The sequence below is a fragment of the Equus caballus genome, chromosome 28, assembly GCF_041296265.1.
Source record: "Equus caballus isolate H_3958 breed thoroughbred chromosome 28, TB-T2T, whole genome shotgun sequence".
NCBI lineage: Eukaryota > Metazoa > Chordata > Mammalia > Perissodactyla > Equidae > Equus > Equus caballus.
In genome coordinates this window covers 10,064,361-10,136,449 of record NC_091711.1, presented here as the reverse complement: position 1 = coordinate 10,136,449, position 72,089 = coordinate 10,064,361, and the positions used below count along the sequence as shown (strand labels likewise).

Sequence of the window (72,089 nt, the reverse complement as noted above, 5' to 3'; positions counted from 1 at the left end):
AAATTCTTTAAAACCAAGAATTTTCACTCTTTGACCAAGCGTGCAGAACTAGGCAGAATTAGGGTTCTGCCTTTGTAGCTCCAAGCTGCTTTCAGTCCCATTCTAACATGGAAAGAAGTAATTTTCACTTCAGCAGTTCAGTTTTCATCTTGCCTCTCCTTATTCTAACGTCATGCGTTTACTGGGAATAGAGAAAAGATGGGAATAAAGAAAGGAAACAGTCAAGAAGTTAGGAGATGGGGTAAAGAAGGTATTGAATTGTAGAAGAGTGAAGAAACTAGTCCTGGGGAACATAAAAGGATGTTTCATGGCTGCCCTTGTTTTAGGAACACTGGGGCAGGAGTATGAGGAGGCATTTTCAAAAATTGGAGAATGTTTAACCTTTCTCAGTGATCCTAGGCTCACAGAGATCCCAAATGGAAAGATCAAGGGCCAAATTCAGCCAGCAAAAATGTTTCACTTGGCCCACATGGTAGTTTTCTAAATATATTTTAAGTACATACTAAAATTCAATAAATCAGGACATTTCACTTTAAAATCTAGATTTCTAGTTTATCTGGAAAACACGAGATCTGGGCCTCTTTACTGGGTCTCTATTGGGCCCATGGCGTGCTTCACTCATTTTCATTACCTGCCTGGCTGCTATAGAAGTTTTTTTGTGACTTCTGAGAATTCTACAACTTAAACAGAGAAAATACTAAAAGTAGGTGAAAAGAAGTTGAACAATTCAACTAGAGTCCATGTCTGCCTTGTTCACTACTGTAAGATAGTAATTAAATCATTATTAAATGAAGAAAGAAAGAAACCAGGAATAAGAGCAGCCATTCTCAGGAAAATATGTTGAAACTGAGCTTTGGGCTGTGTTCAGTATGGACTAAAATGAACCCTAGAGATACAGTCAGAGTCTGTGTTGGTAACTATAGAGTTCTTATCTACACCCAGATTTGAAACAATATATTCAGGGTACTGTAAAGGACAGCTGAGAAAGCGGGCATGTCAATGGATAGAATGGCGAAAGAATTGCTTAGATTAGGGAGGAATGAAGAATAGTTGCTGAAAGAGAATAAAATACAAAGACAAAATGGACCTAGTTAGAGAAGAATTGTGAAATGGATTTAGAAGCAGACGGATTGAAAGCAATGGGGAATTATTGTATGGATGTGGCTTCATACGTAACTTCAGAGACTACTGAAGCTAGTCTAAAGCTAGACTGCTGGAGCTAAAGACAGCATTAGAGATCATCCAGTTCTAGTCCAACTCCAACATTTCACAAATGGGGAGATGATGGTCGGGGAATTTAAGAAAGCTGCTTAAAGTCACAAAACTAGGTAGGAACAGAACCATGTCTAGAGGCCTCCTCACTTTTCCTCGTCTGCTGCTCTTGCCTCTACCCCACATTTTTTCTGTTGCAGTGATCCTCAGTGAATTATTATTTGGTTCATTTAATAATTATTTATTAAGCATTTGTTCTGTGTAAATGTTAGAATTAGTAACCATAACATAGTCAGAGATCATCTTTGAGATACCATTCAGATTATTTGACCTAGCCAAATGCTGTTCAGTAATCATAGTCCTTTGAAATCTAATTAAATCTGTTAATTGTACAGTTTTCCTATAAGCCATTTCATAAATGTCTATGTCTCATTAGAATTGTAGACTTTAAAAACCAAATAAAATACTGACTACTTAGAACTGGAATGGGGCAAAGGGTCTGCTATTTCAACAAAAGAAAGCAAGCGCATATAGCAATAGTCTATAATCTGATTTTAAGTGAAATGACGACAATATTTTTGCACTCATATTCTGTCTGAATCATTGATATGGATAAAATAAAACTAGCGGGGGCCGGCCCCATGGTGCAGCAGTTAAGTTCGCATGTTCCGTTTCTCAGCGGCCTGGGGTTCCCTGGTTCAGATCCTGGGTTGGGACATGGCACCGCTTGGCAAGCCATGCTGTGGTAGGCATCCCACATATAAAGTAGAGGAAGGTGGGCATGGATGTTAGCTCAGGGCCAGTCTTCCTCAGCAAAAAGAGGAAGATTGGCAGTAGTTAGTTCATGGCTAATCTTCCTCAAAAAAAAAAAAAAAAAACTAGAGAATTAAAGGAAATATGTAGAATTTGGCATGTGTGATACCAGCTTCTAAGAGGGCCCCTAAACATTCTTATCACCAGGTCCTGACACCTTTGTGTATTGCCCTCCCACACTGACCTGTATAATCAATGAGATATTGCAGAAAAATATGTGTGACTTTTGAGGCCAGCTCATAGAAGGTGTTGTGGCTTTGCCATGTTCTCTCTTGGATTACCAGCCCTGGGAGAAGCCAGCTGCCATATCATGAAGACACTCATGCAGCCCTATGGAGAGGTCACATGGCAAGGAACTGAAGGCTCCTGCCTTGCCAGGCATGAGAATGAGCCACCTTAAAAGCAGATCCCACAGCCCCAGTCAAACCTTCAGATGATTGCAACCCCAGCTGACATCTTGACCACAAGCTCATGAGAGACCCTGAGCCAGAGCCACTCACCTAAATTGCACCTGGATTCCTGATTCACTAGAACTGTGTGAACTCTAAGTGTTTAATTTTCTGAGCTGCTGAATTGTGAGATAATTTGTTCTGCAGCGATAGGTAATACTGAGTGTAAAGCCTGGACCCCTGAAATCATTTACAAAGTTGTATGTCTACGAGAATATGGCAGAACCAAAACATTCAACTTGATTTAATAGAACTGTTTATTTTTTTCCCTAAGCTTTCTCCCTTTAAAGGAATGTACAACTGATTTTGTTGTTATTTTTGGCGGGGGAGGGAGAGGTGTGGTATGCAGATTCTTCCTTTCCAGGAACTGTTTGAAGACTGAGCTGATTACATCCCTAAAGAGAGTAGATCAGCACTGATAACTTGGGGTCAGCCTGCAGGGGCCATCAACGTCTCTAGTAAAAGAAAAGAAGAGAATGGAACTTTGTGTTGAGAAATAATGAAGATTTGAAATGACAATGTATATATTGAAGTGGGCAGGCAGAGAGGATTGTCCAAATGGCAAGGGTATGGATTGCTGGATCTAAACTTGCCTAAGAAAGTCCTGCTGCCAGGAGATGTGGAGTGATTGGACTCAGAGAAGAGGAGAAGATTCCTCTAGGAGGACGTGTAAAGTGCTCAGGAGCCTCGTGGGTCAGAGCACTTGCAACACCCAAGGCCTCCTCTCATGCTGGATGTGGAAGCCTGCTTCTCTTGTTAAGCACCAGGACGCCATCATTTTATTACTGTTTGGGAAGAACCCAAGTTATGCCCGGCAGTGCCACTAAGTTGGATTCTTTGCCTTTTGACCCTCTGCAGTGTTGTAGGGCACCTCTGCCCAAAGAGACCCCATGAACACCTGCAAGTGGAGACGTGGGAGAGGATCTGAGGAAGGCACAACTAAAGAAGCTTGAGACCCTCCTCTCAACTACGACAGCGATCGGAGGAAGCCCTTCTCATATGTGGATGCCCGTTTTTCTGGGGAGAGAGTCTACAGCTTTCCTCAGATTTTCAAGTGGGTATATGATCCAAAAACGGCTGCTCAAATCTAGGAACGTTTAAAATGTAAAAGCCACATTTTTAGAAGTATTACTTCCTTTTACATAAATGAACATTCATACCAGGGACTTTTTACTATATTATTACATTATTTACATGAGATTAATTTATATGAGTGGTTTGTAAATGATAGTCTCCATGAGGACAAGAATACCAATCCTATACATAATACTTAGCATACTGCATCCTCATTGTAGTTATTCTATAATTATTTGTTAAATGAATGAATAACGAATGAAGAAGATAAGAAAAAAGGAAAGCATGAACAACATTCCACATAATTTATTTCCCCTATGGGGAAAAAGATAAAGTTAAACCAACTTTGTTAGGATTCAGACAGTATGTTTTAGTTTAAAATAGAAAACGAATGAAAGTATGCTGGTTAATCTGCATTTCCTCTTCTTCCCCATCCCTCAAATCCATTCTTCGCTGTTTTCTGCCTTATGCTCTAGCAAATAGATCACCAAGGACTGCATCTCCTGGGCTACCTGGCCAAATTGGCTGCTGTTTGAGTTTGGCTGATAGGAAGCACTGGCCAAAGAAGTAGGTCAGAGTATTTCTTCCTGTTTCTCCTCTACTTTGACAAAGACTGTCAGCAGCCTCATCCCTCTTAGACGACAGTGCCTACCTGGTGGTCCCTCTTCCACAGCTCCTGCTGTCAGCTGGCTCTCCTCCCCATGTCCCTTCAGCCTGAGGGGTATTCCTGGTCTCTGGGTGCCTCTCAGCCCTTGCTCATCCCCTTAACCCTATCCACAGCGCTGTAAGTCGTACTTTCACTAACACTTCTTCCTGTGGGTCACGTGGAGGGAATTCTGTTTCCTGGAGGGGCCCTAACTGGTACATATTCTATGTGCCAGTCACTGTTCTAAATGCTTCCTGCGGATTATTTCATTTAATTCCCATATGAAGTCTAAGAGGTAAATACTGTTAATATCGCCTTTTTACAGGGGAGTGAGCCGTTTACAGTGAGTTAACATGATGGCTACATGGGATTGTACCAGGGTGTCTGTAGACATCTACACAGTAGGTAGTTTGCAAACGACTAATGATGTACCAACAACTTCTGAAATCAAATATGTAGACAACAGCTAATAAGCCATTAGGTTGTTGTATGCTAGTTGATTATGTATCATGACTGGATAGAAATAGACACTTTTGTTGCCATAAAATTACCTGTTTGATCCAATACACTATTTATTAGCTGTTCTATGACAATTCGACAGTCCCAGAAAACTGTTTTTGACTATCTACATAGTACTTAAAATTAATTACAGTTTTATGAGGAGTTAATTCTTATTGAAAATACGTCTTTTACGTTGCTACCACTAGGCAATGAAAGTAGTTGAGAGAAGCTTAATTCCCTCTATGAATTAGGGGGAAATATGGAAAAATCAAAGCACATTTTCAATGATCTCCCACACCTTTTCCACATCTCAGCCCATCCTCTGCTTGCCCCCTGTGTGTGCTATATACTTGGTGTCATTTATGTTTTCAGAATGACTGCTGGACTGCAGGACTGAATTCGCACATCTTCACTGACCCACACTCACAATGGGAACAAATCGGGTGTTCTTTACACTTTGTCTTCAGAAAACAGAAGAGGGCTTTGATTTGGCTGTTGTGACACATGAAGGCTATCTGCTCGCCTGTCACCCTGGTTCTAGGGAATGATACTCTTGTGTTTGGGGCATGCTCGACTTAGGGCTGGGAAGGGCAGCAGTGGAGCTAACAGCGCCTTCACTCACTCTGCTGGACGCCTACCAAGGGCCTGTTCAGGAGGATGTTTTATATCAGAGCTTCATTAGGACAGTATGGATGTATGGTAACTGTTGCAGGCCAAGACTGTGACCAGGCCCCTTCCATAATGTTCCCCAGCACTGCTGTCTCTGACCTCTTCTCCCAGGCCCCAGTCCATCCTTAGAGAGAGATATATCCTGATTGGTTTGTGTCCCCTAAGCTGTTGGACCAGGAACCAGGGGCTTTTCTCTCAGCGGCTTATTTACACCTAAGAATCAAACTGAAAGTTGGAAATCTAACTATGATTGGCTCAACTGCTTTATCTTACTTAGGAAACAGTTTAGTAAATTGAAACATTCTTCTATCCAGATTTCCCAGGCTGGTCAGACCACCTGGGTTTGAACCCCAATTCCATCATCTTAATTCCGTGGCCTGAGGAAGGTTACATACGTTCTCTGGCTGCAACATGCTTGTGTGGTTGCCGTGCCCTTTCTTTTCCTCTTGCTCAGGCTGGGGTAGCTCTGACAGGCTTTCCATTTGTTGTGATGCAGTGTGGATGACGTTTTTACTTTCTCTCCTCCATACCTGAGTCCAGTTTGGTTTCCACTCTTAGTTTCTGTTTGAGGACAGAGTATTTCACCTTCTGTTTACTTTTCAGTCCCTCAAGGAAAAGATGGGGGGGAGATAAGTTCTCCTGAGCAAAGGCACAGCCTGCGTCAGAAAGCCTGGGTCATGCTATCTTTGCTGAGACTTTGTTCCAGCCGAGAGTTAGATCTCGTTCCCGCAGGAAATACCGTCAGCCCTCAGCCAGTCCCCCATCTCAGGGAGCAGCCCTGCGGCCTTCCCTTTCACGGGAAGAGTCAGCCCCGTAGGTCACGTTCCCCACAGCACCTGCCTTTCTTGCAGCTCTTTCTAGGAATGTACAGTGAGAAAAGGAAAAATATAAGGAGATGCATTTGTTTGTTTCTCTACAAATTTGGGGATATTAGTGTGAATCTCAGAATTTAGTATATTTGTCTGTATAGCTTAAGATGGGTAGGTGTTTGAAGGGACAAATTAAGAAGTAAGCCTGTTCATTCTTTTCTGCTCTGTTTCAGAATGTTTCTCTGTGTGCTTGCCAGTCTTTTCATTTTTCTTTTCTTAACTTAAGGTATGCCCTTTTTCATTTTTGGATTGCTGAATTGGTGAATTTTCTAGACCGTTTTTTTTTGAACAAGTATTAAGGAGGAGAAAGCCTGTGGTGCAGTTTAGTTGGCCACCTGGACATTTCAAAAATCCCTAACACATGAGCATTTTCCTCTACCCCCCCCCCCCACTAAGCCTGTGACTTGTTGATAGAATCGGAAGCTCCAGAGAACATTCCCGCATCACTGACCCAGAGGCCCCTGACCCCTCCAGCCCTCATTGCTGAGGGTGGGTTCTTTCTATAACTGGTCACTTCATTCACTGCATGATTTCTCCTCATTTCATTCTCTGAGATTACTCTCAAATTCGGCTTTTGGGATACTCGCTGTTAGATTATTCCATCATGAGAAAGCCCTAAGAACTACAGATTTCCAAGCATACACACACAAAATTTTGCATAAATATCAGAGGGTTCAGGAATCCCCGAGCATAATCCATGGACCCCAGGTGAAAAGTCCCTGTGTGACAAGTCATAGCTCTAGTTCCTAACTAATGTTTTTAACCTATCGAGGACTTTGAGAAGTCATCTAGTTTATCCTAGTGCCTTCAGATAAAATAATTCTCCGTAAATGTGGTATAGAAGAAAGACTATTATAAGAAACTGAACACTGGTTCTGGCTTCACAGCTAATTAATTGTATCATCTTTGTAATTTTAATTTCTCAGCCTCAGTTTTGTCACCTGGAAAATGAAAGGGCTGGGAACAGGTGCTCTCTAAAGTCTCCTCATCTGTATGACTCTAATTATAATAATACCATCCCACCAGATGACAATTTCCTTTTAAACTCTCATAATGAAAAGCCCACATGTCCTTAATTAACCTCTGTTCTGTTTTGTCTGTAATAGTTTTTCTGAACAGAAATTTCTTCCTGATTTCTGTTCTAAATCTCTCACGCTGTGGGTCTTCTTTGATTTTATTTGCCTCTCAATTGTCTTAATATTCCCTTTTATCTTCCTTAACTAAATCATTCCTAGACAGGTAAAGTCTTACTAGTGAAATCTAAGGAAGGACTTCTATCACGAAGTACCCTTTTCCCCACTTGCAAATCATTAATGCACATAAAGGAGACGAGACACGGTCCTAACACCCAAAGGCAGTCCATCAGATAGTCTGTTTCTCAGGAAGGTGAGAGAAGCTGAACTGTTGTGGTTGTGGTACCCAATGTTCCCTGCTCCTCTCTTCTAGTTTATACCCTTCCAAGCTTCACTCAGAGAGAAGGTGCCAGACCTAAAGATCCCACATAAGAGAATAGAATAGAAGTGAGATCATTTATCTGAACCTAGGGCCTTACTCCATCTTACACATCAGCACTGAGTTGCTGCATCCCCAGACCCCTGCAGAATTCTATTCAAAATACCTGCTTATCTAGGAATTACCAATTTTCCTCTTTTTTTGTTGTTTTTTTAATCAGCTTTTCAATTTTAAAAGTATTCATTGCACATCTTTTTAAAAATTTAAATAATAGGGTAAGACCTACAACTAAAATTAAGTTTTAAGTCTTTTTGCTTCCCACTCATCCCAATAAGACTTCCCAGAGTTAATCATGGTTAATCGCAATTTCCCCAAAGTTTACGGTATTTACACACATATCCTTAAACGATGACATCTTAACTGTGCAAACTGTCCCACACTTTGCTTTTTTTCACTGAAGAATTTGTCTTGAATATCTTTCCATTGCAGCATTTATAGCCCTATTTTATTCTATTTAATGGCTTATGTAGTATTCTCCCAGGTCCTTGTATATCAGTTAGAATGTTTTTGGCTTTAAGTACCAGAAAACTTGACTAAAAGTGGCTTATATGATAAAGACCTTTATTATTTCTTACAACAAGAAGTCTAGAGTCAACTTGATTCAACACTTCAGTAATTTTATGAAAATTCAAATATTTTCTAAATTAATTCAACAGCTCAGTAATATTACAAAGAATCGGTCAGATTCTTTCCTTCTACTCTGCTATTCTCAGTAAAATGGTGAGAAACCTCATGGTCTCAATGTGGCTGCAGTAGCCCTAGCACACATAGCAGTATCTATAAGCAATAAAAGGACTGTTCCTTCTATTGTGCTTCTTTTTTAAATTAAGGAAAGCTTGCAGAGTACCACCCCTCAGGTCACATTGGTCAGGATTTAACTACCTGTCCATGCAAAGGCCAATCTTTGGCAAAAGAAATGAGACCACCCCGATTAGCTGATACAAGGGGTTCACAAACAATGGCTTATGGGCAAATCTGGCCCATTGCCTGTTTTTGTACAGCCTGTGAGCTATAGGTTTTACATTCTTAAATGGTTGCCAAAAAATCAAAAGAAAAATAATATTTTGTGACATAGGAAAATGATGTGAAATTCAAAGTTCAATGTCCAGAAATAAAATTTAGATATTCTTAAATACTGCCCTTCAGACTACAGCAGCAGAGTGGAGCAGCTGGATCAGAGACCATCTGGCTCACAAAGCGTGACATACTTACTCTCCCGGCCTTTGCAGGAAAAGCTGGCCCACGTCCGGCTCCAACTCTCCTCCGAGGCCGGCGCCTCCCCTGCGCACAGACTACTCGGTCAGTTTAGCACAAGCAAAACCGGGCTCCTCTCGGCAAGGAAGGAGCGGAAGAAGTGAGTTTGGACAGGAAGCCCGCCATGTCTGTTTTATGTTACCACACATTTCTCTAGAAGTTTCTGTGAGCGCTCAGAGCGGATTCTTCCTTCATGTGCAGAGGCACGGCAGCTGTCTCAGTGCTGGAGCCTGATGGTTCCCACACTGCCTCGGGCTACACGGAAGGGTGGGCATAAGGAGGAACGCAATTGTTCCTCATTTTTTACAAAGAGAAGTTCCAACTAGCAGGGCACACAAAAGTGTCTGACTCCTGCTCACCTCTCCGGCCTCCTCCCGCACATGACTCTATTGCTCCTGCCATCGTGAAACACGTAACATGTCCTGAATTTACCAAGCCTTTTCCTGACTCTTTGCTTTTGTCCATGCTGATACCTCCACACGGAACATTCTTCCCTCTTGTCCACATGGAAAATTTCAGGTTTTTTTTTTTTTTTTTTTTTTGCTCCAGAGCCCATGTTTTTCATTCTTTCTTTTCTTCTTCTTCCTGTTTTTTTTTTTTTTGGTGAAGAAGATTGGCCCTGAGCTAACATGTGTTGCCAATCTTACTCTTTTTCTTTTTTTCTCCCCAAAGCCCCAGTACATAGTTGTATATCCTCGTTGTAAGTCATTCTAGTTCTTCTATGTGGGACACTGCCACAGCATAGCCTGATGAGCAGTGCTAGATCCACACCCAGGATCAGAACCTGCGAACCCTGGGCCCCCAGAGTGGAGTGCGCGAACTTAACCACTCAGTCACGGGGCCAGCCCCGGGAAAACTTCTAAGGTGAGACTTTAAGACATAATCGTTATTTCCTCTGAGAAACTCTATAGTACCACATGTGGGGCTCTATCTTACTTTGTTGTCTTTGCTTGGCCTCCCTGAAAAGAAGACCCTGAGACAAGGGCTTCCTCACATTCATTTATTTGGGGACATGATCCTAGGGAATAAGAGTTGGGGGTAGAGGACTAGGAGTAAAGCAGGACAAGAAGTAAAGCATTCTGGAAGTGCATTATCAGTCTGGTTACCTCTGTAGGCAGTGGGGGCTCTGCCCTGCAGGAGAGCGTCTGAGGGGCCAGAAGTCAGAACTGCTGGCTGTGACACAGCAGAAGGGAGCATCTCAGCCTCTGTTGCTATATGGCTGCCCCCGGAGTGTTTGTCGTCTCATACTTCCATGATCCCAGAGCAGAGAAGCCCCAGAGTAGAAAGTAGGACACTTCTGCTGCTGTCAGGGGTCTCCTTGGCTTGGCTAGCAGCTGTGGATGTGAAATGGGCCTAAGAGGTGTGTGATCCACTCCGCACTGTGTGTTCCTCGGACCTGCCATCAGCCTGCAGTACACGCAGTCTATCACAGAGCCTTCGAGGTGGTCGCTGACAGCAGTGCAACACAAGATTGGATACAGGGGTGCTAGAGGAATGCACCATTCCCTGAAGCTGTGCTGGGTCTCAAGGCCGTAACTGACATTCATCCTCTCTCTCTTCACCACCCTACTTGATCTAGGGCGTCTGCCTGGTGGGCTACCCAGTTCATCTAGGAGGGGCTGGAGCTCTCGGTTGCTTTCCCCTGGCCAGGTAGGGGCTGTTGCATCTGTCCATTTGTGTTTTGTCATTGGATGTGGAAGCACTGAAGCTGGGCGCAGAAGCACCTTGCTACTCACTGCCGAGCAGGTCAACTGGCGTGATGTCATCACCACAGCATGGATTTCTGTAGGCTATTGAGTCGGTTGATGTCCTCATGGACTTCGCATATTGTTGCAGAGAAAGGGAAGTTAAGGCAGCCCTGGGTCAAGGCAGTGAGCATGTGCTGCTCTCCTTCCCCCATAAATGGTAACTGCTTTTGCTACTTTTTAACAGGAATTGAGAAGAACCTATTCACTGGAGCAATAACTAGGTACTAGGTTCCAAAGTCTGTGCGCCATGTTCTCGTAAATGTGCCCTACCTGGCACAGCAGCTGTGACTTGGGCTGTTCTTACAGTAAGTTTACAGTAGTGCACCGTCATTTTGTCTGATGGGTCTGGGCTTCCAGTGGCCCAGCGGGCTGAATAGGGGAGTTGAACAGGGATGTGATGGCACCAACCCCTCTCCATCCTTTAAGTCTTTGGTGGTGGCACTTGTCTGTATGTCTCTTCTCAGGGTGATCATTGTCTCAGCCAGTGGGAATGCGCAGTTTCACTGCTCCTTCCTGTCATAACAATTCTGACTATACTGGTCAGCAAATCAAAGGGAGGGTTCTGCCCGTTGCTAAGTATCTTCATTCCATTCCTTCACATGGAAACCAGGGAAACAAGCAAACAGGTCAGTGACTCCAGGGACCTCTGTGAGAGGAAGCTGGGCCATCTGGTTTCCATGGACTCCCACTCTACCTGGAGACTCTGGGAGCACTTCTAGCTTCCTGGTAGGAGTGAGAGCTCAGACTCTGTATCCAACAAGTTTTGAAATGCCTGTGTGTTTCCCTTTTCTCAGCGTACGGTTTCTCCATGAATAGGCAGATGTCCTTTGGGAGAACAGTTGAGGAATGTAGTGTATATACTTGTGTGGGAATTGCTGGGTCTTTACTCAGCCTGCCTTTAAATGATGGGAGGGTCTTTGGGTCTGAGAACTCACTTAAATCTGAAAATTGGGTGAGAGGTTGCAATATTCCATTGAGACAGCTGGCATCAGCCTCCTGTTCACCAGCTGTTGATTCTTTTTGGTTACACATATAGAGCAAGGAACACCCTAGTGGAGGGTATTAAATGCTCATTTCGCTTGCCCTGAGGAACACTGGTCTGTTAATCATCACAGGGTCCTGTGGGTGAAGACATTCTGGTTGCCACTCTGGCCTTGCAGCCCATTATCGCAGTTATGTGCACTTTCCTTCCGTCAGTCAAGTGCTACCATCTGGCCTCTGCTATTTTGGATTCTTATCAATCCAATTGATATTAGCAAGCCAAGTCCCAGAGCAGCATCTCTTACCGTCAACTACAGTGCATAGCTACCACTGAGCTTCTCAGAGATGCCAATGGTACCATCACCACTGTGTTTCTTATTGCCTTGGAGATGGGTATGTCCTCTGGGCCCTTGTAAGGAACAGAGACAGATGGTGGGTTCTCAGGTCTCATTATAAATTTATTCTAACACTGTAACCTCCCTGAGCCTTCTGACACCTTCCTCAAGGCGGTCAAGGCACTTCTAGACTCTGCTTCATTTGTTATAGGCCTTCGTTCTATCCAAGCTTTAAGGAGCCATCCTAGCAGTATGTTAGGACCAGCTCCATGTGTCCTTGCTACGTCATGAAACTCCAAGCGGTTTTCAAAGTCGATAAATTCTCTCCTGCCCACCTTTATATTCTTGCCTCCCTGGCCCAACACTGTCAAGATTCACTCCCATATCTGCATCCTCAGGTCCTTCCAGTAAATATTAGGCGTGTCTTACAATTCTTTGCTTCTTTATGTGCTATTGCCTCATCTGAGGTTCTTGCAGGGTCTCCAGACAATGAGAGGCTCTTCTCCTCAAGCAAAGCAGAGAGGGCTGCTTGTGCCAACACAGAGATCAGAAGAATCTGGGGGTTCACATTTCTCAGGCTTGTCCATCTAAATGCTACCGTTCCGGATCTCAGGGTCCTGTTCTTTCCCTACCCAGGCCCTGCCTCTGGCATAGAAGACTTGCCAAAGCAGTGTACTCAGTCTCCTTTGTGGATCTCCTGCCTTCCAATTCACCCTGGGTCTGATTATCAGCACAGTTTGCTCTGTGCATGCAAAAGATAAGCATCTCTTTAAATGCTGCCCTGGAGGCCTTAGACTTTCACAGCCCGCCTTGAATTGAAAGTTGGTAACTTGAGCCCAGCAGTTTCTTTTTTTAAATTCTCCAAGAGCCCTTAACAAAAGTGAACCAATTCACAGGTCTTATAAATACCATTGCCTTCGAACTGTCCAAGGGCCATCCCTGGTCCATAAGCAAATGCTTGACTTTCTGTCTATCCCTCATCCCAGTCATCTACCAGTGAAAGTCTTAGTGATGCTGATTGAGGCCTTCCTACCACTTCCTTCCTACACTTCCTACCAACAGTGGAAGTGTCCGACTGTTGAGGGATTCAGTTCAGGAATCCCTTCCTGTGGGTCTGCTTTCTAGGTCTACTCCTGATATTAAATGTCTTATCTTGGGTTCCCTCAAAAGGCAGAGTCTGTGGGGCTGGCCCGGTGGCACAGTGGTTAAGTGTACACATTCTGCTTCGGTGGCCCGGGGTTCACTGGTTCCGATCCCAGGTGCAGGCATGGCACTGCTTGGCAAGTCTTGCTGTGGTAGGCGTCCCACATGTAAAGTAGAGGAAGATAGTCACAGATGTTAGCTCAGGGCCAATCTTCCTCAGCAAAAAAAAAAAAAAAAAAAGAGAAGGGTTGACAGCGGATGTTAGCTCAGGGCTCATCTTCCTCAAAAAAAAAAAAACCCAAAAGGCAGAGTCTGTGACAGGGACTTGGATGAAGCTGGATTACTTTGGCAAGTGATTCCAGGGGGCAGGAGTGGGGGTCTGGAGAAAAATGGCAAATGGAAAGAAAGAAAGCCAATCCAAGTGTGCATTATGGAGTTGGTCACCACTGTGGGCACCTGGAGCTTGGTCCTGCTGAGGGCCCTTTGAGAGCTGTGTGAACTGTGCTTCAGAATTCTCTGACACAGAAGAGGAGACAATTGCTCCACTGGCTCTACTCCTCAGTGGTAAAAGGTTGCCCCAGTGAATGTCAGCTCCTTCAGACTCCCCAGTCTGTGCCAGTGCTAAGACATCTGGATGGGCTTCTGCAGGTGTCCCTTGTCATGGCAGCAGAGAAGGCCTACTGTAAAAAGCAAGAAATGTTCCATGCACTTGAGGCAAGGGCAGAGCAGAGCTGGTTATGGCGGCAATGGCTGAAGCAAAAGAGTGAGCCAAGAGAATATGAGGAAGGAATAAAAAATGTCTCTCACACACACACGTACGCCTCTCCTATTGAGCTAATCAGACTGTATCAGTTATTTCTCTGTGTGCCTGTCAACAATCCTAGATGCTAAGTACTTTGAAAAGAGGGACATGGGATAAAGTAGTATTATGTGCCTCCTGAAATGATGCATTGAGAAGAAGACAACATCACTCCTATTATATTCCTACCAAAAGCCATATCCTGAGTCTAATCACGAAGAAACATCTAGGAACCCAAATTGAGGGATATTCTACAAAATTTATAAACTATACTCCTAAAAAAAGTCAGTGTTGTGAAAAACAAGGAAAGACTGCAGAATTATTCCAAATTAAATAAAAACTAAATGTAACACAGGACCCAGAATTTTATTTTGCTGTAGTAGACTTTATTGGGACAAAGGGCAAAATTCAAATATGATCCAATTATTAGACAACACTTTCACATCAACGTTAATCTCCTGATTTTAATCATTGTACTATGGTTGTATAAAAGAATGTCCCTGTTTTTAGGAAATACATGCTAAAGTATGTGAGGATAATGAAACATCATATCTGAAAGTCTCAAAGAGAAAATGATAATCAAATGTTAATGTTTGAGTAATCTGGGTGAAGGATATATAGTAATTCTTTGTACAGTTACTGCAACAAAAGTTTGAAACTATGTCGAAATAAAAATTTTAATTTTAAACAAAAGAAATGGATATGTATTTATTTATCCATATATATGCATGTATGTGTGTGTGTTTGTTTATCAAGCACCTAGCACGATGTCTGCCGTCATATAGTAGATTTTCAGTAAATGTTCTAGAAATCAGGAAAGGAGTGCTCTGAAACAAACCAAGGACAGGTTTCTAGGTGATCTAGCACTTCCTTTCCTGTGATGATAATTTAGGAGACCCCGCTTAGGATTTGAGTGCTTTCACCCTAAGCTGCCATATAATTTCCAAATGAAGACCATCCTTTAAAAATGTACCTTGATCAAACTCATTTGATGAAGCCAGCATTACCTTAATATCAAAAGGAGACAAAGATATTACAAGAAAAGAAAACTATAAGCCAATATCTCTCATGAACATAGATACAACAATCTTCAAGAAAATATCAGCAAATCAAATCCAACAACGTATAAAAAAGAATTATACACCACAACCAAGTGGGATTTATCCCAGTCATGAAGGCTGGTTCAACATTCGAAAATCAATTAATGTAATCCATCACATCAACAGGCTAAAAAAGAAAAATCACATGATCATATCAATAGATTCAGAAAAAATATTTGACAAAATCCAACACCCATTCATGATAAAAACTCTGAGTAAAGTAGGAGCAAAGGGGAATTTCTTCAACTTGATACGAAAAATCTACAAGAAATCTATAGCTAATATCATACTTAATGGTGAGAAACTAGACGTTTTCCGCCTATGATCAGGAATAAGGCAAGAACATTTCCTCTCACTCCTCCTTTCCAACATTGTACTGAAAGTACTAGCTAACGCCATAAGACAGGAAAAAGAAACAAAAGGTATATAGATGGGGAAGGAAAAAAGAAACTGTCTTTGTTTACAGATGACCTGATCATCTATGTAGAAAATCCAAAAGAGTCAACAAAAAAACCCTCCTGGAACTAATAATTAATTATAGCAAGTTTCCAGGATACAAGATTAATATACATAAGTTCATCACTTTCACACATACCAGCAATGAACAAGTGGAATTTGAAATGAAAAACACAATACCATTTACATAATCACCCCCCCAAAATGAAATACTTTAAATAAATCCAAGAAAACATGTACAAAATCTATAGGAGGAAAACTACAAAACTCCGAAGAACAAATCAAAGAAGAACTAAATGAATGGAGAGCTATTTCTTGTTCATAGGTAGGTAAACTCAATATTGTCAAGATCTCAATTCTTCCTAACTTGATATATAAGTCCAATGCAATCCCAATAAAAATCCCAGCATGTTATTTTGTGGATATTGACAAACTGATTCTAAAGTTTACAGAAAGAGACAAAAGACTCAGAATAGCCAACACAATATTGAAAGAAAAGAACAAAGTTGGAAGACTGATACTACCCAAATTCAAGACTTGCCATAAAGCTATAGTAATCAAGACAGTGTGGTACTGGTGAAAGACTAGACAAATACATCCATGGGACAAAAGAGGGAATGCAAAAAGACCCAGATCTACATAGTCAACTGGCCCTTGACAAAGAAGCAAAGGCAACACAACGAAGCAAAGGAACAATTGGACATCCACAGGCAAAAAAGCGAATCTAGACACAGACCTCACACCCTTCACAAAAATCAAATCAAAGTGGATCACAGATCTAAATGTAAAATGCAAAACTACAAAGCTCCTGGAAGATAACACAGGAGAAAGCTTAGCTGACCTTGAGTATGGTGATGGCTTTTCAGATACAACACAAAAGGCACAATCCATGAAAGAAATAATAGATAAGCTGGGCTTCATTAAAATTAAAAACTTGTGCTCTTCAAAAAGCAATTCAGGGGCTGGTTCCGTGGCCCAGTGGTTAAGTTGGCGGACTCTGCTTCGGTGGCCCAGGGTTTCACTGGTTCGAATCCTGGGGGCAGACATGGCACCGCTTGTCAAGCCATGCTGAGGTGGAACCCTACATGCCACAACTAGAAGGACCCACAACTAAAAATATTAACTATGTACCAGGGGGCTTTGGGAGAAAAAGGAAAAATAAAATCTTAAAAAAGAAAACAATTCAAGAGAATAAAAAAAAGCCACAGACTAAGAGAAAATATTTGCAAAAGACACATCTCTTAAAAGGCTTATCCAAAATATGTGAAGAACTCTTAAAACTCAAGTCAATAAGAAAACAAACAACCTGACGAAAACATAAGCCACTCACCAAAGAAGATATACAGATGGCAAATAAGCATATGATGCTCCACGTCATGTTCATCAGGGAAATGCAAATTCAAAAATAAGGAGACCCCACTACGTGCATATTAGAATGTTCAAAAATGAACACTGACAACAGCAAATGCTGACAAGGGTGTGGAGCAGCAGGAACTCTCATTCACTGCTGGTGGGCACGCAAAATGGTACAGCTCCTTTGGAACACAGTTTGTTGGGTTCTCATAAAACTAAAACTGCAACAAAACATACTCTTGCCATATGATCCAGTTGTTGTGCTCCTTGGTATTTACCCAAAGGAACTGAAAATACATGTCCACACAAAAACCTGCACACAGATGTTTATAGCAGCTTTATTCATAATTGCCAAAGCTTGGAAGCAGCCAAGATGTCCTTCAGTAGGTGAATGGATAAATAAACTGTGATACATCCAGACAATGCAATATTATTCAGGGCTAAAAAGAAGTGACCTATCAAGCCATGAAAAGACATGGAAGAAGCTTAAAGACATGTTACTAAGAAGCCAATCTGAAAAGGCTAAAATACTGCATGCTTCCAACTGTGTAACATTCAGGGAAAGGCCAAATTATGGAGACAGTAAAAAGATCAGTGGCTGCCAGGAGTTACAGGGGGGCGGACTGAGGCAGGGGCATATGGGTGAAGGATGAATGAGCAAAGCACAGAGGATTTTTAGGACATTGAAAATGCTCTCATCTGGGCCAGCCCGTGGAGGAGTGGTTAAATTTGTGCGCTCCACTTCTGCGGCCCAGGCTTTCGCTGGTTTGGATACTGGGTGCAGACCTAGCATCGCTCATCAGGCCATGCTGAGGCTGCGTCCCATGTAGCAGAGCCGGAAGGACCTGCAACTAGAATATACAACAATATCCTTGCGGCGGGGGGAGGGGGGAGGCCGGGCGCGGGTTCCCGGAGGTGGCTTTGGGGAGAAGAAGAAGAAAAAGAAAAGATTGGCAACAGATGTTAGCTCAGGTGCCAATCTTTAAAAAAGAAAGAAAGAAAATACTCTCATCAATAGGCTCATCAATCCTAACAAATGTACCACTGTAGCCAGGGATGTTGAAAATGGGGGAGGCTGTGCATGTGTGGGGGCAGGGGGTATACCGGAAATCTCTGTACTTTCTCTGCGATTTTGCTGTGAACCCAAAACTGCTCTAAAAAAATTAGTCTTTAAATATGAAAAAATGTACATTGACTCAATGGACAATTAGCTATTAACAAAAATACAAAGATTACATTCTTGGGCGAGTGCAGATGAAATATCAAATAAAAAAATTGTGTATACTCTGGAATTTACTAAAATGGTTATATGTGGAAAGAGATCAAAAATAGTCCAAGAAAAGAAGGAATTCGTTATTTACATAAAGGGAATAGAGATGAACTCTCTGAAAATGGACTTAATAATAAATTTTTATTAAATGAACAAAAGAACAGGCATGCTGTCTTGCTATTGCTTATATTCCCAGCACTTAGGCAGTCACCGGGCGTCTGTTCGGGGCTCCATAGTAAAGCCTTGATGCTGCTGGGACCAGAGGGAGAGGCCGCCTGAGAAGGAGGCCCCGCAGAGGACAGCAGGCAGAGGCGGGATGAGGCGCACCCCGGGGAGCCGGCCCTGAGCTCGCTGACGCCCCGACTCCTCAGCTTCCTGGTACAGAAGCGCGCGACGTCTTTTTTCAGCCTGAACTAATTTGAGTCAGGCTCCTGCCCTTGCAGCCAAAACCCACCACGACCACTGCCAAACAAACTAACGAAAACTAAAACAGTTGGTTTGTCCTGCTCAGGGACCTCCCTGTGTTGGAGAGCTACTTCAGTTGAACTTAAAGGAAGATAATCAGGTCCTTGCTTAATCTTTGATCCGCGTTCCAGTATTCAGACTGCCCCCGTGCTAGTGACTTTCTCCTTTGTATTTGGCGGCTGCCTCGTGTTTCCGTCACTGCTGCTCTTGAGATCTGGGCCGATCCCAGCTTGCTCGTTTTACACATGGCATAATGACTTTGTTCCTTACCTCTTTCTTATATAACCTCTGAAAAGCTGCTTTCCGTGCTCTTGGCACTGAGCCAACCCATCCTGTATGATTTTTACATTTTTAAGCTACAATGTTTGAGGCTGCCATAAGCCATGTTGTGAGCTTTTTAAAGAGGATATGAGTGTCTGAGACTTTCGTTGCTGGGTGTTAAGAACGACGCGGCAAATGCAAGCAGACTGCAGCTTTGCACTGCGGGAGTGGGCGCGCGACCAGGTATCTTTTCCTCATATCAAAAGTCATTACCTCCTTATCTATGACCCTGCCACCAATCTCATTTTAATTTTAATTGTGTGCTTTAAAAATTTTAGTCATTTAATGTGAAACTCAAAAACATGTATACCCTTTCTTGGAAATTATCTGCAATATAAAATAATCCAGCCACAAAAAGAATACAGTTAGAGAAAAAGAAATACAAATGGTTAATAAATGTATAGTAAGGTGTTAGATCTCATTGAAGGTTAAAGAAATGCGTGCTGTACTAACAATGCTGTCCCACGCTGGCAAAGGTTAAGGACAGATGCTCGAGGATGCCTGCTGTGAGGGCAGGGGCTGGGACAGCCGTCTTGGGCGGCATTTTCAGAGTCTTTCTCTAAATTTCAATTACATCAACTCTTTGACCCAGCAATTTCATTTCTAGAAATTTGCCCTACAGATACATCACATAAGCATGCAAGAATATTTATTACAAAGTTATTTATTGTAGCAGTGTTTGCAATAGTGAAAAATCTAAAAATCATTCTAATTGTACCTCAATAGATAAGCAGTTATATATGTACAGTCCATCCATACTATGAAGTATTTACATGACATGAACAGATTGTTAAGTGGAGAAAGCTGAGTGCAAGATTGTGTGTGTGTGTGTGTGTGTGTGTGTGTGTGTGTGTGTGTGTAAGTATAAGCTCATTTGAGGGATTTGTAGGAAGAAATTGCACATGCTTAAATGAAACGACGTGACTTCTGGGAAGTGGAATCTGAGAGGAAAGAATGGGATAATTATTTTTATTTCTCAACTATTTCTATTTGTACAGCACACTCTACTACTATTATAATAAAAGGTATTTTGAAGTCAATCACAATTTTGATTACTACGTAATCCATAAAACAATAGAAAACACAATTACCCTCTGCTATAAAATTAAACAGTAATTAAAGCTTGCGTGCCACTGTCATAGCAGGTGGTATTTTAAGATGATAATTAACTCAAGTATGAGGGCAATGTAAACAAAAGTGAATAAAAGTGAAATTTAAAGGTTACTCACTTTTCAATCGACATTGATAATACAAGAACTAATGTAAATGAACTACTGAATTCTGTTTTGTGTTATGAGAGCAAGTTTATTGTTTGGAATTATATGTTCAATAGCCAACAGTGAAGCCACTTCGCTCCCTTGTCTTCAAGACCCTACGTCCTCCTACGGCCCTTCCATCGCCATCCTTGGTAGGGCAGTGGGAACTGTTGTGCAGGATCGGGGATATGGAATTTTCCCTACTTCCTTCTGTACCCTAGAAACAGGCAGTTTCTTTGGCTTTGTGGCCGGGGTCTGTGGCACTGTGGCTGCTATACAAGAAGCATCACGTGTTACAGCGGGGGCAGTCGTTCTTCCACTGCTTTGTAAACAAGTAATAAGGAGGTTAGGAGCTTCTAGGATTTGCCCATGATTAGCAGGTTGAACTAAGTGTCCCCAGCTAGACCGCTGGCGGGGACTGGGTATGTAACACAGGAAAGAAAGGGCAGAAAACATTGAGACACTGAGGAACAGTTGCTAGACGAACCATATCAAGGCCTTGCTAAATGAAGCGGGATTTAGCAATTATTTACTGAAGTGTTTCCATGTCTGTCTTCCTACCAGGCTGAAAGCTCCTGGGGTGCAACTGGCACAATGACTGGCACATAGTAGGTACTCATTAAATATAGATTTGAGTAAATGGATGGATCAATGAATGAATGTCCAGGACAGAAGAAAGACTCACTAGAGAGTTGCACTAACTCCCTAAATGAGAGGGAGAAAAAAAACATCCAGGTGACACGAACGAGAGGGAATAGCAGAGACGAATGCCAGGAAGAGTTAGAACGGGAATCTTGAGCTGTCGCAATGGTGGGGAGCCACTTGGGAGGCCTTATTACCCTTGAGTAACCTCAGATAACCCAGAGAAATACACAGCTGAACTCAAATAGCTTAAAGCTAACATAGAGTGTGTCCAGAATTTCCCCAAATAAGGGGGAATCCCAGTGTTCCTAGGAAAGGAGAACTTTGGAGAGTTCCACCCTTGGTAAAACTCGCTCAGAGTTTGCGTAGAGTAACTTATGCCATTTGTCTGCTCAGATTCTATTATTCCATGCCAATGAAGGTTTCCATACCATCAGCTTTCCCAAGCTACTGAGCTCTGCTTCAACCCCAGAGGCAAATAATACCTGGAGAGACTTCAACACAGCAGGCACCTTCTGGCACACTCAGGAGCGGAGCCGCCACTGCTGCTATTACAAACATGAATCCTCTTATCACCACCACAGCCGCCGTCGTTGGCTAAGAGTGAAATCATCCGATAGTAAATCCTAACCCTAAAACACATCGGGGACCCTGACCAATCAGGGTGGCAGCTCCTCCTTTCCTCCTTAGGGTGGGGTACGGAGAGAAGCGGGCAGAGAAAGATGAAGTATTCCCTGTGGCTTTATCTTTATCTCTCTGTCTATGTTGCTAGACACATACCAGGAAAACTTTGAGAATCCAGAGAACTTCAGGAACCAGATAGGTTCTGGAGCTTCAGAAATTCAAACTGGGACTCAAGACCTCCAGGATTTCTCTCTTGCTCACTCCATCTCTCATATTTACTTACTTCTGCTTGGCGTCATTCTCTCCTAGAACAGATGGGCTTTTTTACCGGGAGAAAACATATCTGCCAGCAGTCCTAGGCTTATATCATCCCAGTTATCTTTCCCAGAAGATGATAGATTTTCTCTGCTTCATTTTGAATACTTCCAGGGAAAACTCTGAGTGACCTGAGTCATTTAACCATCCCTGGGCCAATCATTGTGGTCAAGAGGAGCTTACACTGATTGATCCTGCCTACATTGCTTATCTACCTTAGGCCAGGAGTGGGGTCCTATGATTGGCAGCTCCGTAAAAACCCTATAGGATGCATAGTGGGAGTGATGCCCTGCTCCTGAAAAAGGGGAAGATATTATTGAAAGAAGAGAAAAGAGAGGCTTCAGATGTCCACAAAAGAGAGATCAAAGATAGCTAGCTGGCTAGCTAACTGGATGGGAAACCAGCTAATTAGATGACTATATAGATGACAGTGGCATGGGTTAGTGATCATTATAGGGTCTAATATTTATTCTCATTATTTTTTCCCAGAAATCTATTTTTGTTATTTTCTCGTGTTCAATTATCCAACGTATTATAAAACTATTGTCATACACCGAAAAAAGAAAAACATGCTGATATCCTAATTAGAATTGATGACACCTAGGAGTAATTTGAAAAGAATGAACATTTTTACAACATTAGACTTCCTATCCAAGTACATGGCATAGCTTTCCACTTATTTAATCAGTTTTTAATCTTCTAAAAAAATTTTGTGGCTCTTTTATGTAATATAGTCAGGATATTATTAGCCTAATAGCTGACACCAGAACATTCTTTGATTAGGAAAATTCCTTAATAAAGTAGAGGTGGGGCTGCCACATACTGCTGCTCTATCTGTGCACTGTACAACTCCAGGGAGCCCCATTTACATGGACTGCAATGTGAGTGAGGCCCCTGGAGTTATGCAATGAAGCAGCTCCCGGAAGAAGATGCGACTGCTGACAGGAGGCAGAGCAACGAGAGGACGGCTAAGCTTCTCTGTACGAGAATTGGAGAGAACTTGATTTAGCTCTTGAGAAATGACGGAAAAGAGGAAAAAGGATCAGAAAGGTGGCAGGACAAAGAGAGACGCTTCTGTGATGTGGAAGGAAGAGTGGTACATGGGTGAAGCAGCCAGTGAGAAAATCTTGGCAGTGGGATGAACGAGGAACATTTTAGAACAGGAATGCTCTACAAACAATCTTCAGTTGCCTGAGGTGGGATAAGCAGGCTCCTATCTTCAGTACGATTTCTGCTACTGGATACATTCTTTTTCTTCAAGATTACCTCAGGGATGGGAAAGGAAACAGAGAGCCTGGGCTATGCCCCAACTTGTGTCAATGTCACAGCAGAGATACAGGAATAGATACAAACGTGGAAGGAACAGAACAAGAATTCAGGGCATGGAAATAGAGGGTTTGAGCCAATCAGATCTGGAACACAGGATTCCAGGGTGAGGGCACTGCTGCTGACACCTGAATCACGTTTATAGTGACTCTATACCACTCTTAGGAGCATTCTGTAAATTACTTTGTGGTTTTTTTCTTGTCCTTATAAATGGGACTCTATTTTCCGTAATATTTTCCTGCTAGTTTTTGCAGGTTACAGGAATCTATCTGTCCCTATCTGTCTATCTATCTATCTAGGCATATATGAAATATATGTAACATATATGTGAAACAAAAAATAAAAAAAACATATATTAGGCCTTTAGGTGCTTTTTATTCCTTCTTGCTGATCTGGCTTTTATCTGATACCATTTTCCTTTAGATCAAAGAATTTCTTTTAGCATTTCTTGTAGTTTAGGTCAGCCTTCAACAGATTCTCTCAACTTTCACCTTTTGGAAATGTCTTTATTTTGTATTTCTTTTTAAGGAATCATCTGGGTATATTGTGGGCTGGCTTGTTTTCTTTGAGCACTTTAGAAATGCTGCAGTTTGGTTGTGATGTTCGTGTGTGTTTCTCTGTGTTTATCTTGCTCGTAGTTTGGTTCTGATGTACGTGTGTGTTTCTCTGTGTTTATCTTGCTCGTAGTTTGCTGAGCTTCTAGGTTCTGTGAGTTGATGTCGTTAAAGAATTTTGGAAAATTACTGGAAACTCCTTCCCCCAACCATCTCTCCTTCTGGGGCTCCAATTACACGTTGTAGATCATTGGTATTGTTCCAAAGGTCTTAGATGTTGCGATCTCTTTTTATTTTAACCTCTCTTTTCTCTTTGTGTTTCAGTTTGGGTAATGTCTGTTGACCCAAATGTCTTCAAGTTCAATGACCATTTTCTCTGCTATGTCCAGACTTCTTTTAAGCCGTTGAAGTGAATTTTTTGTAGTTGATAACATATTTTTCATTTCTAGCATTTGCTTTGATTTCTTAAGTTTCTATCTCTTTGTTGAAATTCTTCATTTGTTCACACACGTTGTCAACTTTTCCCATTATATACCTGATTACACACACACAATATATATATCTTTATCTTGTATGTCTGTATGTATTCTGTGTTCCAGAGGCCTCTCTGGTTGGCTTGCTTTAAGATGACAACCCACTTGCTATCAGTGAGAAACACTGACACTTAAGCCCAAAGACATCCAATTGGTTGGCCACGTACATGAAGTGTTTCAACTCAAAGTCTTTTTTATTTTATTTGTAGTTACCTCCATGAAATAATAGAGAGCCATTTTGGTATAGTGTTTAAGTGGATCGAGTTTGAATTCAGGCGAACTGGGGTTGAATTCCTGGCTCTGCTGCTTATAAGCTCTCCCATCTTGATCAAGTTAGATATTCCTCCAAGTCCCATTTCCTCATCTGTAAAATGTGGATAATTATAGCAATACCTTCTGCCCAGGGTTTCTGTGAGGTTTAACTGCGATCTACATGGACAGTAGTCGGTATAATAACTAGCAGGGGGGCCCTCAGTTCCTGCGAGCTGTTTTCTTTCCCTTACTCCTGCCTCATCCCCATCCCCCTCCCTCCACAGTGAGAGGCAGAAGGACAGAGAACCAGCTCTGTCCTGGTCCCTGATGCATGTCTAGCATCCACCCCATCACAGGTGCTCAATAAATATTTGTTGGAAGAATAAATTAATAAAGCTCTTCTCTGAGGGAGGCAATCCAAAAGATCGGGCTCATCAGGGATCAGGCTTGCCTTAAACAATATTTCATACACTGTCCAGAAAAGAGGGTGTTTTATCAAATCCATTAGCCTTCAGAAGACTGTGCAAATGGTAGTGAAATTCCTGGCTCTTACATAGCCACTTCAGAGAAATTTTTCAAAGCTATCTTAGGGGCAAAGAAGTGGCCAATTAGTTTTATGGGCACATAGAAGCAGTACTTTTTGAATATTTCCTTCATGCCATGAATGAGAACTGAGAGTCGCTTACTGTGAGCCGTGCCTACAGACATCAGATGGACGCACTGCTGTAGCCAAAAACGGAAATGAAAAGGGCATCAAGAAGATGAACCAAGTGTGCGTTAATCTACCGTGTTCATAGCAAGGGTCGTCCTTGCTAGAAAAGCAAGTCTAATTCTATGGTAACAAATGCTCAAGAGCCAGGGAGACACTATTTCTTAAAGCTAACCCACCACGTAGAATAATTAGAAGGGCATCTCTTTGTCTCAGAAGGGCTTCTAAGAAGCATTTGGAGGAACATAGAGTTTGTGCTCACTGGTAAAGGAGGAGTTAGCCATTTTATAAAATGCTTTAAAACCACTTTATTTTTAGAATGTTCCCTTTTGTCATTGACATCTTAATGTACTGTAATTTGGAATGTTTGCATGTTGAGTGAGCAGAGCACAAGCACTTTGCAGCAGTGAGAATAATTGCTACTTAAATGTGCTATAAATCAATATATAATGCAAGGCTGCGTCATACGGCTCAGCGCAGCACTGAGCTTCAGTAATAACAAAACAACGTCTAAAAACACCAAGAAGGTGCTGAGTGGAATACTCGCTTTCAGTATATTCTCTACTTCTTTATTCATTAACTATTTGTTAATGTGACACTCAAAACAGTGAAAGTCATGATTTTAAAGTTGTGTGTGTACAAACTTCACATTTTTTAGAGAATCTCGTATATATATAATTTCATATGTAGAAATATGAGTCAAATCTCTAATTTCATATGCATATATGTAATATATATTACATATAATTTCATATGTCGAAATATGAGTCAAAATCTAAAGGAAGACTAAACCATACTGTTTCTAAATTTAAACATCTCTGCATGTCTTTAAAAATAACAATTTTGTGCACAGTTAGAATCTTTCTAATATAATGCTTAGGTGCAAAAATACTACAAGTAAAACAGTTTCCTTAATATCTAAGACCTAAGTAGAAGAGGAAAGTTCCAAAGATTGGAGGAGAAAGAGAGAGTGTTAGACGAGGTAATTTTTCTTGATTTTTAAGTCCAAACCTTAGTAGTTTATAGAAAAGGTTTAGAAAATGTTTAAAATAACTACACTTTTTCCCAGGGTAGGCTTTTCTTTCTTCTCCCTACATCCTGCTGGAGTGTGGCATATTAGACTATAAAAAGATAAACAACAAATGCTCTTTTATAAATAATGTAGAAGGGGCTAATCTAGGTAACACAGCCTTGATTATTTTGCAGATAAACTCTAAAGGCACGCAACGTGAAGTCTTCCTTGGTTTCTGCCCAGCACCTTTGGTTCAGCTGCTCGATGATGTCTCTACAGCTCCAGGCTCTTTTCATCTTTCCACTCTCATGCTTGATGTGTCAGAATATTTACCTCATGGTAACAAAATAGCTACCTAAACTCCACACATCTCATTCTCAAAAGTTAAAAAACAAAGACAGAAGGGCTGAAAGCCTCTCCTCATGTATCTCTCTTTTTATCGGAAGGGGAATATTTTCTAGAAGCTCCCAAACCAAATTCTCTTTTCTCTTTTGTCTCAATGGCCACAACTGTGTCACCTGTCTCCCTTAAACTAATCACAACAAAAAGGAATGGATATTTCCATTGAATTAGAACACTCACAATTTGTCCCTTGGGGCTAAGAAGAGACCCACTTTCCCTGAGTACATACATTGCTACTAAAATCTCTGAACAAAATGGGATTTCTGTTATAAAGGAATAAGGGCCGGATGGTTGGTTGGCAGTAGCCAGTAGTGCCTACCGTACTGCAAAGACTGATAGCTACTACACCTGAATGTGACTCACTCATTTACACTGAGAAACATCATTGCCAAGAGAACTGGGCATTAAGTTCTCTGGCCAACATACTCTTTTCTCATAGAAGAAAACCTTCAAGGGAAGTTAAACTATAACGAGGAAGCTGCTAGGTGAGGCAGGAGCCGACGGGAGGAGCGGGTATTTCTCTTTGCTCACGCTGACTCCTCTGCCTGCAGTGCCTTTCCCTTTGTTAACTCCCACAAATCCTTTAAATCCAGCGGCAGCGTTGCCCCTCTGGAAAGCCTTCTCTGTCACCCCCCCTTCTCCACCTGCAGTTCCCACCCCCAGGCTGAGCTACTTGCCCCTCTTCTGTGTTACCCTGGCGCACTGCGCGTAACCATATCATTACACCTACTCCGTTGCATGGTACTTATCAATTTATGTGTCCTCGCCACCAAATGCGAGCTCCTTAGGAGCAGAAACTGGGCTAAGTTGTTTGAATAGGTTTATTGGTTAGCAGAGAGCTCAATATGTGGATATCGAGAGAGAGGGATTTGCGGTAGGCAGAATAATCATGCTCCCCAAAGATGTCTAAATCCTAATCTCTGAAACCTGACGTCACAGTTAATTTTATGTGTCAAATTGGAGACTGTTTGTGGTTGAGACTAACGTTTAAACAGTTGAACACAGCTTACCCTCCATAATGTGTGTGGGCTTTGTGCAATCAGTCGAAGGCCTGAATAGAACAAAAGACTAGCCTCCCTGAGCGAGAGGGAAGTCGCCAGCAGAGTGCCTTTGCACTTTTTCTGCACCATCTGCACTCCTGGGTCTTGAGGCTGCTGGCCCACGCTGCACATTTTGGATGTGTCAGCCTCCATAATCACGACAGCCAATTCCTTATAATAAATTGTGTGTGTATATCTATCTATCTATCTATCTATCTATCTATCTATCTATCTATCTATCTATCTACTATTGGTTCCCTTTTTCTGGAGAACCCTAATACACCTGTGAATATTTTACCTTACATGGTGAGAGGGAGTTTGCAGCTGTGGTTAAATTGAGGCTCTTGAGATGGGAGGATTATAAAATTATCTGGGATTATCCACTAGGCCCGACGTAATCACAAGGGTCCTTATAAGAGAGAGGCAGAAGTGTCAGAGTCAGAGAAGAAGATGTAATGACAGAAGCAGAGGTCCGAAGGATGTGAGTGCCAGCTAGGGGCCACAAATCAAGGATGCCGTCTAGGAGCTGGAAAAAAGAAAGCGATCCTCCCCTAGCAGTTCAGAAGAAACACAGCCCTGTCGACACCTTGATTTTAGCCCAGGCAGACCCATTCTGGTCTTCCGACTTCCATAGCTGTAAGATAATCCATTTATGCTGTTTTCAGTCAGTGAGTTTGTGCTTATTTGTTGCAGCAGCAATAGAACATTAACACAGTGGTAAGGAAATTTTGGGGCGGGGGCGACAAAATGACTTCAGTATTGAGTTTATTGAGCTATTATAATAGTAAATAACATTTAATCATTGCTGCTCGGCATTTTTACAAATTCAATCTTCATTCAAATAACCAAACCAAGATGAAGATATTATTATATTCGTTACAGATAAGCAAACCAAAACGTAGAAAGATTGAATAATTTTATGAAAGTACCATAACCATAGCTGATATAATAGGTATTTGAAATCGGGGCCCATGTGTCTAAATCTTCGTGTCCCCAAGACAGGCTGAGACGGGCAGCTCTGCAACAGAGCACCAAAGGACAGCGTGAGGGCCCTTTAGTGTCCCCCGTCTCCTTCAGGATCTGTAAAGTGACTTAAATAACAGTGAAATTGCAGTGAAAACAGTGTGCTTATTCGCAAATGAAGTTTCGAGCCCAGCTTGTAGCTTCTCACGGTGGAGGGTTGCCTCCACAAGTCCCTCCCCTAGGAAGCTCTGGAGCTGCCGATAGTCTGTCCGCAGACCGAGTCCCGTGCGAGGCTCCCACTCTCCATGGACGGAGGAGAGCCAAATCCTGCGCACCCGGCTTGCCTTTATTGTCATATTTTTGTATGTTTATTACTTCCTATCTTTTGAAAATATTAATGCAATCCATTAGACCCTAACCAGGGTTTCCCCAGGCAATGAGCTTATCTTTTACGATGATTTTGCCTATCTGCAAGGGCATCATTTCTTATAGATTTTATAAATTTATTCTTTTTTTTTTTTTTGAGGAAGATTAGCCCTCAGCTAACTACTGCCAATCCTCCTCTTTTTGCTGAGGAAGACTGGCCCTGAGCTCACATCCATGCCCATCTTCCTCTACGTTATACATGGGATGCCTACCACAGCATGGCTTTTGCCAAACGGTGCCATGTCTGAACCCGGGATCCGAACCAGCGACCCCCAGGCCACGGAGAAGCAGAAAGTGCACACTTAACCACTATGCCACTGGGGCGGCCCCTAGATTTTATAGATTTATAATTAACTTAAACTCTATTTTCAAGTTTATGAGCTTGACCTCATCTTTGCCCAGTGTATTGCCTACACACTAATTACATTTATTTAGAAAATCTTTTTAATAAATAAAGACTTATAAAGTCTTTGCATTATAAAATACCAATCGAAATAATTTGTAAACTCTAGAAACTCTGCTAAAAATGTATAAACATGTGTAATCACAGGTTTATTTTGAGTTTTCATGTCTTGGTATAAAAAATTCACTGGGAAATATTTAACACAATAATAACGATCACTTTTCTATACTTTTGGATACAATTGAAAGGCCTGTTTCCTTTCTTTGCTTTTGTTTTTTAAAAAAACTCAAAATTTAATTTTTTTAATATTAGAGACTGTTAATATTATTTGATTGGCTGATGTATGAAAGAATTGACTGAATATAATTATTTGTCTAATTGAAGGGTACTTTTTTGGAACATGAGATTAGAGAAGATTGTGGTTAGACCATTTCTGGTCTGGATAACTTAGAGTTTGTCCATATAAAACAAATAATGCATGGTCTCATCACTACTACCCAGGACTTCACACTCAGAGTTTTCTTTCGAAACTTGAGAACTATACATTTGCCAACCACACAAAGAGTTTGCTTAGTGGACACACATAAAATACAGGTATCTTTACAAGTCTTTTTGTAAATACATTAATTGATTTACTTCAAAATCTTAAGTAGAATGATAAGGAAGTTTGTAATTAAGAAAAGTTCCCTTCTTGCTATTTGCTGATTTCTAATCACAAACAATTTACAGTAGTACTTTTTTTTTTTTGTAGTGAGGAAGATTGGCCCCGAGCTAACATCTGTTCCCAATCTTTCTCTTTTTGCTTGAGGTAGATTGTTGCTGAGCTAACAGCTGTGCCAATCTTCCTCTATTTTGTATGTGGGACACTGCCACAGCATGGCTTGATGAGCAGTGTGTAGGACTGTGCCTGGGATCCAAACCTGTGAACCCCAGGCCGCTGCAGCAGAGTGCAAATTAACCACTATGCCATTGGGCCAGCCCCTACAGTAGCACTTTTTTTTTTCTTTTAAGGAAGATTAGCCCTGAGCTAACATCTGTGCCCATCTTCCTCTACTTTATACGTGGGACGCCTGCCACAGCATGGCTTGATAAGCTGTGCGTAGGTCCGCGTGCACCCGGATCCCCAGCTGGTGAACCCCAGGCTGCTGAACTGGAATGTGCGAACTTAACCACTGTGCCACCGGGCCGGCCCCTACAGTAGCACATGTTTTGAAAGAAATTAATACAGTAGAGATTTCTCTTAAATGCCTGTTTGGAATAAATGTTTCATCAAAAACCTACAGGGTGTAAAACTTCAAAAAATAAGTAAGTAAAAGCCAAAATCCTTTTGATGAACTTTACATCTTCTCTCTGCCAAACCAGTGTTCAGCCTTGACCCCTCCTTTTCCCTAATTATGCACTTCCTGTTATCAAACCGTTCCCTGGGTCCTGTCAATTCTGCCTCCTTACTGTTTCCCTCTGTGTCTCTCATCTCCAGGGCAGCTCTCTGGTTCCGGACGCCACCGTCTCTTTGCTCGGTTTACTGCGGCAGCCTTCTAAATGGGTTCTCAATTTCTCAGCCTCTAACTTCCACTACCAACTTCACACCCACATCATCCTTAACATTCCCACGGACCAATCATTCTCCGTAACATGAAAATCTAATCATGCCATCTGCTGCTTCAGTCCTCCAACAGCTTCTCATTGTCCCAGAATAAAGTTCAAACCACAAACACTGGGACATGAGGCCTTGGGTGATTGGACCCCGTTTAGGTCTCTGTCCATATAGTCACTTAACAACAAGAACCTGAAGGGCAAGAACGGCAGCTTTTTAAACTTTAATTATTATTATTATTATTATTAATCTTGATAGTCTTGTTGCCAGCTCAGTGCCTGGAAGACAGGAGGTGCTCAACAAATATTTGTTAAGGAGTTTCTGGCCTAGTTCTGTAGTTTTAAAAATATGCTCTCCGTCTATTGAAGCCTATACGAAGTAGACCAGCTTCCTGAATTCTCCATCAGCTCTTTCCAGACTCATCTCTATGCTTGTTTCCCAGACCTTCACTAGCATTTGCTTCCTCGCACGATGGCACTATGCTTTCTTGACTCACATAACTCGACGACATTAGACCATGGCCAGGGGTCCTTCCCGGAGCACTGCCTGGGGGAGCCCCTCCCCAGCATCAACCAAAAACCAGCTCCCTTTAAGTTGCATGAGGAAGGCGTATGTAAAAATCAGTATATTTCATTTTAATCATTAAAATTCAATTTTGCTATTGTGAGATAAAGAAATAGCATTTTAAGTGTATTTGCAAAACCCCAGAAACTTATTTTAACATTTAGCTTCTGCATAAATAAACAAATAGATACTATGAAATCAGGGAGGTTCTTAAGTTTTAAGCCAAACTTTCCTAGTGATTTTGTTTTAGCTCTGAGCTCCTTAGTCGGCCTTTCCGAGGCTCCCTGAACCTCCCCTCACTAACCGCTCTCCCTTTCTTGCCTCTTTACATAGTCCAATGAAAGTACCTATTATGAATCTGATAATACTCAATTCCATCATGAAAAGAATTTTATTACTTAACATTGGGATTCACTGGATGTTAATTAATTTAATTAACCGAAGTGCTGAGATGAGCATGTTCAGCCATTCATGAGGATAGAGAGATTACAGACTTAGCGTCTTTGACTGCATTACCACTGAACGGTTATTACTTTTAAAATATTTAATATATTAATCCATAATTTCATTCATCCATTCATCTATTATTTTTTGAAAATTCCTTCTCAAATAATTCCACAATTACTTCTTGCGAATCTGCTGTGTGCCAGGTTCTGTTTAAGGCAGGGGGATGCAGAGCCTGGCACATACCGTGTGGGATCTCTACCCTGATAGAGTTCATATTCACTGGGTACAGACAGGAAGCACAGCATAGAATAACATAGTTCCAGAAATTGCTAAGTACTATAAAATAAAGCAAATATGGCAGTGGGATAGAATGATAGGCGAGAGAGGCCAGCTTTAGTTAGGGTGACTCGGGAAAGTCCTTTCTGAGGAAATAAAGACTCTCAGTGACGAGATCTCAGCAGTGGGAAGGGGCTACTGAAAGGCCTGGCGGAACAGTGCTCTAGACAGACGAGACAGTACAAAAACCTCGACACGGGAATGAACACGCATATTCTAGGAAGACAAGAGACCACTGCGACATTTTATGTAATGACTGCTCCTGGGCAGGAGATAATGATGGCTTGAACTAGAGTGTTCACATTGGATATGTTAAGTGGTTGACTTTAGTGTACATTTTGGAAGTCTAACCAAAAGACTTGTTTCGTATGTGGGGGGAATGAGGAAAAGAAAGGCACCTAGGTTTTTGGCTTAAATAACTGGATAGATGATGGTGCCATTTACTGAAATGGAGCATATCGAGGAGAGTTCTCTTTGGCATTTGAGAAATAGATAACGCATCCAGGAAGAGATGTCGAGTAGGAAGTTCACTATATGAGTGTGGAGCTGAAGAGAGAGGAGGAGAGCTTCCGCCAAACATCTCTCTGCTGCAGGCTATTCTGTTCTGTATCAGCTTGAAGTTCATGAGAACGGTGGCACCTGCATCCACACGATATGGTTAGAAGGGCTGAGAACCGAGACCACTTGTGGCAACATGACTTAGTTACTTGTTCCAGGAAACTTTGCCCAGAGAAGATAAAACCATCAGCCAATAAAGAACTTCACTGTTTGCTTCAGGAAATCCCTGAAACCCACGGTTTACTTATCAAGACCCACTTCAGGATTCTCACCTCACTATATCCGCCAACCCTAAAGTGTTATTTCACAGATTTGCCCAGTTGTGAGCCCAGACTGCCCAAACCCTGGCTCGTCCTCTCTGCCCTCCCCTCTTGAGGCCGTGAAGGTGCTGTTCTCTCCGACTGCAGCAACTTTGAATAAACTGAGGTTTGTTTTGTTAACAGTTTGTCTAGGTGTATTTTCAGGGGCTCAAGACTCTTTACTGTATTTGCTCTCCTGCCCTTACCATAAGTGTTAGTCCTGTAAATAGCTGCTCACTCATCTGCTCTGAGACTCACAACCAGCAAAGTGAGATTTCTGAAGATGGGAGGGCCCTTAGACATCTATTCTAATCAATTTATTGTACAAATGGGGAAAACTGTAGCCACAGCAACTGTGACCTGTCTAGTGTCACAGAGAGTAGCAGCTACTCAGTCACAAGACTTAGAGCTCCTAGTCTGGCACTCTTTATGAAAGGATGCACAAGCCATGTTGAGCAAGATGAAATAATTTTTTTTTAATCTACAAACTCCCTAGCAGGGAGAGAGCAGTCTGTTCCGTCCTTGGTCGTGGTTGTGATGCATTGCCAGGCTGGCTCAGGCACCCAGTGCGTGTATTCATAAAGATATTAGTAAATGTTAGTTTACGGTTAACAAAAATTTAGATAGTGGAAGTTCATCAATCAGCAGAAAGATATAGAAACCTCAACTGCCAGACCATACAATTCCTAATGTAGCTGCAGTTTTCTCCTAATCTAAATATAGAAGAAAGGAACAAAAACAAAGACAAACCAACCAACCCCAGCTCACCAAGTCAACTACATGTCCTTCTCAAAGGGCAGGATTCGCCATGCAAAATATTCAAGAAATTAGAGTCTCTTCAAATACTCAAGATATAAAGTTTCTTTGAAGAAGCTGAAATATACAATTTTGTTATGGGCCCATCTTCCCATTTTGACTCAAATCTGATAAACATTGTGGAAAATCTCAAACATTTTCTGTAATAAAATTGCACCAATGCAGTGGATGCCTATGGCATACTCTTCTCCTCACCCCTTTATTTCAGAAATTGTCTCTGCTGACTTCGTCCCTATTGTGACAGTGGGAGCTTCCCCATAACGACTCCATGCCTCCAGGACGCTATGCCCTCGCCGTGGTTGATTGGACCAGAGGTGGACACCTGGCCTTTATTTGGCCAATGGGCCAATGGCCTGGGGACCGAGAGAGTTAAGTCAGCCTCTCAGTGCCTGGATTATAAATGTGTAAAACTCAGGGGTTGCTATTAGCTCTTTTCTGCCGCTCGCCCCAAGGAGCAAAGGAAGCCAGAGTTTTGCTTGGATATTCTGCAGTGTCTCTGGGTATTAAGAGCAGGAGAAGCTATTCAAGCCAATCCTCACTTATCCACCCGAAGTACCAAATTAATGCCGGACACTTAGCGAGAATGAAAAAGAAAAGAGGGGAAAAAAGGAAATGAGAAGGGAACACGACCAAATACCTGCCTGATCGGCAGCCCTGGAACCAAGGCAGTAAATCCTCGTTTGTACATTTTCCCTGTGTCAGGCGCTGTTCTAAGCACTGCAAGTACGTTATCCTATTTAGTCCTTACTTCTAGGCTATGAGCAAAGTACTTTTATTATCCTTATTTTATAGATTAAGAAAACTGAGGCACAGAAAGGTTGAGTGAGAGAACCAGGACTCGAACCCAGCAGTCTGACTTTATGACCTGGGGTCGTAAATGTGACATTACCCTGCCTTTCAATAAGGAGAACTGTGGTCAACTTTGCATTACGGGCAGCCTTCCCTGTGGAGGCAGACAACGAACAAAGCGAAGAACCCGGAGCGTCAGGTGAGGATGCAGTGCTGGGGGGAAATGAAGGCACACGGTGGCACCGGAGGGCCGGAGGGCAGGGCTGGGGCAGTGGTAATGTTACATAAGGAGTTGGGGAAGGCTTCACTGAAAAAGTGATATTTGATCAATGGTCTGACGGAAAGGAGAGGGCAGGCCCTGCAGATGTCCCGGCAAAGAGCCTTCCAGGCAGAGATGGAGAGTGCTGAGGCCTCCAGGCGAGTGTGCTCAGGATACTCAAGGATGAGCAAGGAGGCAGGAGCTTCGAGCAAGCGGAGGTGGGAGAGAGGTCCAGGTTCTGGGGGCGCTCAGGGGCAGATCACGTAGGGCCTGACAGCCACCCTCAGGACTCTGGCTTTACCTCTGAAAGGGATGGAGTGTCATCGCAGGGTTTTGAGCAAAGGAGTGACATGATCTGACTTGCATTTCTAGAAATTGTCCTGGCTGCCGTGTTAAGAATAGACTGTAGGGACTCCGGCCAGACGGCGTCATGGTTAAGTTCGCGCACTCTGCTTTGGGGGCCCAGGGTTCATGGGTTTGGATCCAGGGTGTGGACACAGCACCACTAATCATGGCAGCATCCCACATAGAGGAAGACTGGCACAGGTGTTAGCTCAGCAACAATCTTCCTCAAGCAAAAAGAGGAAGATTGGTAACAGATGTCGGCTCAGGGCCAATCTTCCTCACAAAAAAACAAACAAAAAAAGGACTGTGGGGGCAAGGGCAAAAGTAAAGACATCAGTTCGGAGGCCATAATCCGAGCAAGAGACAATGGCAGCTTGAGACAATGGCAGCTTGAGATGGGGTGGTAGCAGGGACAGTGGTGGGAAGGGCTGGGAGTCTGGACACAGCCTGAAAGGAGAGCCAACAGGACGTGCAAATGGACTGAATGTAAGAGACAGGGGTGGGGGTGGGGACGAAGGATGGGTCCGTTTCTGACCCAGCACCTGGAGAGAGGAAGCTGCCTTGTGCTGAGATGGGCAGGCCTGAGGGAGGAGCAGGTTTAGGAGGTGGGGAGACAAGACCAGGAGCTCCGTTTCGAACGTGTTAAGTTGGATGTGCCATTTCGATTTCCAAGGGGCGATATGGAGGAGGCGGTTAGATATGCAAATCTGGATTTCAAGGGAGCAGTCTGGGCTGGAGAAATACATTTGGGAGGCTTCGGTGAACGGGCTCTCTATAAAGCCTTGAGACTAGATGAAAGCACCTGAGAGTGAGCGCTCTAGAGAAAGAAGAGAGCAGAGAGCTGAGTTCTGGGTACTCCATCTGACAGAGGGCTGGTCAGGGGCATAGCTGGCAGCTCTCCCAACCAGGGCGAGGCACTTTGATAAGCATAGAAGGAGGGACAGCTGTGGTTGCGTGGACATCAGTACTGCTGCATTCCGGCTTCCTCCTCCAGGCTTTAAAAAAAGAAGAAAGAAAGGATCTACACAAAATACTGAAAGCAAGGTCAGCAACATCTGTGACGGGGACAGTTCTGGTTGCACCAATGAGACCATGAGATAGAGTCTCTGTCTTTCCACCAGGACATATCCCTCGGACCTGACACTATCCTGGCAGCAAGTCACAGCCAGATGAGACTGCGAAGTGTCGTGATTCCTTTCAGAATGGCTGCAGTGTAGGGTCAATGAGAGCAAGAGATATTTTTTTAATGGTGTGGGGTGGGGTACAGCAGAGAGATTTAAACGGGTGATTGGGAAAGTGGAACTAGGAAAGATGGACTGTATCTTTCAAAAGCTAAGTGTTAAGAATAATTTTCAAAAAAAGTAAAAATCAAGACTCTAAGATAGATATAAAGTGAAGACATGTCAAAGATTCTTATTATATTTTTTAATGAGGAAATTGTAAAGATGTTACAACTGATTTGAAGTCAAAGAAGCACAAATTTATATGGAGTAAAAGAATATTGAAATCAGTTTAACAAATGACTGTAAAACTGGCTTTTTCCACGGGGATTGGAGGGTAGGGGGTGGTGTAGTGGGAAGAGAAGGGTGACCTGTCCACCAGACAGGAATTATTTGCATATCTATAGACAAGAGATAGTCACATAGCAAGCTTATAGAGAGGCTGGAAGCTACATCAAGAAACCCCATCAGATAGTGCCAGCCGGGTGGCCTGGAGTTTGCCAGTTCAGATCCTGGGTCCTATGCACTGCTCAGCAAGCCATGCTGTGGCAGGTGTCCCGCATGTAGAGTAGAAGATGGGCATGGATGTTAGCTCAGGGCCAGTCTTCCTCAGTAAAAAAGAGGAGGATTGGCAGCAGATGTTAGCTCAGGGCTAATCTTCCTCAAAAAAAAAAAATCACAAATAATTTAGAAGGCAGAGAATCTGGTATAAAACAGCAATTGAACTCTTAATTTTAACTCTGAGTTTCCTGGTAGGGAAGGCAAAAATGGAAAGCTGGCAATTAGGTAATTCTGATTGGTACAAAAAAAGAGGAATGTAACTTTTTCTGGAAAGATGGGTTGGATGGCTGAGAGTGAGGAGGTTGTGAGCTATATGAAGAAAGAAGGGGAAGGTTTGGAAGTCTGTAAGCAGAATGGGAGATGGAATTGAGTACGGACAAGTAAAAGAATGTTTAAGCTATGTTGCGGGACTGCAGGGCTTAGAGACATAGCGTGCATATGGAATAAATGTGAAATATAGAAATATAGCCTCCAGGAAGGCTCCCCCGGTGATTATAGGCTGGGCTAAGGTGCCTCTTAGCCTTCACACATCCCGGTTCCACCTTCCTGTGGCAGTCAGCGCCTTGTTTTACTATCTGTTCTCTGTTTCTCCCTCCAGAGCTCCAGGAAGGCAACAGCTGACCTTGTATTTCCAGAGCTGGGACAGTCGCCTGACACTAGTGGATCCCAGGAAATTGAAAGCATCTGGAAGGAGTGAGTGAAGACGTCTTAGTCTATCATTTTGGCTGATATAAAAGAATACAACAGACTGGGTAGCTTATAAACCACAGATGTTTATTTATATTAACAGTCGTAAAGGCTGGGAGGTCCAAGGTCAAGATCCTGGCAGATTTGGTGTCTGGTGAGAGACTGCTTTCTGGTTCATAGATGTTCACTTCTTGCTGTGTCCCCACATGGTGGAAGGAGCCGGGGAGCTCTCTGAAGTCCTGTTTACCAGGGCACTAATCCCATGCATGAGGGCTCCACCCTCGTGACCTAATCACCTCCCAGAGGTCCCACCTCCTATTACCATTGCATTGGAGGTGATTTTTCAACATATGAATTTTGGGGGGGACACGAACATTCAGTCTAAGGCAGAAGATAGGAACACAGACCGTTTGCCTGGGTGTACGGGGTAAGGAATGGCTCTCTCTGGGGCAGCAAGCCCAGAAGAGGCCCATGGTCAATCCTCGGCGCTCCTGCCCTCTCATCTTGTCTGGGCCACGAGGCCGGCAGGAAGCAGTGGCTCCTGCAGCACAGCTGCCGTGAGAGCAGGCTTGCACGAGGCTCGGGGACCACCACTCCAACCTGCCGCGTGAGGCTTCAATTCGAGGGGTAAAAGTTACCTCAAATCCCTTACATTTATTTTTTGTTCTGTTTTATTACTTGTTTCCTGACCATCAAAATAATGGTTTTTATTGTAGGTAATTGGCAAAATACAGAAAATTACAAAAAGAAAATAAAGTTCTTACCACCCAGGTATAAGTACTGTTAACATTTTCCCATATTTTTTGTCATTTATTTTTCTATGCATTATATGTATGGTCTTTCCTTTACAAAATTGGGATTGTATCATATATATATGATCTATTATACTGTTATATATATTATAGGTATATTATTACATATTGTTCTGCATTTTTAACTTATAATTATATTACAAAGTGTTCCAGTGCCATTAAATCATATTTTCCAGAAAGATTTTTTTCTTTTTTGAATCTTTTTTCTTTTCTTTTCTTTTCTTTTTTTTTTGAGGGAGATTAGCCCTGAGCTACCATCCTCTGATAATCCTCCTCTTTTTGCTGAGGAAGACTGGCCCTGAGCTAACATCTGTGCCCGTCTTCGTTTACTTTATATGTGGGACGCCTGCCACAGCATGGCTTGCCAAGTGCTGCCATGTCTGCACCCGGGATCTGAACCTATGAATCCCCAGCTGCTGAAGCAGAGCACAGGGAATTAGCCACTACACTACTGGGCCAGCTGCCAAAATGATTTTTAATGGACATATAATATGTTATTTAATTATTCTTCTATTATTGAGCAATTAGGATGTTTACAATCCTTCTCTATTTTAAAGTGATGCTTTGATCACTGTCCTTATTCAAAAATATTTGATCAAACTTTGACTACTTCCTTAGAATAGATTCCTGTAACTGGAGTCAGTGGAGTCAAGGGTATGAACTTGTAAAGAACTCTGTTAAGCCAAGCAGCTCTCGAGGAGGTTGCTTCAATCAGAATGTTTGAGCGCCCACTGCCCTGCATCCTAGTAAGTATCATGTATGAACAATTAGAGGTTATTTATGGAAGACACTGAAGTCAGCACAGAGCATCAGGATTGTATAGTTCTCGGTACTGTCTTATTTGGGTTGATCTGCCTTCGTTATGGGAGAAGACAATAGCAAAGCTGTTCAGTTTAAGTAGAAATGGCTACACTAGCACAGGGTGACACTATTAAATTTAAATTCAGACCAAAAAAATCTATCTTACGTTTATGAAAGTCTAAGCTTTTAGGAAATTCAGGTACAGTACAGAAGAAAATAGAGCATCAATTTAAATCATATTTAAAAGAAAATATCTTGCAACAAGCACTTGAACCAAAGTTTTTTAAAAAGTATGTGCACTCTCCAGTAGGAAGCATGTATGTTTGGGAAACAAATTGTGCAAATTAATTCCATGTGCAATCAGAGAATAATCATTTCATGTTATTATGCTTTAACGTAAGGGAGAAAGAGAAATTCTTGCTTTCCTTTGGTGGTTGGATTATGTTGTATTACTTGTGCCAAGTTCTTTTATACATTCTCTCTAATACTCACAAACCTCAGCAAGGAAGATTTTTTGGTTCTGATTTTACAGATTAGGAATCAGGCTGAGAGAAGTGAGAAACTCATAGGCGGGTATTGGAGCCAAGGTTTGTCTGAGTTCAGAACTGAATCATTCCACAGGCCCGAGGACTCCCCGAAAGATACAATAAGGTTCTGTGTGAGAGAAAATGAGGGAGACCCTGACCCTGGCCGGTGACAAAAAGGGCCGATGATACAAAACTATAACCTCCCTCTCTGGTGGCCTGAAGTGGAAATGTGAATAAGTTCACACTTTTTGTTACTTCTGAATTTAAATTAATGTGTTATAAAGTTAACATTGGGCTGCTTTTGTTTATTAAACTGTAAGGACAGAACAGAGAAGAAAAAGAGAAAAGTGAAAAAAGGAGAAATGAATAAAGAAGAGTAAAAACCAGCCCCTGTAGGATTAAAAAAATCCGCAACCATAGAGAGAATGTCCAGGTGCTGAGTAGGGAGAGGGTAATTTCGAGGGCACTTCAGCATATTTGGAGATTGGGAAGCAGTCTGCCGGGTGGTTCCAGAATAGGCTGGGCTGAGCAGAGGAGGTAGTTGGATGGCCTCACAGGCGGGGCACTGGGCCATCTCTCTTCTTCCGTTTTGCCACCTGGCCCCACCACAGGGATGCGCCTGCCTCACACACAGGCCATTGTGTTTGTGGGTCAGGACATCCCTCTCCTGGACAGGCAATGCTTAAGCTGTTTGTTCCTTTTCTTTTTCAACCTTCCTGCTGCACCCACCCCCTACCCTCAACAGTATTATCAGTCTTTCTTCTGAGTGAGTCCTCAGGTGCTTGACTGGAGGCAAGCTACGCTGGGGAGGCAACGTGGTGTCCTGCTTATGAGCAAGTGTGCCCACATCAGGCTGCCACTCCTCTGTGAGCTTGGACAAGGCCTTTAATCATTTTTTGCCTCAAGTCTTCCCACCTGTAAAATGGGAATCTATTAAAAAATATTTATGGGCACCTACTGTGTGCCAAGAATTGCCTGACCCTCTGAGGATAAGCAACTAACAAAACAGAGAGCTCATTTTCCAATGGGGCAGGCACACTTTAACCAAATATATACTATTATGATAGATATTAAGTATAAAGAAGAAGAGTAAAGGAAGATAAAGGGACAAGAGTGACAGGAAGTGATATTGTAGATAGGTGGTCAGAGAAGACCTCTGAAGAAGTGCTATTTGAGCAGGGACATGAAAAAAAGCAAGAGTCTTGCCATAGGGGGCAGCCCCGTGGTATAGTGGTTAAGTTCACGTGCTCCACTTTGGTGGCCTGGGGTTCGCAGGTTCAGTTCCCAGGCACAGACCTATACCACTCATCAAGGCATGTGGTGGTAGTGACTCACATACAAAATAGAGGAAGACTGGCACAGATGTTAGCTCAGGGTGAATCTTCCTCACCAAAAAAAAACACAAAAAAAGGGTCCTGCTGTAGATCTAAGCAAGTAAGAACAGCAGGTGCAAAAGCCCTAGGCAGGGGCAAGCTTAGTGTGTTCAGGAAGAGCACTGTTCAAGAGTGCAGAAGTGCAGCACGGCTGAGCAGAGTCGGGGAGATAGGAGTAGCTAAGAGCCAGACCAGCCCGGCTTGTAGGCCTTGGCGAGGACTTCAGATTGATTCTTAGAGTGATTAGGAGTGTATCAGTTAAGATTCAGCCACAGGAGACCGAAAAGACTCATTATTTAATTAGAAAGAGATTTGGGTGCTTATAAAACCGTTGAAAAGGCTACAGGAGCTAGCTCTGAGCTGGGCCTCAGGACCCAGAACACACTGCCAAACCAGCCTGCCAGAAGAGCTGCTACCTCTGCCACAGTCAGGAAGAGGGGCAGGCAAGAGGCTGCAAATGGACCAGTGATTTCAAGAATAGATGTCATGGCTGTGACTGAGGGAACACAAAGCCCCCATCACTGCCACCACAACTGTCTCTTAACACCTACACCAACCCAAGCGTGGTCTCTGGACCACACTGACCTGCTAAAATAGTCGGAGGAGCCAGCAAATGGCCTCCAGCCCACTCCCACCCTCCTAATCTCTCGGATGTGTCCAAGCCATAACTGCAACAGGGGCTAAGTAACGCCATTTCTAATTTTCCAGTCCCTGCAGGAGGAGAAAGCCCATTGGAGGACTGGAATAGATGCTGAAGGCCACTAGGAGGGCAAGGAGGAAGGGAGCAGGGTTATGATTTGTCTTACATTTAGCAGGACCACTCTCATTGCTATGTAAAGAACACACTCTAGGTCAACAAAAGAAGTTAAACAGTTGACAGTGATAGTTAAAGGGCCTCAGCAGGAGCTTAGGTAAGAGATATAGAGAGAGTCTTAGACTAGAGTGAAAAAAAGTAAGAAATGGTGAAATTATATATTTTGTAGATAGAGCCTATAGGATCTTGTTGACAGATATAAGGTGCAATAAAGGTAAGGAATCTAGGGTGTCTTCAGGATTTCGACCTGAACACCTGGATCGATAGCAGGCATTTGTACAGAGAACACTGGGAAAGATGTGGATCGTGGGGAGAAAACACTTCCGTTTATCTCAAGCAATAAAGGAGACCTCACAGTTCTCAGAGCAGTACCTGGCACACAGTAGGTATTCAATTGGTACTAGCTATTCTTTTTAACGAAAATAACATTTTTGTCTAACTCCCTAATGTTGAAGTCACCAAGGTTGAAACTGGATATTTCTGAATGGTAGTTATGTCTTCCAGGTAGAAAGAGACAGCAGGACACCCAAAATCTGGTATCCTGAACTGGCTATTTACTAAAGACATTGCAACCATTGTTAGGTTGCAAAATCATTCCATATTCCTTTTTGGAGCTGTGGATCCAAGCTCCAATGGAACTTGGTGCTTAGGCTAAATCAAGATTAGTCCTTTGGCCTGGATTGGAGGGAGGCCTAGATAGCTTGGGCGATGTCTTCTTTCCCATGGACCAGCAAGAGAGGATGGGCTCTCCTAAGAGCCCAAGGCCATGCAGTTAGTAAATTCCAAAGATGGGATTCAACTCCAGCTAATTGATTCAAGACTTCCTGGTATTAAATATCTCCTAGCCAATTATACCCTTAGCTAGACCTGAATCAATATTGGGGTTGGGTTGAATCAATATTGGAGGGCTGGATAAAGGTGAGAGGTAGCCATGGTTTTTGTGGGGCAGACTTTAGGTTAACCTAGCTTGAAGTGAGCCACTATCACTAAGAAATGACCTACAGGCCCCTATTATACTGGTTAAGGTAACACTAGCTGCTGTAACAAACAAACCTCAAAATGTACAATAGCTCAAACATGATAGACATTTATTTCACTCATGTGTGAAGACCAAAATGAGTGTTCTTGATGGCAGATGGCTGTCCTCTAAGAGCCAGCCTGTCTTGTGGCTCCTTCATCTTCAATATATGAGTTCCAAGCCTGCTGTGTTCATCTCCATCAAACCAGAGGAAGGGAAAAGAGCATGGGAGGGTCTCATGGACCAGTCCTGGAGGCGGCATACATCACTTCAACTCACATTCTATTGACTAGAACTCAGTCACCCACCTGCATCAAACTGCAAGGGGAACTGGGAAATGTTGACTAGCTACATGCCCAGCTAGGCTGTCCACCACCCTTGATCTCATTCATGACATGATTTCTCTCAATTTTACTGTCAAAAGGAAACCAGGACTTTAGTCTTGCTTTCTTTCCCATGTAAAATTTACATTTAGGTCAAATGGATTGTGTGACTCTTTTCCTTTCATGTTCAGTTTGCATACAGAGAAGTTCTGCACTCAGTTCTTGAAGCTTTTAAAGTAAATAGCTCCTCTCTGATAATGCCCATAACTTTTTCCATTCCTTCCTTTTCCACTACTTTAATAGGGCATTACATCTTGCAGCAAGTTGTAAAGCTTTCACTTTTGTAAAGACTCCTTTAAACCTTAATTGAAAAAACATTTACAATCTTATTATGCTTGTCTAATTTATTGGTGCTTAGCATTTTAGGCCTTGATGTGGGCAAATATATAACAACGCCACTGTCAGCTATTTACATATTAATGAAGAAGATTAGTACTAACAAAGGTCACAGTGATGGTATCCTTATAGAAAACTCATTAGGTTTTCCTTACATCTTTAAGAATATCCTTTTATCTTCTCCAGATTCCAAGAATTCCCCTGTTGTAACACACATTTTAACTTTGTTTTTCACTAACGATTCCACCTCCAATTCCAGTGTGTGGGGGTTTTCCCAACATCACTGAGCGATCCTCCAACACCGGCAGGGTGTCCTCTCCAACTGGAGATGGCATTGGACCACAGGCTAAGTGCTCAGTCCTACAAAACTGCCCCTGCCCCCGCTCCAGTTGCCAATCGCAAGCCCAGGTTGTCACCTGAGCTTCTGTGCTATAGATTGGAGGTTGCAATGACCCTCTCCTTAAGTTCGATTAATTTGCTAGAGCGGTTAACAGAACTCAGAGAAACATTTTACTTACTAGATTACCAGTTTATTATAAAAGAATGTAACTCAGGAACAGCCAGATGGAAGAGACGCGTAGGGCAAGGTATGGGGAAAGGACTCAGAGCTTCCACGTCCTCTGAGCACGCCACTCTCCCTGAATCTCCACATGTTCACCAACCCTAGAAGCTCTCCGAACCCTCTCCTTTTGGTTTTTTTATGGAGGCTTCATTACACAGGCATGATTGATTAAATCATTGATCACTGGTGACTGAACTCAATCTCCAGCTCCTCTCCCCTCCCAGGAGGTCGGTGGCAATGAGACTGAAAGTTCCAACCCTCTAAATCACTTGGTGGCTCCGCTGGAAGCCAGCCCCCCTCCTTCCCTTACTTAGGGGCTTTCCAAAAGTCTCCTCATTAACATGGCAAAAGGCACCTTTATCTTGTCATTTAGCAAATTCCAAGAGTTTTAGGAGCACTATGCTGCTAATGGAAATGGGGACAAAGACCAAATATATATTTTGTATTATAAATCATAATATCACGTTCACCCATTAAACTAATTACAATAAAAGATTGAGGGGCCGGCCCCATGGCCACATGGCTGAGTTCACGTGCTCTGCTTCGGTGGCCCAGGGTTTTGCTGGTTCGGATCCTGGGCGCAGACACGGCACTGCTGGTCAGGCCACGTTGAGGCAGCGTCCCACATGCCACAACTAGAAGGACCTGCAACTAAGATATACAACTATGCGTTGGGGGGATTAGGGGAGAAAAAGCAGAAAAACAACAACAACAGCAAATCAATGAAAGATTGAAAAATGGACAAACGACAAAAAGTCAATATCTTCTCTTTAATCCTCCGGCTCCCAACTGCCTCTTCTGCTCTTTTGTAGCACCCTGCCTGTATTTCTCTTGACATACTTCATACACTCTTCTTGCCTCATCCTGTAGTTATTTATTTACATGCCTTATCTCTCATCCTATACTGTTGTTACTTCTTTTAAGGAAAAGGACCATGTCTCGTTCTTTCTCTCTAGTGCTTTCCAAATAATATGAGCACAGTAAAAAATACTGATTCAAACTCTTTTATTTTAGCTACAAATGTTTCTGAAAATATCAAACTACATGAAAACATATTCTCTTAAACTGCCAAAATATCCATTCTTCCAATAACAATGAAAATTCATAATCCACTGGGGTAGCAAATCATAAATAAACCATTGCAGTGCCAAGCACCGAACTATGTTTATGAAGTAATGTATGAATGTAGGACTAGAGAGAGTGACTAGCTCATCTTGGAAAATTCAAAGACAGCTGGACAAAGGAACTGACATTTAAGATTTTAAGTTGAAGAGATGGGGAAAGATTTCTGGGCATAGAAAACAGCATAAGAAAATGCAACGAATTGTGTCTTGGGCAACAGACATTTAGGAAAAACGAAAACCTCAGAGTGGTAAGAGCCTTCTCATTTGTCTTCAACACTTCAACCAATAACCATTGAGTGGCATTTTGTTGGGTAAAATCAAGATACAATTAGAAAAGCATGGGTTTATTCTCGAGAAGCTAAAAATCTACTAAAAACTCTTGAATTCAAATGGGAATCTTCCATTCCACTAAACCCTCATGTTTCCATATTTATTGCTTACTCATATATTTAATTGAGTATGCGTTCTCTGGTGAAGAAAGATATTTGACCAGCAGCTGAAGGACTTCCCACATCTAGAGCATTCCTTCTCTCTTCTTTCCAGCATGAATTCTCTGGTGTCACATAAAGTGTGAACTAAAATCGAAGGTTTTCCCACACTCATTACACTCATAATATTTCACTCCTGTATGGTTTCCACACTTAAGACCTGATTTTTGACTGAAAGAGTTTTCCACTCTCATTATATGAATGTGGTTACTGCCCAGTATGACTCCTTGGTATATAATTTGAACCAACAAAGAATGAATATGAAAAGAGGCATTGCGGGGGTTATGTTTGCTGGGGAGACTTACTGTGACTCAGGGTTTCTTGGTTCCTTCGATGTCCTGTTTGTTCACTGTGGTGCTCTGGTCCTTGCACTAGTCACTCTCGCCCAGGAACCTGCAAAAATCACGATGGTACTAAACTGAAGTCCAATACAGTTTGTGGAGAGGCTTTGATGTCTCTTTCTCTCAGCCATTGTGGTCCCTTCCAGGGCTTAGAGCTTGATGACCAGAGCACAGGTTTGCTGTCAGCCTCCACTTGCATCCAGCCAGTTCTGGTGCCCTTATGCAAGGCACGATCCTGTGCCTCCACCCACCACATCCTTGAAAGTGTCTGGGGAAGGAGGCCTTTGAGCATCATCTGCGTCCACTTACTAAAAAGTCCACGAAATCAGCACTGAATATGCTCAAGAAGAAGGACTTTTCAAAACTCAACCTCTCCTAAGTTAATTAAAAATCGATGGACATTGCTGATGCCAACACAGACAGAAACTATCATCCAGTGATATTCTAAAATAAGTGTTTTCAGCCCACAGTTTCTATTGTCCCTGTAATATTCTGGTCTTCCACACTAGTCCTGCTTTCTAGATTCTAGGGTATAGGACTTAAAAAAAAAAGACATCTGGGAGTTGACTGAAGATAATGAAGACCTCAAAAGTAATTTTGGCACATTAGGTGTCTGAATAAAAGAAAATGGAACATTAGATAGTCAATATCATCTTTTTTGGACTCTGCTGCACTGACCTAGGACACAAAACTCAAGCTTCTGACCTTCCTGCGATGGGCCAATATGTGCGGGCCACGTTACTCCTTAGGGCGCCCTCTGCTGAAGGCCGCACTGTTTAAGACTCGCCAGCAGGAAGGAATTTAGCGCACAGGCCGCGCTGGCGGCTTTTTCTCCCTGCTGATAGCTTATGCTTCTGTGCAAACTTGAAAGAGTAATGTCTAGTCCTGATGCCTTCTTGGCATATCTCTGATTATAGGGCACCATCTCCAGGGGGAGTTTTTATCTTAGAAGAACTACCTGATCCAGTTTTCCAGGCTCATCAAATCACACACACAACTGCACGGGACCTTGGGTTGCCCTGCATATAAAACTAAGTACAAAGGAATTTTCTGGTAAAGGAATCAATTGAAAAATACAAACCATTAGCAAATAGTCCATAAAGGATTACTATAGATTCTTGGATACTTGCTTCTAGACCTAGGGAACGTGTAGGGTGAGGCCCAGGAATCTGTTATTTTTAAGATGTTCCCTGGTGATTCTAATAGAGACAGACCATGAGAACCACCAGATAAAAGCTGCCTAGCAACCTAGTCTGGACATTTCCTTATTGGTCATTCATTCAAGAAACATTTGTGTCCTCACTGAGTTTACATTCTAATGGTAGGGGGAGCAAGCAATAACAAATAAGTAAATAACCATACAACCAGGATACAGAACACATGGTGTGAAGTTAGTTCCATGTACACAAATATGGTAGGATACGAAGGCAAAGGGCTGAGAGAGAGGGAACACTGCTATTTTAGATAGGGTGGTCAGGAAACCTCTCTGATGTGACGTCATTTGAGCAGAAACCTGGAAGAAGTGAGAGACCAGCCACGTGTATATCTGACAGAAGAATAATCCAGATTGAGAAAACAGAAAATGCAAAGGTCCTGAGGCCAGTGTGGCCTGAGAGGAGTGAGGGGGCAAGATGATGAGGGCCTTACACATGATAGTAAATTCTTTGGCTTTTCTTACCACAGAGCAGTGACATGACCTAACTTACTTTGTAAAGGAGGCGTCCAAGAGAAACGATCGTATGAGTCAAAAAACTCAGTGAACTTACCATTCTATTTACGAGCACGCACTTAAGGGTAGCTATTATTACTAGTGCTATTTTGTCTACGTTGGCTGACTATTCCACAAATTAGAATATTGGTCAATATTGAGGAGAATGTTTGCTCATATAGTATGAATCGTGTATAATTGATTATTGGTCTCATTTAAACAATGAGGCAAACACAGGAAGTAATTTGGTGAAAAATCCCTGGGCTGGGGATCAATTAATGTAAATTCTAGTTTCAGCTTTGCCACCAATGGTTACAGTTTTGTGGGCCTCAACTTCCTTAGCTTAAACTAGATGCTTGCAGCAGCTCTTTTCAGCAGTAAAATGATGCCCACAGTCAGATACAACTTCATTATTGACATCCTGAGCCTCTGTCTTTATCACTCACAGGCGACTTCCTCCCAGAAAGTGCAGTTGCAATAGAAGACACACATGGCATACCTTGGAATCTTTCCGTAGTGACCGAAATATGAGATACTGATTTGGTACTCCAGCAGTAGATGTTTTTCCCATAAAGATCTGTTGGCCATGTAAAAACACTTGCCAAATATAAAAGGGACAAGTGTTACATGCCTTTTCTCAAAACTGACGAAAAACGGAACACTGCATTCTCCCAAAAGAAAATGCAGCCAATTTACCTCCCTATAAGCAGAAATAATGAGTAAAGAGTAACGAGACCTCCTGAAGCCTTACCAAAGACACAAGGAAATATGGAAGAGCTCAGAAAAGTCGCTGCTTCAGGTCAGGGACGCTGTGTGGTAAGCTCATGGTAGTCGCCATGTCGCTCCTTAGAGGGCTGGCAACGAGTATTTCCTGCTGGGTTTCTTTCTCCCTTTGCATGTTTATGGCTATTTCGATCCACAATGAATATGTTTATGCACATTTTTCTTTTTTAAAATGGTCCTGTCTGTTAGCCAGCTCCTCTGACCAGCTTCGGGCAGAACTTGGGTGGAATGGCTCTCGAGCTCCTGACCGCCCTTTGTACAGGAAACGAGGCTCCACCTGGGTCACCCTCCAGCCCTGGCCTCCTTCCTTCCTCGACCCAAAGCTGATTTCATAGAAACAGAACAGAATGGGGGCTGCCTGGGGCTGCAGGGACGGGAAATGAGGTGACGTAGGTCAAAGGAACAAATTTTCAGTTGAGGAAGAATAAGTTCTGTGGATCTATTATATAGCCTGGAGACTACAGTTAGTAATATGGCATCGTATCCTTGAAATTGCTGAGAGTAGATCTTAGCATTCTTGCCACACACACACACAAAGAATTAGCTGCTTTAACTATGTGAGGCGACCAATGTGTTAATTATCTTGCTCTTGGTAACCATTCTACAATGTATATGTACATCAAATCATCACGTTGTTTGCTTTAAAAGTATACAATTATATGTGTCAATTACTTCTCAATAAAGTTAAAAACCCTGCAGAGGCAAGAATATAATTGCAGTCGTTTGACGCTTTGGTGTGAACTTAATAGGCTACATTTCCTGAGTGTCTGTATCTTATTATCTTAGCTTCATTATTCCTTGCAGAAATGAAAACTTTGCCTTTGTGGTGATGACCTCTTCTCAAATTCCAGGCATCAGGAAGGTTTGTACGGTGAATCGTTTAAAATTTTCTTCTGACCTTTGTGTATGGGAGGAGATGGGTCATCATCTTGACACAGCCCAGCACAGCCCAGCCCCTCCGGTGCTAAACCTGGGAGCAGAGGCTCGATGGCCCCACATCTGGGCAGAGTTTACTTTTATTCCCTCCTGCATGTTTGGTGAGGACATTTCTGCAGAGAACAAGTCATTAGGATCTTAGAAAGTAGGAAGTGAAATTCATCCACACTGGAGGCAGCTTGTTTCTCCTGCCCCAGACGCTTCCTAGGCCCAACCACCTCAGGATACAGTCTCTCCAGGGAGTAGGGACGAGCTTCCTCAGCAGAGACTGAGGCAAACAGACCTCTCAGTACACAGACGGGAGCAGAGGGGTGCTGGGACCAGATGCAGACTGCGGACAACCTTACACAACTGGGGGATCCTCTTTAAGAAAAAGAATACACAATTATGAATGAAACATTAGCTACATGAGCAAATATCTACTTACAAAGGGAAAAGAAATCACAACACATCACAAACCTTAAAAGCTGATAAATACCACAAATATTACAAAATCAAGAAAAATCTTAATATTCTCATCAATCCTCTGGTTGACACACCTCTGTTATTCTTTCTACCTCTTTTTGACTGCGTGTTCTTTAGCCACCTCTTCATAAGATAATTTCATATTTTCCAACTGGAGAGAATTGAAAAGCAATTTGATCTTTCCTCCAATATGGTTGGGCAAAGCTTGTTTTTTACTATAGTTTAGGAAACTTTCTTTCCGTTTTATAATCCTTTTTAGTAAGATTGTGTTAATTTTTAGGACTGTTGTCAAACTCGGGAAAACCTCTGAGTTTCTTTCGTGTGTGAGCCGTAGGCTTGTCGGGTCATGTAAGTTTTCTCGAGAAATGACTCATTTTAAGTGCTCTTTACGTTGATGGCAGCTGTTAACCAGTCTGGTATTCACCTTCTCGCCTTGGTTGTGTGAAATGAGTTTTGTGTTATTTTCAAAGATATCAGTATTTCATGCTGTATCAGTCTGGGTCCAATCAGAAGAGAAAACCACACAGTGACTCAATAGAAAAAGTTTAATCAAAAGACACAAGGAGAATAAACTAAAAGGAATGTAGAATATAGAAATTCAGCCCCTGCCTTGGGGAGTGAGACAGAGCACCCAGACCCCTCACCCCGGCAGGACTGAGCACAGATGTTGTGAGGCTGTGACTCCCTGAAAGGCAGAGAAGTGGCAGTGACACCCCTGATGGAACTTGCTGGAACTCTGCCCCACAGAGTGCTGGTGAGAGCTGATCAGGGTGTTCCCTGCTCTTAGTTAATATCAGCCCTGACATTGGTTACCCTACAGTGAACCCAGCATATATGGGTTAAAATTAAAGGCGCATATTCCCAGGTCCCTGGGCCTTTAGTTACACTCATGTGTAAATATCTGTTTCTTTAACCCCCGACTCCCTGACTCTTTCAACCAAATAGAAGTCACAAATTGTTAAAGACCAGATGACCAGGGATAAGGAAGAACAGCAAAATTAATGGGAATTGTTCTGACGTTGAGAGGCAAATGATAACAAAATTTTTTTCAGAGTATAACAAAAGCAGTAACTCAAAAAAGGAAGAAATAAGACTCTTGGAGGTGTGATACTCTAATTAAGAGGAGTTGATCACACAAAGAAAGAGTTAAATTTATCACTGATTGACACATGCATGCTTACTGGTGTGCTGCGACTTGGTTTCTTTTTGTTTGTTTTTTGAGGAAGATTAGCCCTGAGCTAACTATTGCCAATCCTCTTTTTGCTGAGGAAGACTGGCCCTGAGCTGACATCCATGCCCATCTTCCTCTGCTTTATATGTGGGACGCCCACCAGAGCATGGCTTGATGAGCGGTGCCATGTCTGCACCCGGGATCCAAACTGGCGAACCCCAGGCCACAGAAGCGTAACATTCGCATTTAACCATTGCGCCACCGGGCCGGCCCCTGACATTTGTTTATTATCTGACACACACATCCCATGGAAGGAGAGCTCCACAAGGAAGAACCTCGTGTAATTGTTCATGCTGCGTCCCAGTCCCGAGAAGAGCGCCCGGCACGCAGTACACTCGGTAGGTCTGTTGAGTGAATGAATGAAAGTTTGGAATTTCATGCTTTTGAACTTGCCATTGTTGTTTCTTCTCAATGAGTGTAGGATATTCCCACTGGTCCTAGGAACACTGTCACACTTTCCCCACGTGAACCTCCCTCTTATTCAGGTCACACACTGACAAGGGAGGAGAAGCAAACATATTACCTTCATCTCCACCTCAAAAAGCCATAAGGTTTTTAATATGAAACATCATAAACCAAGATTTTAAAATTTACATGTCAATTGAATTAAATTTCACTTAAACTTTTCATTAGATTTCAATTAACAATGTTGTATGTTGATCAGAATCTAAGATTTGGATGAATATCTTTAGGCAAAAACATAAAAGATAACTGACAGAAAATACAATAAACATAAAAATCCAAAATTATTGTAGTCCCTTGAAAGTCGAAAGTGGTTTTTTGTTTTGTTTCAGTGTATCAATGTCTGTGCTGCTCATTATAGTGGATGAAGGTTCAAGAAGCTGAAGTTTGATGAAAGATCTTGACAAGTCTCCTAATTTGCTCTCTTAGATGCATACGTTGATTACAGAGACACATAACATAAATTATTAGATCCTGTCTCTTTAGAACAGAGCCAGGTAGGCTGAGGAGTCCATTTTGTCTTTCCATCTGGAAGGTAAGACAAAAGACTCTTTCTATTGCCACTGGTTGAAACTTACCAAACGAGTTTTAAGGCCAAAGATTTAAATTTGCCATACGTGTATTGGTCTCTTTAAAAATGAAGCCTAATTCACAGTATTGTATCTTGTGTGAACAGAACAGATGGATGATGCTGCCATAGGAAGGGACAATCCAAGTGTTTAATACTAGCTCAACACAGGGTTGATATAAAGGAAGCCATGCTGTGGAAAAGAAACCATACTGTAACTTTGAATGACCTCTGATTAACTAACCCAGACATGCTCTGTAGATTTTATGGCCCCTCTCAGCTGCTATAAGTTGATAACTTTGTTCTTCTGAGTTCCTTAGGAATGTGATGACCCCCAGGCAGAGAGTCTGTGCTGATGGCCATCATCAATGACAACTGAAAGATCAGGGTAGAGGGCATTGCTCTGGTCTCTGATGCACATCCAGTAAAATAAAGGACCATCAGGAACTGGGACCAGATGTCTGCCCCACCTGGAGATCAGATGGAGGCCCCACTGAATTAGGTCTATTTCTCAGGGACTGTTAAAATTTGGGTTGTCTATACTCCTTATCCTTCTGGTCTGATACTGGATTATAAAATGTGCCTTTAGATATTGTTCCAAAACTGTTGAGCAAGGTACAAAATTCTAATCATGTAAATTGTCAACCTGAAGCTGGGAACAAAAGAATGTTTTCAAATGAGTGCTAAACAGTTTCATTCCTCTAACCAGATCTACGCCCCAATTCAGCAGGAAGTAGCTGGATTGGTCGTTGCCCCAAATCCCTCAAGAAGGAGGAATAGTAGAGAACAGGGGGGATTGAAACTGGCAAACAGTTAGCCATTGATGACTAAGTAGCTGAGACCTAAAGTTTTTTTGTTTTTGCAGTTACCAATCGCAGCTTTTAGCTGTTTAACCCACCCATTGTTAACTGTGCTGCTTAGGCAATATGCTGTCTGACTCCCACTAGGCTCCTATAGACAACAGCTCCCTGGAGCCTGGGTCACCACAGTAATGGGTGTGTGAGCTGTTTTTCAGGGATTAGAACCCTTGTCCACTCCAGGCCAGTTGAGACCACTAACCCATCAACTGGGTCTGCACAGATGTCCCATAGGTGACCGTTTGACATCAAGAGGCTCCAGCTTCAGACCCTGCTCACGTCGCCACTTTGTGAGCATGAGTCCCCTGAAGAGGCATGGAGTCTGACTATGCTTGCGTACATCATCAGTTCCCTCACCTCTCCCCATCTCTAATCATCTATCTCCACATTTCGGACCACCTTGTCCCGTACCCCATAAATAGCCCTGAGTCCTCATTTTCAGGGAAGCGGATTTGAGGCTCATGCTCTCGCTTCCTCACATGGCTGCCTTGTGATTAAACTCTCTCTCTGCTGCAATCTTGTCATCTCAGCAGGCAAAAATGAACCTGGCATCGTAACAGGTTGAGCAATTGTTTCTCCAGCGCTGATCAGAAGGGAGAGTACCATCCTAGATACACATCCCAGATACAAAGATCCTGCTTTCTTTGATATAGTGATCCATCACTAGAAATATGCAACTCACTCTCACTGTTGTGATTCCCAAGTCAGTGAACTACCCTCTCTGGCTTCCCACACAGGTTTGCTGTCCTAAAGCATCCGGTTCTCAGCCGAGCTGCCCATCAGAATTACCTGTGGAGCTTTAAAAAAATAAGATACTGGAGCATCCCCTGAGGCCAATTGAACCAGAATCTCTGAGAGTGGGGCCCAGCGGAGGTGTTTTTAAGAAGCTCCCTGGTGATTCTAAAATGCAGCCAAGATAGAAAACCACTGGCCTGCAAGAGACAACGTGCTGATCAGATTTCCCTGCTCCAAACCCTCTAATGGAACAAAATCCCAAAGCCTTACCTTGGACGACAAGACCCTGCATGGCTGAGTCCTCTCTACCTCTCTGAGCCTATCGCCTCCAACGTTCTCCTCGCTCCCTGTATTCTGGCCATTCTCACTGTGTTAGTTGTCTGTTGCTGCATGTCAAATCACCCCAAACTTCCAGGCTAAAAACAACACATTCATTATCTGAGAGTTTCGGTGGGCCAAGAATACAAGCAGAGGTGGCCCCTGTGGTTCAAGGTCTCTCCCAGGCTGCGTGCAAGGTATCGGCCGTGACACCTGATGGCAGCTTCCTCTGAAGGCTCAGCTCAGGAGGACTGGTTTCCAAGCTCGCTCACCGGGACCTCTGCTCCTGACCGGCTGTTCCACTGAAGACCTCAGTTCCCCCTTGCTGGCTGCAGTTCCTCAGTTCCTTGCCACATGGATCACTCCACAGGGCAGCTCATGGCAGCTTGCTTCATCAGAACAAGTGTGCTGGGGGTCCCCAAGATGCCCCCACACTCAGAGATGAGCTGGAAGCTCTGACAGGACTCACCATGTAGTTGTGCTCACATTAAGATTATCAAATCAATGTAGTAAGGATACACAGTGGGATCATAAAGGACAAAGGCACAGGCAGAGTCTGGAAGAATCCATTTGCAGCCTCCCTTACACTCTCACTCTCCCATAAGGGCTCACATAGATCCCACTCTTCTCCCAGCAAAGGAAATGCAGTAACGTGTGTGCAGTGTTTCTGCGCAGGGAAGCCCATTAAAGACACAGCACCCAAAGATTTTACTGGGAGCTGGTCACCCAGGCTCCCTCTGCCTAGTGCGTCCTAAAATTCCAGACTCCGAGGAGAGAGCAGGTGTCAGCATAAGCACATATTTGCACAAGAAGTCTAGGCACAGTGAGGCACCCTCTTCTCTGAGGCCAAGTTTTATATCAGTGTAGGGAACTGTTCACCAGCGGAGTTCCAGATTCCAAGGGTAGCCGTCTCGAGCCTGCTATGTTAACTCTTGTTCGCACAGTGAGAAATCAAGAAAGCAGAAAAAAAGGCCCGAGACAGAAGCCATCTTTCTGCAACCTAATATTGCCAGTGACCTTCCATCACCTCTGCCACATTCTATCCGTTAGAAGCTGGTTACTACATCCAGCCACACTCCAGGGAGGGAATTTCATCAGGGCGTGAATGCCAGCACCCAGGGACCATAGAGAGCTGTCTTTGAGCCTGCCTCCCACACTGGCTGACTTTTTATTTCTCAATCGTCCAATTTAAAATAGCACACACTCCTTCCTAACAATTGTCATCCTTTTATCCTGCTGTATTTTTCTTCATAACAGTTACCATTATCCGCAATGATATATTTATTTTTTGACATAGTTATGCAAATTGCATGACAGGAATGATCTTGTCTGTTTTGTTCACTGTTTACATGAAGATATAGCAAAACCTGACCTGTAGTAAATACTTACAATTTATTAAATGAATAAGCAGAATTCCAGACTACTAAATAGTTAAGTTTCTTGGTGGAAATAAATATAGTTTATACACCAGTCTCTTATAAGTTTGTTTAGTCTGAGGCCACCTCCAAGAGAGTGATCAACTTTGGCTAAGGTCTAATATCGCGTTCCTAGGCCTATAGAGCCGAAGACCAAGCCTGGACCAAATATCCTCACTGAGATAATGCCAGTCTATAAGTCTGGAGAAACCCTCAGCCACATCCCTGAGCTGGCACCTCTGCCTCATCAATGGGCTCAGGACGTACATTCCCCACAGATATTGACTAAGGATCCACCCACGTCAAGCACTATGCCAGAAGTCAACCTGATTATGAAGAAAACGCTCTGCCTTCAAGGAGGCTACAGTCTAGTGAAGAGCCAGATTAATCAAGATGTAGCTCAGAATGTAAACAGACCATTTCAAAAGATGGATCAATAAAGGCAACATTAAATATAGCTCTTGAATGGGAAGCGAAATCACTAAAGCCTTGTTACAAAATTTAATACTCAGATGACATGAGGAACATGTTGTTAAAATGTTAAAATGTGGCTACCAACAGCCACACTTGTTGAGTCCTCTCTGCTGGTCACTGTGCTGTGAGTGTAGGTACAGAATTGAAACCAAGCAGAGTTCCTGGTCGCCAGCCACCAAAGCTAACCCTGGCTGATTCCACTGTAAATGAGTTTAATCAGAGGCTATTCATTACTCATAGAATTGCCTGGAAACCTGGAGAAACAGACTTTCGGCTGAATTTCCAGGAGTAATGCCACAGAACCGGGCTGCTGAGGAAACGGCTGTCACGGTCACAGACCACCAGACGGTGCAGTTTGCACTGATGCCACTGCTGCACCGGAACTCGATTACTGCAGCCAGCACTGCCCAGGCCACTGTCACTTCTGTATCAGAACACTGAGCCACCGCAGCAACCACCGCCACTGCTGCTGTGGCCCTGGAGAGCTCCCAGTCCCTTCCCTCCTGTGCTTAGCTCCTGCAGCGAAACCAGATTACAGCAGAAGGAGGTGCCCCCGGTCACGTGCTTATGTCCTCGCTGCAAGGAAATCCACGAGACGAAGCATTTTCAATACCAATAGGGTTTCAATACTGATAGGGTTTGCTATATAAATAGTGAACAAAACAGACAAGATCATTACTGTCATGCAATTTGCATAGCTTATGTCAAAAATGAATATATCATTGCAGATAATGGTACAGATACAGATAATGGTTTTAATACATTAGGCACTTTCAATTCTGAGAGGGTGAGACAGCCTTTGTCTGCCCCAAAATCATAAACGGGAACTTTGAAAACAGAGAAAGAGTTTAGATGCCGAGAAGCCTAAAAGAACGATAGCATTTCATTCAATCCTCACAACTCTGGACATGGGTGCTCTTCTCCAAAGATCAAAGTCGAGGAAATGCCTTATCCAAGATCACACAGTTAATGGCGGCAACGTTGGGACTCAAACCAGGTATGTTTGCCTCCAAAACCGTATTCTTAACTAGAATTCTCTCCTCCCACTTCTCTGGAGGAAGAGTGATTTCCTGGACATGGACCTAAACAAACAAATGAGATTAGTTCACTTTGTATAAACAGAATATTCCACTCTAATCCTAAGTGTAATCATTTCTAAAGCCTCATTACTTACTATTATTGTTATTATGATCTTCCTGTACGTGATGATAATGTTACTGACAAACCAAACACAATACATATTTCTTTGCAATTAATTTCTACTGGTGGTGACAGGTTCATACTGAACTGTAGACACAGAATTATCCAGACCCCACTATGGCGAAAGACATTTGTAAAGCAAGTAGGTGATGTTGCCACAACTGCCATGATTACAGTGTAACCGTGATTTGTGACCACGAAAGAGCCCAAAATTTAATTAACCTACATTGAGACTGAGCCTACAGCTTAACATTATCCTCTAAGCGATTGAGTTACCGGCCGACGCCGTCTAAGAACAGGGTCCCCTGCAACCGTTGGTCCCTTGAGCGTTGTTTGAATGTGCTTTTCATCCCCTTCGCACACCAGGCCCCAGGCTGCAGTAGGGACTCCGCGATGAGCAAGATGCAGAAGGAGTTAAAGCCGGGGAAGGGGAGACGGCAGCACGGATGCCCTCCTCTCTCTGAGTTTGGGCCCTTTGCACATCTTGTCCAATCCAGCAGTTTGTACCACCTCTTTCCTGGACTTCCACTGCCCGTTTTTTCAAAGAGCAACCACATGAATGAACTTTTTAAAACTTCAGTCAGATTACGCTCCCCCTCCTGCCTTGAACTCCACCGCAGTTTCCAACTGCACTTTGCACAACATCCAAACTGGGTACCATGGCTAGAAGGCCCCTGCCTCCTCCTCCAGAGCCAGCGAATCCTCTCATCCCTTACTCAGTGCCAGGCTCAGGGGTCCGCATCCTGATCCCTGAAGCACAAAACAAGGGCTGCCTGTGCCGTTCCCTCTCACTGAAAGTTCTGTCCCTCTGGCTTGCTGCGGTTGCCTCCTTCCCGCCATTCAGTCTCTGCTCATATGCCCCCTCTTCTGAGAGGTCTCTCCGAGGGCGCCGGCACCACAGCCCCACCGAGAGCCCCATTTCCGATAATCGTGTTCTACTTACTGGGTAGCACCTACCACTAGGCGAAATTATTTTATGTGTTAATTTGTTTACTTAATTTCTTTGTTTTGGTCAACTCAAATATACACTCTGTGATGGCAGGACCTTAATTTTCTTGTTCACAAATATTTCCTTGAAGTTTGGAGTGGTCTCTGGCTCACGATATGCACTCAAAAATAATTTTGATTAGATGAAGTAATCTCTCATATTCTTTCCCTTTCTTCAAGCTTCCTTGCCCCGATCCATCCACTGTACTCCACCAATGCCTTTCTAAAGTGTAAAACTGATCATATTGCTTCCCCTACGCATGGCTCGTAGCAACTTAAATAATGAGGTAGAAACGACTGAATGTGCTTTGGGAGACAGAGAGCTCTGATCCGGTATTATACGTGTGTCTGTGTGTGTGGACCAGAGTACTTTATTAAATTTATGTACCTTCATATCCTTTTACCTCCACTAGTCTACTAAGTACCTGAAGGGAAGAAACTGTCAGACTCGTGTGTATGTCTAGAGAACTCAGTGGAATACCAGATATTCATGAGCTTACTGATGGAAGCCACTCATTCACTCGTTAATCCAGTTCCACATTCAAGAAATAGTTGTTAAGCTCCAGGCTCCACTATGAGCTGAGCACTATGTTCTGGTCCTGGGAGAGGAAGCCATGAACCACAGCCCCTGTTCTCAGGAAGCTGACTTTCTGGGAGGGAGATCGGCCATAAAACAATAAACATGTGATTATATAGTCAAATATTGGGTGGTGCTAAGGGCCTTGGATAAAATGAAGACATTGAATTACTCTGAGGGAATTTTCCTTTACAAAACAACTAGATCCTGCATGAGAAATGGACCTTGCTGGGCTTACACGCAATGGGGGGGAAGACTGTGGGCTGAAATAAGCCTGGCAGGCCCCAATACAGGAAGCATAGATAGATGACCTGCAAGCAGGCGCCAAGCACAGCCCTGCTGCGAAGAGCCCGGGACCAGCAGCAACGTTGGGGAGGGAGGCTGAGACTTCAGGCTAAACTGAGACCGCGGAAGGGAACTTGTGTGGTGCCAGGTCAGTGACAGCCCTGGATCCCAGCAAAACATCACAAATGCTCTCTGCAGGAAAGAACTCCCAGCGTGTGCCCTCAACATTAGCTCACAGTGAAGTTCAAGCTCCAGATTCACACACCATGAGTCAGAGTCCGCAGAAACGACAAACGCATGGGACCCAAGGACTATATATGTTGAATACCAGACATAGAACATAAAAGCCATATATAAAATATTTGAAGAAATAAGAAAGGAATCACAAAATTGAGGAAGAAGTAAGACTACAAAAGTTACTTGAAAAAGAACCAAGTACACATGAAATACTTAACTGTTGTAATAAAAACTCAATGGATGAGTTAACTAGCTAACTATACATAGCAGAAAAAAATTTAGTAAACTGGAAGATCAATTTCAAAAATGCAGCATAGGAGGGAAGATCCAAGATGGCGCCGTGAATAGTCCTCTTTGTCTCTCCCCCTTCGAGTCTACAATTATTTGGACACTTATCGCTTGACAAAGGATATCCAGACAGCATCTCAGGACGTCTGAGAGACCCACACAACTATACATCGGAAGGCGGATGGACTTTCCTCCGGGAGGATGTGGAAATAGGTGAAAACTCTCTGACCCCGACGAGCAGCCTAGTACCCGCAAGCGGCTTTCTTCCAACGGACGCCCCCAGAGGATCTACACACATCTAGGGCAGGAGCGAGCACACAACAGAGGAGCGATGGTGGAAACAGGTGACCAGAACCCTACCTAAACCCCCCGCAATTACTCCTAAATGCAGAGGGAAACTTTGGAGTTGCACACCTGGGCCCGCGGGGAGAGTCTCTCCCTGCCATTGGCGGGGAGTCCCCGCCGGGGGTTCGCGGTGCCTGGAGGGTCCCAGAGAGAGTCGCTGAGGGTACGGAGGTCTCCCAGCTGCTGTTGCCCACCCCGTGGGACTAGGGATTGCCGGAGATCTCGGAGAGGACCGGGGCTTGGGGAAGTTTCAAAGGCCGGCTCTGCGACCCGGACGGGAAGCGCCAAAGTTCCACCCGGGCAGCAGACAAAACTCTCTGTCTGCCATTAGCAGAGGGGCCACGCCAAGCATTCACAGCTCCGGGAGAGGCCCAGAGAGAATCCCAGAGGGCGGGGCGACCCCCAGCTGCCGTTGCCCACCCCGTGGAACTAGGGATTGCCGGAGATCTTGGGGAGGACCGGGGCTGGGGGAAGTTTCAAAGGCCGGCTCTGCGACCCGGACGGGAAGCGCCGGAGTTCCGCCCGGGCAGCAGACAAAACTCTCTGTCTGCCATTAGCAGAGGGGCCACGCCGAGCATTCATGGCTCCGGGAGAGGCCTGGAGAGAATCCCAGAGGGCGGGGCAACCCCCAGCTGCCGTTGCCCGCCCCGTGGGTCTAGGGATAGCCGGAGATCTCGGAGAGGACTGGGGCTGGGGGGAGTTCCAGAGACCCAGCTTTGTAGCCTAGGGGGAAACCCTACAGGCTCACAGCAGCCTTAGGGAAAGCCTCTGCACAGCACCAGTAGAAGGCACCCAGCCACCAGCCACAAGGCTGGAAGACCCCAGGGCAAAAGCAGCATAGCTAGGTGAACTAACCACAGACTGTAGAAGATGCCAATAGCTCTCCTACGACCCATAGAGGACAAGTGAGATTTTGTGGGTGCCGACAGCAACGGAGCGACAAATAGAAGTGATCCCACCCCTGGCCACTGGAAAAGCCCATAACACAGTAGCAGACCCCAAGGAGAGAGCACATCTAGGTGGGCTGCAACAGTAGGCACCAGCAGCCTGAAGCCCCCCTGTGATGGCCCCCACAGCAGAGGAGGGAATCCAAAGGGCCACTGTGGCTACAAGGAGGGGCCCAGGCCCAGTTAGCAACTGTGGACAGGGTTCCTGGTTGGTACAGTATAAACAGCTGCTCCCCCACCGCAGCAGCTGAAACAAGTGAAAGGAGCAACTAAACTCTATCTCCATGCGGAGGCACAAATCAACAACATCAAGCAATATGAAAAAATACATTAAATCTCCAGAACAGAAAGAAAGTAACAAATACACAGAAAACAATCCCAAAGAAAATGAGATATATAACCTAAATGATGATGACTTCAAAACAGCCATCATTAAAATTCTCAATGAGTTAAGAGAGAGTTCTGACCGTCAACTCAACGAGTTCAGGAGCTATGTCACAAAAGAGTTTGATACGATAAAGAAGAACCAAACAGAAATATTGGAAATGAAGAACACAATACAGGAGATTAAGAAAAATCTAGATGCTCTGAACAGTAGGGCCGATAATATGGAGGAAAGAATTAGCAATTTGGAAGATGGCAATATAGAATTGCTGCAGGCAGAGGAGGAGAGAGAAGCAAGACTAAAAAGAAATGAAGAAACTCTCCGAGAATTATCAGACACAATTAGGAGATGCAACGTAAGGATTATAGGTGTACCAGAGGGAGAAGAGAAGCAGAAAGGGGCAGAAAGCCTATTCAAAGAAATAATGGCTAAGAACTTCCCAAATCTGGTGAGGGAGATGGATCTTCAGGTGACAGAAGCCAGTAGATCTCCAAACTTTATCAATGCAAGAAGACCAACTCCACAGCATATAGTAGTGAAGCTAGCAAAAGTCAACAACAAGGAGAAAATACTAAGGACAGCCAGGCAAAAGAAACTAACCTACAAAGGAACCCCCATCAGGCTATCAGCAGATTTCTCAGCAGAAACTTTACAGGCTAGAAGAGAGTGGAATGATATATTCAAAAATCTGAAGGACAAAAATCTACAGCCGAGAATTCTCTACCCAGCGAAAATATCCTTCAAATACGATGGAGAAATAAAAACTTTCCCAGATAAACAAAAATTAAGGGAGTTCATTGCCACAAAACCTCCTCTTCAGGAAATCCTCAGGAAAACCCTCATTCCTGAAAAATCCAAAAAAGGAAAGGGGCTACAAAACCAAGAGCAGAGGAGATAAGTAGAAGGACAACAACAGAGAGTAGCAGCTCTACATCAGAACAGATTAAACCATGGGACGAGAAACAAAGGAAACTGAAGAAAACCGGAAAACAAGACACAAAATGGTAGTGGTAGGCCCCCACATCTCAATAATCACTCTAAATGTAAATGGATTGAACTCCCCAATCAAAAGACACAGAGTGGCAGGATGGATCAAAGAACAAGATCCAACAATATGCTGCCTCCAGGAAACACACCTCAGCCCCAAAGACAAACACAGACTCAGAGTGAAGGGATGGAGAACAATACTCCAAGCTAATAATGAACAAAAGAAAGCAGGTGTCGCTATACTAATATCAGACAAGGTAGATTTCAAAGCAAAACAGATAAAGAAAGATAAAGAGGGACAGTATATAATGATAAAAGGGACTCTCCACCAAGAAGACATAACACTTATAAATATATACGCACCCAACACAGGAGCACCAAAATTTGTAAAGCAACTCTTAATAGAACTAAAAGGAGACATCAACAACAATACAATAATAGTAGGGGACCTCAACACACCATTAACACCAATGGACAGAACATCCAGACAGAAAATCAACAAGGAAATAATAGAATTAAATGAAAAATTAGACCAGATGGACTTAATAGATATATATGTAGAACACTTCATCCAAAAACAGCAGGTTACACATTCTTCTCAAGTGCACATGGAACATTCTCAAGGATTGACCATATTTTGGGAACCAAAGCAAACATCAATAAATACAAGAGAGTTGAAATAATATCAAGCATCTTTTCTGATCATAATGCTATTAAACTAGAAATCAACTACAAGAAAAAAGCAGAGAAAGGTGCAAAAATGTGGAGACTAAACAACACGCTTCTCAACAAACAATGGATCATTGAAGAAATTAAAGAAGAAATCAAATTTTATCTGGAGACTAATGAAAATGAGAACACGACATACCAAAACATTTGGGATGCAGCAAAAGCAGTCCTAAGAGGGAAATTCATCGCAATACAGGCCCACCTCACTAAACAAGAAAAAGCTCACATAAGCAACCTCAAACAACACCTAACAGAACTAGAAAAAGAAGAACAAACAAAGCCCAGAGTCAGTAGAAGGAGGGAAATAATAAAAATAAGAGCAGAAATAAACGATATTGAAACAAAAAAGACAATAGAAAGGATCAATGAAACAAAGAGTTGGTTCTTCGAAAGAATTAACAAAATTGACAAACGCCTAGCCAGACTCACCAAGAAAAGAAGAGAGAAATCGCAAATTAATAAAATTAGGAATGACAGAGGAGAAATCACAACAGATACCAATGAAATACAAGAGATCATAAGAGAATACTATGAAAAACTATATGCCAACAAATTGAACAACCTGGAAGAAATGGACAAATTCCTAGACTCCTACAATCTCCCCAAACTGAATCAGGAAGAAATGGAGAATCTGAATAGGCCAATCACAAGTAAGGAAATAGAAACGGTAATCAAAAACCTCCCCAAAAATAAGAGTCCAGGACCAGACGGCTTCTCTGGAGAATTCTACCAAACATTCAAAGAAGACTTAATACCTATTCTCCTCAAACTGTTCCAGAAAATTGAGAAAGATGGAGAACTCCCTAACACATTCTATGAAGCCAACATCACCCTGATCCCCAAACCTGACAAGGACAACACAAAGAAGGAGAACTACAGGCCGATATCACTGATGAACATAGATGCAAAAATCCTCAACAAAATTTTGGCAAACCGATTACAGCAATACATCAAAAAGATTATACACCATGATCAAGTGGGATTTATACCAGGGACACAGGGATGGTTCAACATCCGCAAGTCAATCAACGTGATACACTACATCCACAAAGTGAAAAACAAAAACCACATGATCATCTCAATAGATGCAGAGAAAGCATTCGACAAGATCCAACACCCATTTATGATAAAAACCCTCAGTAAAATGGGTATAGAAGGAAAGTACCTCAACATAATAAAGGCCATATATGATAGACCCACAGCCAACATCATACTCAATGGACAAAAACTGAAAGCCATCCGTCTGAGGACAGGAACAAGACAAGGGTGCCCACTTTCACCACTCCTATTCAACATAGTTCTGGAGGTGCTGGCCAGAGCAATTCGGCAGGAAAAAGAAATAAAAGGAATCCAAATAGGTAACGAAGAAGTCAAACTCTCGTTGTTTGCAGACGACATGATCTTATATATAGAAAACCCCAAAGAATCCACAGAAAAACTATTAGAAATAATCAACAACTACAGCAAAGTAGCAGGGTATAAAATTAACGTGCATAAATCAGTAGCATTTCTATACACTAACAATGAACTAACAGAAAAAGAACTCAAGAACTCAATCCCATTCACAATCACAACGAAAAGAATAAAATACCTTGGGATAAACTTAACCAAGGAAGTGAAGGATCTATACAATGAAAACTACAAGACTTTCTTGAAAGAAATTGACGATGACATAAAGAGATGGAAAGACATTCCTTGCACATGGATTGGAAGAATAAACATAGTTAAAATGTCCATACTACCTAAAGCAATATACAGATTCAATGCTATCCCAATCAGAATCCCAAGAACATTCTTCACAGATATTGAACAAACAATCCTAAAATTCATATGGGGCAACAAAAGACCACGAATTGCTAAAGCAATCCTGAGCAAGAAAAACAAAGCCGGCGGAATCACAATCCCCAATTTCAAAACATACTACAAAGCTACAGTGATCAAAACAGCATGGTATTGGTACAAAAACAGGTCCACAGATCAATGGAACAGAATTGAAAGCCCAGAGATAAAACCACACATCTATGGACAGCTAATCTTCGACAAAGGAGCAGAGGGCCTACAATGGAGAAAAGAAAGTCTCTTCAGCAAATGGTGCTGGGAAAACTGGACAGCCACATGCAAAAGATTGAAAATTGACCAGTCTTTTTCACCACACACCAAAATAAACTCAAAATGGATCAAAGACCTAAAGATTAGGCCTGAGACAATAAGTCTTTTGGAAGAGAATATAGGCAGTACACTCTTTGACATCAGTTTCAAAAGAATCTTTTCATACACTGTAACTCCTCAGTTGAGGGAAACAATAGAAAGAATAAACAAATGGGACTTCATCAGACTAAAGAACTTCTTCAAGGCAAGGGAAAACAGGATTGAAACAAAAAAACAGCTCACTAATTGGGAAAAAATATTCACAAGCCACTTATCCGACAAAGGGTTAATCTCCATAATATACAAAGAACTCACACGGCTTAACAGCAAAAAAACAAACAACCCGATCAAAAAATGGGCAGAGGACATGAACAGACATTTCTCAAAAGAAGATATGAATATGGCCAATAGACACATGAAAAGATGTTCATCATCGCTAATCATCAGGGAAATGCAAATCAAAACTACACTAAGATATCACCTTACCCCCGTTAGATTGGCAAAAACATCCAAAACCAAGAACAACAAATGTTGGAGAGGTTGTGGAGAAAGAGGAACCCTCATACACTGTTGGTGGGAATGCAAACTAGTACAACCACTATGGAAAACAGTATGGAGATTTCTCAAAAAGTTGAAAATAGAAATACCCTATGACCCAGCCATCCCATTACTGGGTATCTATCCTAAGAACCTGATATCAGAAATCTCAAGAGTCCGTTGCACCCCTATGTTCATCGCAGCATTATTTACAATAGCCAAGACGTGGAACCAGCCTACATGCCCAGAAACTGATGATTGGATAAAGAAGATGTGGTATATATACACAATGGAATACTACTCAGCCATAAAAAAAGACAAAATTGGCCCATTCACAACAACGTGGATGGACCTCGAGGGCATTATGTTAAGTGAAATAAGTCAGTCAGAGAAAGACGAACTCTATATGACTCCACTCATAGGTGGAATTTAGTATATTGATATGGAGATCTGATTGGTGGTTACCAGGGAAAAGGGGGGGTGGGGGGAGGGCACAGAGGGGGAAGTGGTGTACCCACAACATGACTAACAAAAATGTACAACTGAAATCTCACCAGGTTGTAATCTATCATAACATTAAAAAAAAAAAAATGCAGCATAGGAAATGGAAAAAATGAAAGAGCGGGTAAGAAGTATGCAACATAGAATAAAAGGTCTGACAGAAATTTCAGAAGAGGAGAATAAAAAGAAAAAAGAAAGGTGATATTTAAATAGACAATGGCTGTGAATTTTCCAAAAAATGAGAGATATAATTGCACAGATACAGAATGCACAGTGTAAATTAAACAGGGTAAATGAAAAATCCATATGTAACGAAACCACAGAACATCAAGGACAAAAACATCTTTAAAACAGTCAGAGACAAAAGATAGATAACCTACAAATAAATGAGAAACTGACAGCAACTATAAAACTATAAACGAAACTATAACGAACTATAAAACTATATAACTATAAAAAGAAAGCCAGAACACATAGAATAAGATCTCTAAAATGTGAGAAAGTGACCAGTAACTTAGAAATGTGCACCCAGAAAAACTATCTTTCAAAAATGAAGATAAAATAGGGGCTGGCCCCGTGGCCGAGTGGTTAAGTTCGCACGCTCCGCTGCATGCGGCCCAGTGTTTCGTTGGTTTGAATCCTGGGCGCAGACATGGCACTGCTTATCAGACCACGCTGAGGCAGCATCCCACATGCCACAACTAGAAGGACCCACAACGAAGAATATACAACTATGGGGGGGCTTTGGGGAGAAAAAGGAAAAATAAAATCTTTAAAAAAAAAAAATGAAGATAAAATAAAGACCAAGATAATAAAAACTGGGAGAGATTTTTTTCCCAACAGACCTATAGCAAAGGAATTTTTAAAGGATGTTCTTTAGAAGGAAGAAAATGATCCCAGAAGGGAAGTTTGAGATGCAAGATGAATGGCAGGCAAGGAACTGGTAAACATCTAGATAAATCTAAATATTGTTCATAAAAAACAAATATTGTCTAATTTGTAGAATTTTTTTTAAAGGGAAAAATAATGGACAAAAGATCATGGAAGTCAGGAGTGAGGTGACCAGAGTTGCTATGTTCTAAGCTTCTTACATTTCCCCAAACGTTAACATTTTACATAATCATAGTACAATGATCAAAGCCAGGGAATTAACACTGATACAGTACTATCAACTAATTTGTAGACTTTATTCAATTTTCACCTATTCTCCCACTAATGTACTTTTTCTAGTCCAGGATCACACACGGCATGAGTGGACTTGCTATTGCTTCAACCAGTGCAGAACAGCAAGGGTGATGCTGTGGGACGATGGGGAGGAATGCAGATGCCACCTCTCCACAGGACGTATTGAAGAACATACAGCCATATTTTAAAACTACCCCAAGGAAAGAGCCCAAATAGATTATGTTTTGGGTTTCACAAAACTTACACTTAAAAATTATATTTATTTACAATTGACATCCCTTAACATTTAATGACGAAAAAATGTGATAATAAATTAAACTGATGCTATTCTGAGAAACAACAGCAACAACAAAAATACCCCGAGGAAGAAGGATGTGAGAATAGATTAAAGACTCTCAAAAAAATAATAAACTGAGGAAATTTTTATTAAAAGACAACTGACGGACTAAAATGAAGAACCTAGAAGTGGACCCACATGTGTGTATGTTCTTGACATATTACAGGGTGGTGTTGTAGTTTGGTGGTAAAAGGACAAGGCATTCACTGAAGAGTGCTCAGACATTTGGTAATCCAAATGGAAAAATGTCACTGGATCATTGCACACATACAAGTCTATTAGAGATTTAAAACTTGGAGGGTGAAGGGCAAACTCTTAGAGTGTCTAAGGCGTTGGATAAAAATTCTGCTGGCGTCTTAGCTCCTGTCTCTTCAACAGAGGCCCATTGGCGTTCCTGTCCTTAGGTTTTCACGAGTCATCCCTGTATTCTTATAATAAATCCCACTACCTCTTTCATTCATTTTTGCTTCAGCTAGCTGCATGTGGTTTCTACCACCTACACAAGGCACTTAAGGTAAGCTGGCAGAAAGGAGAGGCCATTTATCCAGCGCTAACTTCATGGCTCGCATCATCAAAGTGCCTTACATATATTGACTCATTCAATTCCTGCAAACAAGCCAATGAGAGGGTCACTGATTATCCCCATCCTACAGAGGGAGATAAAGAGGCTCAGAGAAGCTTGCCCAAGCTTACAGGGTTAATAATAAGTAACAGAGCCAGGATTTCAATCTGAACATTCTGGCTCCAGATCCTAACAAAGGAACTGGAATTTGAACTCGGGCTGTCTGGCTCCAGAGACCATAATCTTAACCTCTCTGCTGTGCTGTGAAGACCAGAGTTTCACAACTCTCTTTGCTTCATTGCCTTATTTGGAGCCAGGCCAACCCCACTCCTGGGGTCTTGCAGAGCCTTACAGAGAGGAGCCCTCTTTAGGCACAAACCTGTTAAAGCCTGGTGCCAGATAACTGCTTCTCACAGGCGCTCCCAGTTCTGGGACCAGACCTCAGCTCTATGGTGCATGCATTTTGGCTCCTAAGTTCCAGCGCCAAAACCAGAAGAGACCCCATCTTGGCCTGTCTCTTTCCTCTACCCCAGAACCCACAGCAGCGTTCACCGCCCCGGGCTCCTGTCTGTGCTCAGTCTCTCCCACTGCCGGAGGCACAGGTGGCTTTAGGTGTCTGGAAGTCACAGTTAAGCGCCCTCAGGTACCTGTGGTTCAAGGACATCAGTATTGGTTGAGTTCCCACTGTGAGTCCGGCACTCTGCTGGGTGTGGCTCACTTATGCTTTTGTACCAACTGGATTTTTCAGATCCTATAAAAACAAGACTTTCTTGTTATCTGTCACCTTCAGAAGTTTGGGGGAAGGTGCCAGCACACCGGCCTTGCTCATGGTCCTGTACCGTGCAGTCGGTGGAGGCTGCCAAAAGAGAAGCTGTCATTGAAAGACACGGAAGCCCAGCTCGGAAATTGTTTTATTTTGTTTCTGAGATATTTGCAGTTTTTAATATAGTAAAAATTCTAAATAAGAACTAATAGTTTCTAGAAATTGTTTTGAAATTTACTTTTTCGTGGTTAGCGAACGGTTCTCCACATTTTCACCACTAGAAATGAGCCCCTGCTTCTCCCTCCCGTGCACGCAGCACTGAAGCGCGCTCCTGCTCTGCCCGAGCGTAATCTCCAAAAGTAGCTCCTGCGCAACAAAATGTTAAAGGTAAAATGTTGACGTGACGAAGGGGTCACTTCTGTGTCATTCATGCGCCACCCCCCCTCCACCTGCAACACCACCTTGGCCACACGCAGCCAAGTCACGCAGCCGAGTCGCACTGCCTAGGGTGTCTCCTCCCTGCACTGTGCTGCTTTAAAATGAAGGAAAGAGGTGGTAAGAAAAAATATCCAAAACTTAGAAATCAGGCAAAGGAAAGGGAGCACGTCCTTTCAACGTTAAACATTTTAACAGGGTCACCCAAAGGATTATTCAAGCATTTAAGGGAATACACCTTTGTTTCACTCACCATCTAGCATTGATTAAAAACCCAGATTCTGTTAAGCTGCATCGTAACTGGTAGGTTTTTTTTCCTCTGGAAGAGACGTAAATGATTTCTGTCTAATGCAAGGACTATCTGAAATTTGTGGTTTTATTGCCTGGTAGAATATTAGCCAGTTTTATATCTAACCTAACAATCTTAATTCTAACGTTCTTTTTTTCTCATGTCCTTAAATACCCATTTACTCAAATGCTCTTTGAGCCGGGTTGATCATCTATTTTACTGATTCCTTCATTAACAATTTGAATAAATCTTTGACACATGTCCTTTCTATGTAGGAGAGACATTTAAATTTTTGAACATTATATTTTGCCCAAGCAAACTACAGAGATGGAAGGCTTTTTCTGACAAGAGTAATGGATCTGGTTTGGGGAAACACAGCTTGAACTTCCATCATTTCCTATCCAAATCACAGGGCGCCATGTTGAGGCAAGGTGCACAGCCCCCCTGCCCCTCCACCTGAGATGGTGGAGAAATCCCACACAGCTGGAAGAATGGTGCCCAAGGCAGCAGTGCACCTGCGGGGACAGTGGAGTGCAGGGCGGAAGCAGTGGGAGGAGCATCAGGCTACAGTCCCCAGAGATCAGAGTGGAGGGCAGAGGGAGGGACCAGAAGGGAAAAGGAAGCAGGAAAAAATGAAGAAAGAGAAAGAAGACAAAGTAGGAAACAGAGGAAGTTTCTCAAGACCAACAAAGCCTTGGGAGTGTGCAAATGGCTGGATTCCAAACTCTTCGGAGGGAATTTTGAAAAATCCGGGAAGTGGGCATAATAAGGACTCAGTAAGAGGAAATCTCTTAGGTGAGCCGGCAAAGGCGAGGAGAGGCATGAAAGAAGTGGATTTCAAACATGGCTTCTCAAGACACAAAGGGCAGAAGTCACGGGCAGTTAAAGGAATATCAGAAATCTGTTAGTTGAATATGAATTCAAATGTTTTGTGAATCGAGATGTAATTTTATCCACAGCGTGCACATTCAGTATTAATGTCTCCATGAGCACTCTTTCCCCCTCCCACCAGCAGTTCAAAATCTTCAGGGAAAAACGATGTTATCAAAACAAAACCAAACGTGAGTCAGGGTGAGTCACACAGCCATCTAGTCACTAAACCAAAGCGAAGACAAGGGCAGACGAGGGACATAGGGCTTTGCTGGCCCTGAGGGCGTGGAAGGAAGAGGGCAGAAGGCATCAGAGGTGATGCCGGAACTGCTCTTGCGTCTCCTGAGCGCATTCTACAAAAGTGACTTCCTTTCACCAGTTTTTAAGGTGTCAAAAATCACTGTTTATCAAATGGTGATGAAAAATGTGGGAGGAAGCAGTGTCCACATCAGTAAAGAAAAGAGTCCAGGGGAGGCGGCTTCTTCGTCGTGCTCGCCCCACCTCCACCGCCAGCATCTGTGCGAGCCCTGCTCCCTCTGCTGAGCGACCCTTAGTCTCTCTGCTCACCAGCGGGATGAAGGGAAAGTGTCTAAGAAAGAACTGACATCCCAAAGCAATGTTCAACTAGCTTTAAAAAAAAGACTAAGATATCAAACCCGCCGAAAAAACTGAACAGTACTTCAAAGGCATTATTTAATTGCATTTAAGTTAGTAAAAGGATGAAAATCAAACCTGGGCAGAAGGCTCTTTGTCTGCAAAGAAATGTCCTTGGTATCACTGAGTTCAATATGCAGGTAATAAAATTGCCATTCAGTAAACATTTTTCTATATAAGAAGCAGTTCTAATTCTATTTGAGAAACGTAGACTGTTGACGAAGTTCGGAGACCATTCTCTCTTCTGCCTGTTTAAGGGATTCAGATTTCTCCATCTGGTGAAGCAGCCAGCACAGTCCTTTATAATCATCCCCCGGGGATTTGGGGGTGGGGGGGCGGCAGGAGGAAGCAAAGCTTCAGAATAGGTCAAATTGCTTTTATCGTTCTTTGTTGCCATGAAGGGAATTA

At 42.8% G+C, this 72,089-nt stretch overlaps 1 long non-coding RNA gene across 2 annotated transcripts; it reads right to left on the bottom strand.

Annotated features, from left to right (window-relative positions):
- Positions 1–44,479: 44,479 nt before the first annotated feature.
- On the bottom strand, positions 44,480–49,048 carry LOC138921235 (uncharacterized). Of its 2 annotated transcripts, none has more exons than XR_011433653.1 (3): positions 48,941–49,048; positions 46,446–46,533; positions 44,480–45,179 (listed from the first exon to the last, which is right to left on the bottom strand). It is a non-coding gene; the product is annotated as an uncharacterized lncRNA (long non-coding RNA). The 2 variants fall into 2 exon arrangements; XR_011433654.1 differs by having other exon boundaries at positions 44,480–45,192; positions 48,941–49,042.
- Positions 49,049–72,089: the final 23,041 nt, after the last annotated feature.